The sequence below is a fragment of the Gymnodraco acuticeps genome, unplaced genomic scaffold, assembly GCF_902827175.1.
Source record: "Gymnodraco acuticeps unplaced genomic scaffold, fGymAcu1.1, whole genome shotgun sequence".
Classification (NCBI taxonomy): Eukaryota; Metazoa; Chordata; class Actinopteri; order Perciformes; family Bathydraconidae; genus Gymnodraco; species Gymnodraco acuticeps.
In genome coordinates, this window is record NW_022990441.1 from 5,522 (window position 1) to 77,610 (window position 72,089).

General features: G+C 41.2%; 3 protein-coding genes across 4 annotated transcripts; all 3 read left to right on the forward strand.

The window, feature by feature from the left end:
• Positions 1-1,595: 1,595 nt before the first annotated feature.
• LOC117552214 (metabotropic glutamate receptor 5-like) lies at positions 1,596-17,015 on the forward strand (the record flags this gene model as incomplete). Its single annotated transcript, XM_034225546.1, is given in 8 exon segments — positions 1,596-1,713; positions 2,441-2,627; positions 3,474-3,632; positions 4,157-4,282; positions 4,867-5,049; positions 5,822-5,988; positions 8,094-8,730; positions 8,732-17,015. Coding segments are annotated over 8 exon segments (2,036 nt in total), but the record flags the coding sequence as incomplete, so codon positions are not given.
• A 5,863-nt stretch (positions 17,016-22,878) lies between these two features.
• ctsc (cathepsin C) lies at positions 22,879-43,219 on the forward strand. 2 transcript variants are annotated; one of them, XM_034225618.1, is made up of 8 exons: positions 22,879-23,505; positions 24,124-24,269; positions 26,265-26,419; positions 30,044-30,199; positions 30,894-31,012; positions 39,034-39,165; positions 41,164-41,396; positions 42,294-43,219. In XM_034225618.1, exons 1-8 carry the CDS (start codon positions 23,346-23,348, stop codon positions 42,558-42,560), a joined length of 1,368 nt encoding a protein of 455 aa, XP_034081509.1. In that variant the 5' UTR covers positions 22,879-23,345; the 3' UTR covers positions 42,561-43,219. The 2 variants fall into 2 exon arrangements, with proteins under 2 accessions (XP_034081509.1, XP_034081508.1); XM_034225617.1 differs by having other exon boundaries at positions 22,880-23,511.
• A 693-nt stretch (positions 43,220-43,912) lies between these two features.
• LOC117552125 (ras-related protein Rab-38-like) lies at positions 43,913-52,154 on the forward strand. Its single transcript, XM_034225374.1, has 3 exons — positions 43,913-44,269; positions 47,759-48,039; positions 50,967-52,154. The coding sequence occupies exons 1-3, from the start codon at positions 44,068-44,070 to the stop codon at positions 51,120-51,122; spliced, it is 639 nt and encodes a 212-aa protein (XP_034081265.1). The 5' UTR covers positions 43,913-44,067; the 3' UTR covers positions 51,123-52,154.
• The last annotated feature ends 19,935 nt before the right edge of the window (positions 52,155-72,089 follow it).

The window sequence follows — 72,089 nt, forward strand, 5'->3', positions numbered from 1 at the left end:
TTACGTATGGTTTATGTTCTGTATGTCTTTATTTGATACTATATTGCAATGGGATCACTTCAGCCACAATGCCCCTTTTACACCCCTACTTCCTTCATTACTTTGTCTTGATTTTTCAATTTTAGACTGTCAAGATTTACGACTGCATTTTTCACGTTTGTGACCCAAATCTGACCACAGACAAAAAAATAATAAATAACAACAAATAAAATATCTGGTATCAAACTAGTTACTCGCAATGATGACCCACACAGACTCAAAAAAGTAAATACAATACCAACTGCGCTGTCACAGATGGAAATCGTAGTATGGATTATTCTGTTTTGCACACACTATTTTAGATTTCATCCGGTCTTAAATGGCTTTTCAGTATTAAAAGCCTGCAAGTGAGCCACATCCTCTGCAGGGTGGTTGAATTAATTTCTGTCTGTTTGTTTCCATCCCCTTGGCTCCCTAGCCATTAGGGCTGTTGTTTATGTCCCAAGACCTAAACACTTCACTGATTTGATAAACGTTATTGACCGTGTTAAAAACAATCTCATTAAATTACTTAAGTCTTGTTTAGTGCCTCTTTAACTCTCTCTGAGATGTGCAGTATTGTACAAACAGGTGTGTGTACATGCCTGCATGTGTATTTGTCTGTGAGAGGGACAAAGAGAGACAGTAAGGCGGAGAGGAAACAAGTGAAGATGTACATGGACAGAAGACTTAGAGAAAGTCTACGTGCGTCTCTGCTGCTACATAATGTCTAGACCAACCAGCCAGATAATTTGGGCAAGAATTAAGATGGTTCATAATTAGAACTGTCCCTATAATTAATGACGCTTTTATCTCCTTGCCTAGGAGGGAGGGAGAGACTTAGGGAGGAAGAAGAGAGGGATGAGGATCAAGGGAGATAATGGGTGGAGGAAAGAGAGGGACAGAATGATGGATAAGCCATTACAAAAAAAAAAGAACGACAGGAAATGTAGACAATGACAAGGGAATGAGAAGAAGGGAGAAATAGACACAGAGTGAGGGATAGGAAAGAAAGTGTGGACAACTGAGGTGTGTTGTAAGGTCAAATGATGATGTGAAATAGGGTAAGGGTTAAAAGTGAAACCTTCAATTAGAGAGCAAAGGTTTATTATGATCAACATATGCTGAATAATATATTTGTGTTCCAATAGCAGATTCCTTCCAAAATAATAACAACTAAATATATATAAAAGGAAAATGAAAGTTAAACGAATTAAGAGTTATGAAATAATGGCAATCATACCTAAAGATCAAGATCTGCTAGCTGGGCTTTACCAACATGAGCTGCTACATTGTACTGCCGTGTGGTTAATGCTTGTATATGCTGCTCATGCTCTTTCTGCATATCATGTATTTATATTTGCTATGTATATAAATGTCATCTTCTTAAATGTTGTATGTGAAGGACTACGGATGGAAATTAGCTCCAAGCTAAAATCCGGCATGTTTACGTTTTAAAGCATTATTTGTTTTAAATGTTCATCAGTGCATTGTCCCTCTTCAAATAAACGATTCAATTAAATCAAAAAAAGTCTTTAATGAATTTTGTGTTAACTGCATACTTCTTCTATCCCCAGGCTGTGACCCCATCCCAGTGGAGTACCTGCGGTGGGGTGACCCTGAACCGATAGCTGCTGTGGTCTTCGCCTGCCTCGGGCTCATGTTCACATTCTTTGTCACTGCAGTCTTCATCAGGTAATACATCTGTCATCTCTCATAGAAAATATGAAGTGAGTGGAACAATGCAAACAGCGCTATACTCAACACAAATACTTTACTTTACATTCACTCTTTGCACTTTGTCTTGTCTTTTTTAGGATAGCTATTAGCACTAGCTGAATCTTTCTTCATGGGGTCCACACACATACAGTAAAACACACTGTGACACGCAATCCATTTAAACACCTGAACAAACAAAACAACTCATCTCATGTAAATAACAGTCAAGTACAGTCAAGTGAAAACAAAAATGATCATCCTTTTGATCGTCATCAAGCCACAAACACAAAACAATATAATAATTTCAACATAAACACACACAGTTCAATTATAATTTCTGAAATCAAGATGTTGTTTTTACAAAAGTTTGAACCGATCTGTAGTATTCCCTTGAGTAATATGCACCGGCATTGAATTCCCACTGACCATGGCTCTGTACGTGGCCGTTTTCTGTATCATATTTGTTTTTGCTTGAGCTAACATGAATCCTGTCTGCTGCATATAATGTATGATAATTGTGTTGAGCATACTGTGAAAAAAATATATCTCTAGTGATTTTTTCACTGTTACAGTTTTGCAAGTTCTTGTCTTACAATTTTCTTGCTGTGTTGTTTTGCTGTGTTTAAATGATTGTATAAATAGTGTTTTTCCACATCTCCTGACTGACGTTTCTGCGCGTATTTGTTTTTCTGAATGTGTTCAGGTTCCGGGACACCCCAGTAGTGAAATCTTCCAGTCGGGAGCTGTGCTACATCATACTGGCAGGGATCTGCATGGGGTACCTGTGTACCTTCAGCCTCATTACCAAACCCCATGTAGTCCACTGCTACCTCCAACGGCTGGGAATAGGCCTGTCACCTGCCATGAGCTACTCTGCACTCGTCACCAAGGTACTGCATAGATTGACTTAAGGATTTGTGAAATGAGTACAAGATGTAGGGTGAAGCAGTTGAAGGGCTAAAGGAGTTACCTCTAAGGTCTTGGAGTACCCCTGTCATTAGATTCACTGGTGAGGTGGCAATTCTGAACAAGATGATAGCTTGGCCGTCTGAAGTGCTGTTTGCAGCATTGTTGAGAACCGCTCGTTGCTTTTTGAGTCCAGGGAGGTGTTTGGTTGTAATGTTAGTATATCCAGAATGAAACCGCAAAAGCGAACAGCAGTCAATGAGTGGCCTTGTGAAAGGGCTGCTGTTGATGATGATGACAAATTGCTCCAAATTCAACACAGCACATCCTTGGGTCCCCAGCCATACACCTGGTTAGTATAAAGTAGATTGGATGAAGATAACATGCTTCTGTCATCAATCTTCAATGGGTAACAGCTTGATATGTTAGAGACGGTGGACCTAATCAGAGAGAAATAGGGGCCATAGTCCCCTGATACGACAGATTGTCATTCCTTTGATGGTGGGGTTGATGTGCCGCATTAAATCAGATGCAGGGCACAGGTTCATTCTGCCCCTGTCCTTTAGGGAGAAAGGGTTTTGGGAACAGGGAGTTAGGATTAAAAAATAGCAGGTGACTGCAATGGCGTTCCAATAAGAGCTTACCTTGAGTGTATGCTTTATATTTTGACTCCTGTGTGCAATATTTATAATGTTTCTCACCTGTGTGTCTACACAAGGCCAATGGCAGCAGTGTAAGAATACAGAGAGCAGTTTTCCCTAACATGGATACAGTGTGTTCATTGCATATTTCATCAAAGGGTTCTAATGGTGTTTGCATTCTGACCCTAGACAAATCGCATCGCTCGGATTCTGGCAGGCAGCAAGAAGAAGATCTGTACAAAGAAACCTCGCTTCATGTCCGCCTGCGCTCAGCTCATCATTGCCTTCCTCCTCATACTGTTGCAGCTGGGCATCATCGTGTCTCTCTTCCTCATGGAGCCACCAGAGGTGAGCTGTCTGTGTGCCACTGTCTGTTTCTTTATTATAAGTACAAGAGTGCCTTGTTGAAAGCCATCAAAACAGGTTTACAGACAAATGAGAGTGATGGAAACATAAAGTAGATCCACTATTACTTTAAGAAGTTTCCTCATAATGAGGCCTTAATTCTCCACGAGTGTCTTTCCATTTCATCACTATTTTGTTAGAGGCTATTACATGAGTTGTTAAGTTAGCAAATCAACAGGTATGTGAGAATCCCAGATAATAGTGTTGTTCTTATCTAAAGCAATCAAACAATCCTGCAATTTTGTAATTATTTTCCTGCTCATAGACTTAAAATGCAGAACATCTCAAGTTGGCAGTGTAATAAATGGAAATGTTAGTTTGCTAATTTCTTCCACCATTTATTTTAATGAAGATGTTTACACACATTTGCAAACTGTTTTGTGGTAAAAAAAATAAATGGTGATTGTAGTAAAAGCTCGGTTAAGCTTTTAATCACCGCCTTGTTTCCCCCCTCTAATATCTAATAGGTGATCCATGACCACCCCAGCATCCGCCAGGTTAACCTCATTTGCAACACCAATAACCTGGGCGTGGTTGCCCCGCTGGGATACAATGGCCTGCTCATCCTCAGCTGCACCTTCTATGCCTTCAAGGTACCTGCTGAAATGTTTTTAACTATCTAAATTGAAGTTGCAAAAGTGTCAGAAAGCATGTTTTAAAATGTTGTTTGAAGCAAATGTTATTATTTGTAGAAACCTGCATACTACCTCAAGCTGCTTCACATGAGAGAAGTCGCGCAGACAGATTGTGAAAGCAATAATTGAACTGTTGTTTGTGTTTGGCGCTCTACCGCTTTCCACAGCAGTAAATTGAACACTTTATGACGTCAATGTTTGATTATATGTTGCCTACAGAAATCCATTTTCTGCAGAGTGTGAGGGCAGAATGGCAAAAAGAGACAAAAGCTGAAACACATAGCATGCCAAGCAGACAATTTAATCACGTTTGTGAACACAGCCACAGAGAGAGAAAAAAAGTGGTATAGTTGGTGCAGATTTATTTTTGTTAGCAAAGGTACCTGGTTAGCAGTGTGTTTTCTTATAATGTAAAGGCCTTTAATCAACCCTAACAGTGTCTTTTTTGGTTTCATTTTTCCCTTTTTGAAGGCATAATCCCCAAATGATTCAACAATGTTTAAAAATGTAACTTTCTTTCTGACTCTGTCCCTCTCTCCCAGACACGCAACGTCCCAGCTAATTTCAACGAGGCTAAGTACATAGCCTTTACCATGTACACCACCTGTATTATATGGCTGGCCTTCGTACCCATCTACTTTGGCTCTAACTACAAAATTATCACCATGTGCTTCAGTGTCAGCCTCAGTGCCACTGTGGCGCTGTGCTGCATGTTCGTACCCAAGGTAAGGCTATAGCTAAGAAACACCGTTTCTACATATACACTCATTTACTGATATGTCTCTATACATCTATGTATTTCATCAGTCTTCCTAAACTAAGCCTCAGAATATACAGTTTGTCTCACGGTTAGCTGTCCAAACTTTAAACACACTGGTTATTATTCTACATCAGTACACAATGTATATTTAATGACGGTATTTATAGCAACTATAGCCAAGAAATAATTAGTTTTTTAACTGTATACATTGAATTTGAGATTCATCCTGCCGAAGGTTTTCATAATGTGCACACAGTACACTCTGTCCTTAGAGTGGGAATGTACGGGCAACACTCACAGTACACACCAAGTTATTGAAAATGACTGTTCAATATCAGTTTTTAAATAATTGAGTAAGAAACTTTAAATTATATTTTCACCAACCGCACTGAAGTGAAAGGGGTTCATTTAGAATATTATCATGTTTATCCCAATAGCGGGTAATCCTCTTGATGCTTCAAGGGCAACGTTGGTGCTAAAACAACAGCAGAATAACAGTCATTATGAACAATTAGCTGCAGCTTCTTTTGAGGATTGTCTTTTTATAAGAGCTGTACATAAACAAGGTAAGCCATCACAGAGTTTATGACTTGACTCTCAAAAAAACAAATTACTACCAAAAACAGATGGCTTGATGTAGGTATTTGCTCTTTCTTTACATTATTGAATTCAGTGGTCTCTTTTTAGAAACATTTTGCTTTATAAGGATAATGAAATAATGTTTTATTTCACAACAGGTGTACATCATTCTAGCCAAACCAGAGCGTAACGTGCGCAGTGCCTTTACCACGAGCACAGTGGTGCGCATGCACGTGGGCGACGGCAAATCTTCCTCAGCCGCCAGCCGTTCTTCGAGTATGGTTAATCTGTGGAAACGTAAGGGCTCTACTGCAGAGAATCTCAGGTACGTCTGTGTGTGTGTGTCTTTGTTTTTGTGTGGTAGTGATTTTGTGTACACAAGGGCCTCATTCGGCAGGTTAATGCCAGGTTACTGCGTAGTTACAGTCCAAGGTACCATTTCTGTAATAGCCCCACTCTTCAGACTACTTATAGTGTGTGTGTTAGTGTGTTGTGCTCTAGCTCTCTGGGAGATTGATTCTCTGAACTCCCCAGAGTCTGCTTGACTGTTCCTGTGACCCTTACATGAACTGTAGACAATTGCCTAATAGAGACATGGCAAAGCAAGAGAGAGGTGTGCTAAGGAAGGGAGGGTGAGGAGAAAACTTGTGAGGATGGGGAGAGAAAATAAAAATCAGAATTGATGGTATAATCAGAGAAGAAGAAGAAATGGCTCAAGGAATACGGCTACGGGACATAATAACATACACCCAGCTGAAGGCCATCCGCAAGCCATCTACAGTGACAGGGAACCGATCAATGGACACAAAAGGAGTGACGCACAGCCACTTGCCCAGGATGAAAAGGGAGGAAAAAGACAAGAACACATTTTGGTTTGTCAGCGTGTTACTCGAGTTCACCCCGCTTGGCAAGCAAGATTTCAATCACGCTGTTATGAGAAATGTCAGGAGTTCTTCCATCCTGGCTCCTTTTTATTCCTCTCTTCCCCTCTCCCATCTCTTTTGGTCCTATCTTCCCCTGTGGGTGGTGGTAATTGGCAGGGCTGTCTCTCTCCTCGGTGCAGGGCTGGAAGCTGTTGCCTTTGAGATGCTGTCATTGTGTAGTCTGAACAGATGCAGACAGACATGAAACCAGCGAAACGGGGGGGAAATGGAAGAAGTACTTCAAAAATATATAAGAAGATGAAATATTCGACTGATGACTCATCCAAATGTTTGAACTGTTGAAGAGTGCATAGTTTACATTCAACAGGCATTCAAATGGCTGCAACATATGTAAGATAGGATCACTCAGGCGCTCCTTTAGTATGTGCAACATGTGTTTCTGTTGGTAGCATGTCAGGCTTGGCTCAAAGCGTTCTGTCCGAGACTGTCGCGAGTATATCACAGCACGATGTATGTGTAGGCGCAGGTCGGCATGTGCAGCATATGGATGTGCGTGCGTGTGCGTGATACAGAGTCTATCTATGTGTGTGTCTCCCCAGGGTGACTTAGGCTCTTTTCAACACCAGCCACGGTGGTGTGAGGTTTAATCAGAAGTTCCACTAAAGATTAATCACACTAATTAACCTGACAAAGGGATGAGAGAAAGGAAAGTGGGGGGAGGCAGGGGAGAGTGCTGTGACTGATGTGAAGTGGAGAAAATGGTAAGATGTAGGTAGAACAGAGACAGGAAGAGGGAAGCTGACAAAGACAAATGAAGAACATACTGTCGGGAAAAAATAGAATGGGAATATTAATTGCAATTAAACTGATTTTCTGTGATGAGTCAGGGCTTCATTTAAATATGTTTGTATCTATTAAATGAGGGATAATAAATAAGAACTAATGTAAAGCAGGCACAATTAATGCAATGTTTCTGCTATGTTTATTTTTGCTGTAGTAGTTTTTGAATAAGTGACGCAAACTAACAGGTTACTACTAAAAGGTGTTCTTTTAGATTTGTTATCCATACAAACAAGCAATTATAATGAACAATGTGATTCTTAAACAAATATGAGCAGAATATTTAAAAAAGCTATCTATTCTGAAGAAAGTGTACAGTAAATGATGTTGTCTCAGTATGTTAATGCCAACACTCATTTGCAAGACAAAAGGTAGAGCAGTGGGAAGAAGTGTTTTTTTTCTAAAAGTGTTTTAGAATATAATGTTCAGTGATCACCTGTTATCAATTGTAACGTAAAACACAGACATGCAAATCTAAAATGTACTTTTGTTTGTATCTAAACTGAATAAGATAGAAGTGAGTGCACCTTCTTATTTATATCATCAATAATCAGAAATGAAGTTCGTTTAATCAAAAACCAATGACATGTATTACATTAACATCAAAACAATCAATAAGCTGCTAATTAACTGACTACTGTAAATCTACCTTGAAGCTCTAGAAACAGACCCTCTTTCTTTCTCTCTTTCCCCTGCTGACCTCCAGCTCCAACGGTAAATCAGTGTCTTGGGCGCAGACGGAGCGCAGCAGTAACCGTGGAAACCACCTGTGGCAACGTCTGTCCTTCCACATCAAGAAGAAGGAGAACAACCAAACGGCCGTCATCAAGCCCTTCTCCAAAACCTCCGAGGAGCGTTACTTTGGGGGGGGTGACCTGCCCCCACACATGCCTCTGCCCTCCCTCCCCTCCATGTCTTCCCTGTCCATTCATCAGGACTCTGTCACCGACAAGACCCTGTACGAGCTCTCTGAGGCGGAGGAGCGCTACTCGAACACGTACCTGCCGCAGACGCCCTCGCCCATCAGCACCATCAGCCAGAGACTAGGGGCCGGAGTCGGGGACGATCACTCGATGACTGGCGTTCCTAACTACCCGAGCAGCATCTGCAGCGGGGGGAGCGTGAGCAGCGGGGGGGGCAGCAGTTGCGGTCCTGCCAGCAGCGGCTCTCTGGTGGTGGGGAGTGACGGGCGTCTGATTGTTCTGGACAATTACCCAGCACCGCATCCCAGCTCCCTGATGGATCAGATCAGCTGCGTGGTGAACCGCTTCACCGCCAACATCACGGAGCTCAACAGCATGATGTTATGCTCTTCTCCGACGCACTCGCACTCCAACAAGCAGCCCCCCCCCCTCTCCTCCACCAGCCGACCCCTATCTGTTGCCCCGGGAGATCCCGATGGCCCCGACCCTCACCACCCATGCTGACATCCAGCCCCTCCCCCCCGTCGAGACCAGCATGGCGGGCCGGAGCGGATGTCCTGTTCACTCCATTCCTCACTCACCTTACCCCCTGCCGCCTCACATTGGCCAGGCCTCCCCCTCTCTCTCCCCCATGCGAGGAGGCCTCATCCCCTGCCTCACCCACTCCCCTCTGAGGAGGGCCGAGTTGGAAGAGGAGCTTTTTGCTTTGACTCCGCCGTCCCCTTTCCGCGATTCCCTGGGATCTAGCAGTGGCTCGCTCATCTCAGAGACAGGCCTGTGTCTCCCCCCAGCCCCCTCCCATCCTCCCCCCTCCCCCCCTTCGCCCAGGTACAGTAGACTGACACTCAGAAACTACAGCCAGAGTTCATCCTCACTGTGAGGCAGAGTTTTCATGTGAAGAAAACGCAGATTTGAAGAGGAGTGCTCAAAAAACGACACGGTTGATATGAGTGAAGTATTGGAGGATGGAAACACTGAAATCCATCCGTCCTTACGTGAAACTAGAAGTAAAGGGGTCGTGGTAAAGGATTCGTGAACAGCTGGTTGATGAGGACACCAAGCTGCGGCAGTGTTTGTGTTTACATGTTTGCATTGAGATGCAAGTATGAGAAGCTTGCCCACGTCGTATTTTCTTAGTGCAGTTTATCAAAAGTGGGGCGTGAAGAGTTGCAAAAAAAAAAGGGCCACAATGACTTTGAGATGTTTTAGTGTCTGTAAAGTCAAAAATCATTCTTGAAGTTCTAGAGCATAGATTGTATATAAGAAGTGGTAAACTTGGTTTGTGGACTAACGTGTGGAAGCCTTGAGTACTGCATCTTGGCCGTCATCATCTTGTGTTTTTTGGAGTAAAAGGTGAGAATTTTGGACAAAAGGGTAACACATTGTTATATCTCTACCCTGATCGACAGGTCGCCCTAAAGCATGCCTTACTTTATCGTCTATTTTACTCAAAATGGGACCATCATTTAGAAACTGAATATCGTACCTTAATGAGCAAGACCTCAAATTAGCGACTAAAGATCATTAGGATTAGGGTCATATTCTAAAAGACTTCTATAGAATTGCAATGATTTATTATTTAGAAGACTTTGACCCCCGAAATTGAGAAGGTTCTAGGCTCCTTTGCATTGGCTTCACCTTTCAGACCCAAAAAGCTACATCCACTTGTTGTGTACAGTCTATGGTTTAGAGCTACATATATGTTAGGTTTGGGTAGTGGCCTTAAGGTTCTATGGCTATCAACTAATTAGTGTGTGTGTGTGTGTGTGTGTGTGTGTGTGTGTGTGTGTGTGTGTGTGTGTGTGTGTGTGTGTGTGTGTGTGTGTGTGTGTGTGTGTGTGTGTGTGTGTGTGTGTGTGTGTGTGTGTGTGTGTGTGTGTGTGTGTGTGTGTGTGTGTGGTGTGTGTGTGTGTGTGTGTGTGTGTGTGTGTGTGTGTGTGTGTGTGTGTGTGTGTGTGTGTGTGTGTGTGCATGAGTATGTTTAATGGTGAGATTAAACTCCTAAAGCATGTACGGACAAAACAAAGGCTATTTGCTGACACACACACACACACACACATAGGCGTGAGCAAACATATACACATACAATTTAAGGGAAAAAAACTGTAAATATACGAGAAGATATGGATTTTTCTTGGTAAAGAAAATCTTACATGTTTCTGACAGAAGTGCAATGTGTTAACATACCAGACTGTATGTTACTCTGAAGAACAGAGCGTTTTTTGTATTCATCCAGCTCTCTAATCTGTTCCCCTTACATTGCTTTTTTCTCCTCTCCTCTTTCTCCTGCTGCTTTCTTTTGTCCCGCCAGTCATTTAGTATTTTCTACTCTTCGAGTTTGTTTTCCTCAGAAGTTTTGAATGTATATTTTCTAAATGATTCCTGGAGCAGTTGGGACCAAACCTTTTGTACCTCCCTGTCTGTGACTCGAGAAAGAGCGAGAGGAGGGATTGACAGGACCAGGCCTTGTTTGAACATAAACATCTTAGTCATAAACTCTTGGATTATTACCAAATATGACTTTGTAGTTTATAGTTAGTGTATGACATTTGACAAGGGAACATTTATCATTTGGATCCCAGTCGTGACATTTTCTCTAAACGATCTGTCAGCAGGATATAATGGTCCTTGTTAAATGAAGATAGTGCTTTGAATGAGGCTAACTGGAGTTGCTAACATCTTGTGTGTTAGCGGCCACAGTTTGATAGACTCAAGCTGGCAGACCTTTTATCAGGGTCATCTCTTGCACATCTGAAAATACTTTTTTAGTTTTCTCCGTCAGACAAATAAGTGCAGAACAACAAAAGAGGCTCATATTGAATGGTCGTGCTTGAGAGCTGTATCGATTTTTCTCCTCGCTCAGAAAAGAGAGAAATTAAAAATGTCAATCTGTTGCTTTAAAGTAAGGCCTCACGAGAATTTCTCCAAAGTCAAATTAACTAATTTGGTAAAATGTTGCCAGTGACAAAATCCAAGTGGTACTTACACTTTCAATCAATTTGAGATGTTTTTCTAAAAATGTCTGTCGATGGATAAACGGAACCAAACTTGGAAAGATTGCAAAACCTTAAATGTCTAGTTTGGCTATTTAAGATTTGTGTTTAAACATATGCCTTTCAACGGAATATATTGTTCTTACATGTGCCAACAGAATTTCTGAGTACCCAGAGTAGTCCTGGGATATAAAATGTGCCGATGGATGCATTCACTAAGATGCTTTTGAGAAATGGGGCCTTGGCTTCGTGACAGCTCCTCCGGAAAAAAAAACGAAGGGTCAGAAGGTTGTGATACACGACACAACACAAACATTTTTCAACATTTTATACAATCTGCCCGAAAGTATATCTGACTCATTTAAAATGATTGAACTGTTTGTATCACAACAAAATGAGTTGTCCAACATGTTGCCTGTGTTTTCTCGTCCGTCTGCTGTACGATGCAGATGCAGTTCATGGTCTCATTGTGAGTGTAGTATTTCTGCTTTACAGTAGCCAGCAAGAACAAACTCAGAAAAAGGGATTCTGTAAATAATAAGGGCATGCAAAGACAGTTCTGTTTTGTTTCAGATGAAAGTAAATCTATTTACATATCAACAAAGGTAAAAAAAAAATGAAAAAAGATGTTTTTGAACTATGTGATGACATCATACAGTACCAATGTGTTACGACTACAGAAACTGTGTTACTACTCTTAATATGTGAGTGACCATTCCTATTCAAATGTCTTGTAATTCAACAATATAATAATGATTAATATTACGATGATTATTGTGCCAAAGGGGTTAGGGAGGGTCTAGATTACTAGCTCGTGGGTAGATAAATGGTTTCATACAAAAAATTCTAAAAATATAAATGTAAAACTGTTTCTATTGTTTTTGGATATTTTCTATATAAATATTCCATATTTTCCAGTGTTGAAGCAATATTTACCACACGTATACGAGGTGCGCATCTGAAGGGTTTCATAAACAATGTTTTCAATTGTTGTTCTTCATCCTGCTGTAATCTCTGCGAGGGATACATTTAGTAACTCGCAACTTCCCTATTTGTGCATTGTGATCCTCTCACTTTAGACTTGTTGTTCCTCTTCTACTGCTGTGTGTTTCTGGTCCAGTCTAAATCAGATTACAATCCACTGAAGACATAGCTGCAGTTTAAGAGAGTTAAGGAGTTGTGTGTGCGCCATAATTGTTGCTACCCTTTTTAGCTGTCTTTATATTTTATATATTCTCCTGTCCTCAAAGTAACCCCAGTATGTCTCTACAACTCAGAGCAACACAACAAACTTCTGCTTGGATCTTAAATGAGGAAAAAAAACAAATTGGGTCCCATAATCAGCATCTGAGATAATTGCACATGAGAGGGTTAAAAATGTACAAAGATAAAAGCACCAGAGGAGAACCGCTGGTCCTAATTGTTGACTAAATTGATTCTTGTCTCAAAGTGCTGTCTGTGCATCATTACCTCTACTCATCTAATTTTAATCGTCGAGGTCTGACCTGTTGTCAGAAAGTGAACCAGCGCTCTAGCTCAGATGCTATCGCTGAGGAGTTTCTTTGTGTGCTTCTGTCACTGGCAGTGTGGAAACATGCAGGGAGCTTGCTTCAGCACTTCAGCTGCATCTTATCAGCCCCTCTGGGTTAGGCTTGACAGCTCTGTGCTACCTCGGCAGAAAAAGACAGGATCACTGCTTGAATCTACTGCTGTCTTGTTCTCTTTGAGGGCTCAGTTCTGCAACATCTTTTAATAAAAATCAAGCGATCATTAAAAAGGAGTGCAGCAGGCTTTTTACAAAATTACAGTTTGAAAAAGCACCGAGTCATGGCCTTTCATATTTGGTGTGAAGAAATAATGCAGGCATTGAATTGTTAGGTCAGCATAAAGTCAGAGAAATATAAATGCTATCTAGCGTTTTGACCAAATTACATTTCAGACCCTCTTTCATCTGAATCCAATCTTTTTAGTGCTTTCAACACCTGGTGAGCTTTCAAACATTTTCCTTGACAAATGCCTCTAATGGTCCCATTTCAAAATAAAAGCAAGTCAAGCCATTTTGCTTTCTGCCCTAAAACTAACCATCACTTAACATTTGACCTCAAGGTTTAAAAAAAGATTCCACTCATATTAATCGGGTTTAATGTCAGTTATATTTATTTCCCCTAATGTACTCGCCAAAACATGAGTAAAATCTTACGCTCGTCACTAAGATGATCTCCTGATTTTTGTCTCTCAAAACTATGTTATTTTACATAAATGCACTCTAAAGAATTGGATTATTAATCCCTGCGCTCAAAAACACTTGTAATCCAGACATGCGCATCTACTGATGGGAGGGAAAAAATAAACACAAGGTCATTTAGTTTACACCGTTTACTTATCATGGGGCTGCAAATGTAATTTAGTTTTGGATTGCAGAAAACAGAATCGGTTGGCAGATTGCTGATTTACTGACGAGGGAGGCAGTTTTTCAGTCAATCAATCCCCCCCGCCCTGCCGAGCATTTGTCTGATTTGCTACAGAAAACAGGACTATGTTTACTGTGTAAACACCATGCAGACATATGGTTGAATGTTCTGTCAGGGCTGGAATGGAGACTCTTCTCTTCTTCTCAGTACTGTCACAGGCTCTTACATAATGATTATGATGTGTCATGATGAAGACCTTTGTGAGTGTCATTTGATAAATCTCACAAATAGTTTCTTACATTTTTAACAGCATTAATGGAATAAGTAAATCACAAAATCAAAATAATTTGATAAGCAGTATGACTGACATACTAACGGTACGCATCCCCAAGAGTGAATTTTGGTTAAAAATATGGGTAATTTAAGAGTTAGGATTATTATTTGATAGCAAATCTGAAATAAAAACCAAAAACAGAGGAACTTTACCCATTTTTTAATCAAAGGAATCTACTTTGGCTGCAGCCGGTTTAATCTACCTTGTTGCCCGAGAGTTGACAGCTCATCAAAAATCATTAACAATGTTTTTGTAAGTTGTGCGAAGCCGATGATTTGAATGTTGCTTTTTATAACGGAGTAATAATGTTTGATAAGCGGTCTTTCCCTCAGTCAATAGCGTAAAATCATTTTAGGCCATCAGTGTATGTTATATATTGCAGAGGAGAAGGAGTTGCGTTATAAGAGATTAGGTTTGTATTATATTGATAAGAGAGAAAAGTTTGTGTACGTGTTTATCTGGTTTTAGGATTTATGAGGATGTTGAATTATTAAGCAGGTCTGTGAGTGTCTTTATGGCATTATTGTTTTGCATACATAGCTGGCAAAATGCAGAATTTACAGTATTGTGTATTGATGGTTAGTAAAATGTATTTATTAGAGGGTTAAACCAAAACGAGCTGTGATATTGCACCATATAACGCAGAGTTGTCCTTGCAGGGCATGATGGGGGATGGGAGAAACTCTTTCTTTCAGAGAACATGGTTTTTATATTCTTCATAGATTATCATGTTTGGATTTCTGCTCTGGACAAAAACTCTATTAATGCCCCCCCGCTCAAAATGTTAAATAGATCCTATTTTCATTAAAAGTGTTAGAGGTATCAATAAGGAGATGAATGCTGCCTAGAAGTGATGTTTGCATTCGTACTGCTGATCGTGTTTAATGAGTGACTTCAGTCGTTGTGACGTTTTACAAGCATCTAAGTTAACGTTCATGTGTAGTTTTTTTTAGGAGCCTAAACTAGTTTATTCTTGACAAAGGCAGTCCATCTGCATATAAATGACGGCGCTGTGTTGTTTTCCAGTCTGTTTACAACCCAAGCATTGGAAGCGGTTAGTTTAGGCTCAGTTTTGATCAAAAGAAAATGATGACGGGCTTCCATAAACGTCATTGAAGGGAAGCGGGGCGAGCTGAATTCCCTGTAATGAATGAAGAATGTAATATATGTTTTTCTATATTCATTTAGCATTCACTCCATAAAATGAAATTCTATGATAAAAGTCTTTATTTATTTGAAAGAAATAGGGCTTGAATTGCAGCGTATCCCCAGATGTGTTTCATCACTGTTAACGCTCCTCCACTCAGTGCCAACTTTCTATCATCTTCTTATTTCAGGGGGGGGGGGTGGATAAACACTGCTGATATATGATTCAACTAAAGTGATATCTACATAAATATATTAAAATGTATATTTTTTCACAAGCTGTTTAACAAAGTCAACATCTTGTAAATGTGATAAGGCTTAAATGTATTACTAAATGAAGCTTTGTAGCGTTTATCCACCCTCGGGGACATTTGATCGTTGCTTTTAATGAACATTACCTTTGTTTTTTAAAGCTTGTTTTTTTGTGTTTTTTTCTCTGATGTTCAGAACTGTAGAATGTCATTTGATGCTTTGTATTGGTGTGATAATGGAAGATGGTTTTATATTTGGATATTTGACTCCATTTAATATTTTCACTATGGATCCAGCTGTTTGGGGAATACAGATTGAAGTGGCTTTTTAGTGGGGGTTGTAAACTTCAGGCAGATTTTATGTTCAATCTCTGTTTTTGCCAAATTAGCTTTAGACGTACAAAACTAGATTAGATGTTTTTCTACCAGAAAGCTTTGTTAACTAAATGGGATCCAAACTGGATTTCACATTGTTTTGTCACTGACTCCTGGGCCTCGTTCACAGCCTTTTTGGAGGTTCCCCACAGACCTGGCAGCGGGGAACAAGAGCAGTTCTAGCCAAACACGGTTCTTCTCATCTCCCAATTAATGAATCTTTATCTAAATTGGCCCCCGGCGATGCCTGTGAAGGCAACTCTTTGGGCTTATCTGCTGCCATTGGGAACAGTAAAGAGAAAGGAGAGTTGGCAGTGTTAGCAGGAGGCTCCCTGTGCTTTTGATACATCAATACAGTGTTCTTGTTTATCAGTAAACACCATAAGGATAGGCGTAAGGAGGTTTTTAGAACAGCAAGAGTTCACATTTGGTAATGGTTTTATCTTATGTGTTCAGTTGTTTTGGAGCAATACAAGCACATTTAACATTATATAACTATAGACAATAAATCCACTTATGTATCCAGAATGAAGGCCCCATCAACTCGTGCACAGTTGTGGGTACATCTATTTATAAATATATTTATATAAATTAAATATTTTGATATGGCCAGGCAGGGAGTGCAGATCATCAATGGGATCTGAGAAGAAGCCTGTGAAAAGGAGAACCAGTGAAACTACATTTCAGAAGAGCATCAGGTAGCTTCCTGCACATACCAGGGAGTAACTAAGACTGTGTTGGGTAAGGGAACACATGAATTATATCTTTTGTTGAGCGATACTCCTCTCTGCGAAAACACTGTGCTCCCATCACACCCTGGCATTACCAGGTGGATTTTTCAAAGTCACCATAGTTTGACTCGGTGAAGCACTGAGCAGCTTTCTTTAAGTGGAACAAAAATAAATCACAGGGCATTCATTAAGTCTAACTCACAGCTCTTCATGATGACATTTTTTCTTTCTTACTGGGATGTAACGCAACATTTCTGGGACCCTTCAGTCACTGTGACCGTGCAGCAGTGATGTGGAGTCAGACAGGAAGTGGGATATGGTGTGTGTGGGGGGGAGGGGAAAAGGAAAGGGTTTTTGCTATTTGATTCATTTTTTTGCAGTTGATAAATCATTGTGTAAGTCGACTACAAAGTACCTTTGAATCCTTATTGAAATCATTATTAAAAAAACTATGATTGACCTTGTCTTTCCATCTTTTTATTCAATCTTTATATAAAAGCTGCAACACTTTGAATACAAACCTTGTGTACCAACATGCCGAACATCCAACACCCATCTTTGACTATACTCATCAAGCTTTTGATCCTGCGTCAATATCACCAGTTAATCTTCACATCATAACTAAACCAAACTTTACATAATACTGTAAATATATCTACTACACAGGAATGTTGAATGATTATAGATTACAAGTGGTCCCTGCAACATTATTACAAAGATACCTATGAGTTTTGTTGTAGAAGAAATGTGTTAACTGACATTGAAAATAATACAGTAATATAAACTATTGTACACGGCAAATGTATAATAAATGAATACAGAATATCTTGTTATTTAGGATTTGCACCGATTTTGACCCTAATAAACAGCAACTCACATTAAATAAAAAAACATTTGAGTAAAATAAGATCCTCAAAGTGAGCTTAGATTTAAATAAAATAGAAAAATTTAAAAAAAGATACATACATGGATCCAAACCAATCCGTATATGTATCTGATCGTCATAGCAATAATCATGCAAAAGTTAGAAGTTGTTGATCTAAAACAGAGCCCTTAGGGTTCAGGTCTGGAGAATAAAACATTTTTCTAGCCTATAGTTTTCAGTCTCCATTCGTTTTATTTCATCCAGTTGTTGGACAAACTCCCAGTTTCCTCGCCCACAATATATGAGTCCAGCAGTCTGAGTGTCTGAGTGTCTGGCCTGTTGAAACCAGTCAGTGGAAACTGTGAGACAGCACCTCGAAAGCTCCTGTGATATTCACTCTCTCCTGCATCTCCTCACCAGCCACTGTGAGCGAGAGACACGCTTTGAATCAGCCCAAAAACATTCCATTTAGGTGAATGCATACAGATCAGAGCCGTGAAGTCTTTCATTCTCTATCCCCATCACCTTGTCGTCTCCCCACTTCACCCTCGTTTATTTCCCTTTTCTTTCTTTTTCTACACCTCTCAGTGCAGACATTGCTCTCTCCAAAATGAAATCGCCAAATTGTCGCAAATTACTCGCCATTCAAGTAAATGGAAAGGATAAAGAGGCAATGAGCAAACGGCAGAAATACAACAAAAAGAGAAACAAATAAAAGGCAGCAGGTAGAAATTGGTTTGTCACTACAATGGATACAATTTGAGTGGTAAAATGTTCACAAACACATTGATCAGCTCTGCTCATCACAGGTGGGTTTATTCAAGTATCATGAGTGCATCATTTATTTTTCTCTTGTGGTGCTCACACCATTTGTGTTTTTATCTCTTGAGAAGCATTTATTGACGATGAAAAATGTATGGACCTGAAATTGATTAATCAATACAATTATTGAATAGGCATGTAAACAGGTTGACAAGCTCTGTATTGCGCTTGTTAGAGATCCTGACCTTTTGTGTATGTTTTGTGCACAAGAAACCAAACAATACAAGTTGGAAGTATGAAGAGTAAAAGCAACATACTGAGAGGAAAGGAGAGAATACAAAAATGCATGACAGATCAAGTTTAGTCACTTTTTGTTTCAGTTTTCTCGTGTTATTCACAGCTTTTGTGTTTTTTTATCTCTTGAGGAGCATTTATTGACTGAAAGGTCCCCTATTATACTGTTTTTCATCAATATGTTATAGGTCTCAGATATATACAAAACATGTCTCTGAAGTGTTTGGCTTGAACGACCAAACGGATCATTGCAGCATTACCCATAATCCCCTCTGTTTCAAAAGTGCTGATTCTCTGTCTGTTACTTCAGATGAAAGTAAGGAGCCCCTCCCCACGCCCCTCTGAGAGATATTTGGTTACAAAGAACACAATGGTGCTCTAGGAGGAGATTCAGGTGATAAGGTGGGGGGTTACCTTGGTTTCTGATTGGCTAATGGTTACCAAGCCAACAAATCGTTATGACATCATAAAGTGGGCAAAATCCGATCAGCTCCTTTTCAGGTTTTTATATAAATGGATCAGGACAAAAAGTGAGCAAATATTTTTTCCTGAAACTTTCAGAATGTCTTTACACAGAGGGGACACATGTTGATGTATAAAATACATGAAAACGTGGATTTTGCATAATAGGTGACCTTTAATGCTCGAATATAAATAGTTGTTTCTGCATCTCCATTTAAGTGCAGTTGGAAAATTGAATGTCACAGATGGCATCATTCATAAATGAAGTAAAGATGCTGAATCTCTAACTGACTAATCAGTCATTGCCAAATGAAAACTGGAGATGAAATTAGGGAAAAGCAATACATTAACCTATAGTATAAATAAATAATCTACCTAAAGCAATATTTCCTAACTGTGGAGGAAATTCTTAAGAGAAAATGATAAATGATACATGGACAAAGTTTGTCTTTTTTCATATTTAATGTAATAAAGAAAGTCAATATACAAGTGAGATCGATCTCAAATGCAGGAACAACTTCATCCTCAGAGGATAAAGAAGTTCTGCACCCCGAACACAGTTTACAGTCTCAATATATATTCATTGATGCTTTAAAATGTACCTGTGGATATTATATATGATGCTGTAGCACCCTGGAGAGCAAACACACCGCCTTTAGTTTTCAATTCAACCTAATTTACTCAGTTTTTAAAGTGATAGGAAAATCAATGAGTGGACCTTTGGCTTCTTAAAATGGTGAGTAACCCTTTTACAGCGTCACACAGCATATAGTTACTGTAATCATTCTTAATTCCCATGTAAATGACATGTGGTGGGTTTAACCGTAGTCAGGTGGGCCCTATATATAAAGTGTGTGTGGGCATGGGGTGTCATGGCAGCATGTGGTTGACAGTGAGAGTCAGACTGTGTGTGTGGGCATTGGCATATATATTTGCTGCGTGTATACACAGCATGCATGTGTGGGCATGCACATATGTGCAAAGAAGGTGAAAACAACTGGTGTGTGTAGGTGTTTGCATATGGCTGAGGCAACTGACCGGATAGCAGCTCCAGAGGACCTCATTTAAATGTGAAGGGTGTAGCATTAACTCCACAGGGCCTGTGTGGTCAACCCCACTTTGTGATGAAGTGGCTCCACCCACACCTCCAACTTAATGATATACTGCTCTTGCATCCTTTTTCCAGCTAATCAATGTGTGTTTCAAGGCACATGATTGAACAGCTACATTCTTAACATAAGTGACATGAGGAGTCTAATAGCTTAAACAGCACGTTAAGATATTAATTAAAGACAGTTTAGTCATGGATGTTAATCAGGTATTTAACAGCTTCAGATATGATCCAACCGAGCTGAACTGAGTGAACAGTTTTATTAGAAATGTCATTATTACAATTATATACATTTCAGCAAATTTCAGTAATTTATTCAGAGTTTAAATTTGCATACATGTAATCTTAACCTCTACAAAATACAGGTTTGATCAGGCTCAGAGATGCTGCAGTTTCAAGGAAGGATATTTTTAAATGTGGTAGGTAGTGAGGAACTGTGCCGAGAATACCAAGAAGGGAAACACAGAGGCAGTCTTCTGCTCTCACACACACACACACAGACATCTCTCTCTCTCTCTCTCTCTCTCTCTCTCTCCTCCTCTATCCCTCCTTCTCTCTCTTCTCTCTCCTCTCTCTTCTCTCATCTCTCTCTCTCCTCTCTCTCTCTCTCTCTCTCTCTCTCTCTACACCTGTAAACACACTGACACACAGGTAGAGCTAAAAGGATTTGTCGGTTGAGTACATCTTCAAGCAAATATACTGAATATGTTGTAGTCAAAGCATCTCAAAATGTTTTTGCAGTCTTTTTAGATGGCATTGTTGTTGTTTTGGACTGTTTTAGGGCATTGGGCTTTTAGAAGCTGCGCAATTCTTCTTCTATATTTAACATGTATGGACCTGAAATTGATTAATCAAGAAAACTATTGAATAGGCATGTAAACAGGTTGAGAAGCTCTGTATTGCCTAACGCTTGTTAGAGATCCTGACCTTTTGTGTATGTATTGTGCACAAGAAACCAAACCATACAAGTTGGAAGTATGAAGCGTAAAAGCAAAATACTGAGAGGAAAGGAGAGATTACAAAAAATGCATGACAGAAGAGAACGTGATGAAAGAGAGAGGGAGCCAGATGAAGCCATGCAAGATGGGGGCAAATCTGTGGGTGCCAATATAACAGAACTGAAATTCACTTGAGTTTTCATTTCCTGCCGGTGGAAGCGAGAACAATATCAAGATTGAAACACGAGTTTCAATGAGTCACTCTCTGCGGGAACTCAGTGGGTTCAGACTGTTAACATTCATCCTCCTTCCGTCTCCCTGGTCCTCTATTTTGCGTCATTGCATAGGGACACAGTCACATACAACGAATAGCATACACATGTGCCCACACTCATAGATACACACAGATACACTGCCACACACACATACAGAGTAATGGCACTAATGAGCCTGCATGACTAATACCACTTCAGTCCCTTCTTCTGATGAGTGCTTATTATGGTCTGTCAAGAAGATGAGTCAGTCTATGTCATGGTTACTATGGTGATCAAAGCCCCCAGCACTTGCTTTAAGTGGCCACTGGCAAAAATAAAGCCTTTTAACACCTTTAACTACAGACTAATCGGGCTGCAATGACACATGCAAACACGCCTAAACACACACATTCAAACAGGCAAGTTGACAAGTGAAAAGAGAATTCCTCGACATGGATTATTAGAATACCTCAACATTATCAGCAAGATCTAAACAGCAGAGGTGAAAAAGAAACAAATGAACAAGAGCGTATTGTCCTATTTACAGAAAATAAGGGAAAGGTCATTTTGTACAATACAGGTTTTTTGCAACAAACTGCAGTTATGATCTAATTGTACTACTTGTAACTACTTAAACATTTCAAATGAAGCCTAAAAAGTATTTTTTGTTGGTGGAGTTTGGAGGTTGAGTTCAGAAATCTCACAGCCTGAGGAAGAAGCTGTTTTGTAGTCAGTACGTACAACATCGGATGCTTCTGTATCTCCTTCCAGATGGCAGCAAGGTGAGCAGGCTATTGCTGGGTTTTGTATCTTTTAATTTCCTTTGGAACAAAGTGCGCAATACAAAATAAAGGTACGTTAATACATACAAACACACCCACGTATAGCCTATATATCGATATATATATATATATATATATCGATATATATATATCTATCGATATATATATCGATATATATATATATATTATATATATATCGATATATATATATATATAATATATATATAATATCGATATATATATATATATATTATATATATATATATATATTATATATCGATATATAGACACATTCATGCACACATATGCACCTACATTTTCATTTTTTTTTCATTTTCAGTCTTTATTTCGAACAGATTAACAAATAACAAATATGAAAAACAGAATACCGTATTGTTATAATACAGTATTTATCCACATTCATGGTAATATTTGTATATTCAACAAAAAAATATCATATATATATATCATATTAACTCGCTTTTCATAATATACGTATACTTTCAGACCTTTACTGTCTGGAACATAACGTGTATATCTTACAGCATGTTTTTTTTTATATATACATCTATCTATATATCTATATATAGATATATATATATATATCTATATATATATATCTATATATCTATATATATATATATATATATATATCTATATATATATATATATATATATATCTACAGGTACTATTATTTTTCATCACCCTTTTTAACTATCATCAACCATGAATGTATAATAGTCATCAACAAGAAGCAACACCTACCTCGGTTTGTATTTTTTCTTGATTTTTCTGTAACGCTACTGCGCATGCCCCCAGCTCACAGGTCATGTGACAAGGAAAATGAAACCAAAAAGCGGCAGACAAAGAACGGTTTAGGGCGAGAGAAGTACTGTACGTGTGTTGGTTTTCTTGTTAGCTTAAGTCTCTTTAACACATACTTAAAGTGTTAAAATAACGATACGCTAGGTATAGTGCGCTGAGAGGTAGTATATGCGTTACATATGTAGATTAAATAACTAAACTAAATAGATGCACTCGAGCTTATGTTTTGGAAATACGGTTAGAATAGCAGCAGGTTTTAAAGAAGGGCGCTTGCTTGTTGTTGAGCTACAGTGAATAATCTTGACCCTAGAAGCTGAAGAGTGTATCTTTGTCTGAAAGTTTCAGGTTGCATAAATAGCAGAGCACACAGAGGACGGGTGTAACAGAGAAGTTAGCGCAGGTAAACAAACAAGGGTCAAACTTTAAGGCTTTTATCTGAGACCCAGAACTAGCTGCGTAGCTATTAGGTGTGTGTGCAGGTAAGCTAGCTGTGTGTGAAGATGAGGTCGAGCGGTTTGCTAGTGTGTGTGCTCCTGCTTTGGGTTGAAGGCAGCTGGGGGGACACACCGGCCAACTGCACCTATGAGGACCTGCTGGGGACCTGGGTGTTTCAGGTGTCCAAAGGAGGACACGACAAGAACATCAACTGCTCTGCTGCAGGTAAAGGTAAACACGCCAACACAGTATTTAAATTATCTCATTATGTGACTGAGGAGTGAGACTGAGAATAGTTTAGCTATTTGGAAATCAGCTGACATGTTGGGGCCTGTTGAGTTTTGGGCAGACACTAAAGCGGAATGTTGACTGTAGTCTCGTTTGAATATGTCAATTTTTTTTATGGCTTGCACTTTTTAAACGATTTTGTAAATCTTTATTTTAAAACTTTTATTCATGTGCCCTTCTTTATAGGCTGCTAACGGTTAACTTGTAGCTGACATTGTGTGTGTTTCTTGACCTGCCAGTAGACTACAGATGAACTTTAGTATTAAGCTAACTCTTTGTCTTGCTCAATATGTTTTCATACAAACAAATATAGATATACACATATTCTCTACTCTTCCTATTGTGTCTGCATCTGTGATTTAAGTGTTTGAGCATACAACACATGGGACTTTCAGCTGCTTTCACTTCCACATAGTGCCAGACAAAAACTCGTACTTGCTCAATGTATTGGCATCCATGGGATCACGTTTTTATTTTTTTTATTTTTTTTAACTTATGGTTTAATCATTTCCTGACGTTAAACTCTACATTGTATGTTTTGGTGTTCCTCCTCAGCCACGGTTGAGAGCACGGTGACTGTGACCCTGGAGAAACCGTCAGTATCCACAGATGAGCTGGGGAACAGCGGCTTCTTCACCCTCGTCTACAACCAGGGCTTTGAAGTGGTCATCAATGGCTACAAATGGTTCGCCTTCTTCAAGGTAAAACATGCATTGACACAATTCACCTATTTGAGACAAAATGTGAGTATTATGTCATGGTTATTCTCATGCCCGGCGCCGTGGGAGGGCCAGGCCCTCCCATTTGACATTCCTGCCCTCCCCAAATAAACACGTTTTTTATTATTTATAAAAATGGAAAAATATATTTATTTTATTTTTTTAATTATAAATAAACTGTGAACTTTTATGCTACAATGTATGTGATGTCAGAACAAAAACAAAAAATCGCAGGCTAGTCAAATAAATGCATGTGTGTGTTGTGATTCGTCCCCATTTAGACCAATCACAGCGTCACACTCTGCCGCCTATTCTGGATTTGTTTATTGTGCATTCTGTAGACTCCCATTTATGTTTGAATTACAAAATGGACATCAGAAATTGGCTTAAAAGGTCTAAGGATTTATTAAAACGAAAGAAAGAAGCGCACTTTTGCCGCTGCATGGTACAACAACAGACCATGGCTTGAATATTCGTTAGAAGCAGACGCAGCCTTTTGTTTCCCCTGTAGACAGTTTAAAGTCAATACGTCTTCATCTGATGCAGCTTTTACTGTCAAAGGTTTTTGCGACTGGAAACATGCATTACAGACTGATAAAGGACTGCTAAGGCATGCCGCATCAAAAGAACACATTTCATGTGAGAGTGTGTGGAGAGAGACGGTTTTGTGTGCCCTCCCATGAAAATCATATGCCCTCCCTTTAGATTTGTTCTGGCGCCGGGTCTGGTTATTCTGCAAAAACGACTCATTTCCTGGTTGGTTTGAAGCTCGTGTTTCAATCTTGATATGTTCTCACTGGCAGGAAATTAAAACTCAAGTGACTTTCAGTTGTGTTAAATTGACACCCACCAATTTATTCCCTGCATGGAAGGCTTTCTGTGTCTCCCTCTCACCATCACACTTTCTGTAAATCTGTTATAGTTTTTAGTTTCTCTCCTCTCAGTTGTGTCATCCCTATACTTCTGACTTGTGATGTTTTTTAATACAGTCTAGTAAAAATGCTTGCAGCAAACAATTTCATATCCTCTTTTTGCACTTTAGCTTAGCTTGTTTTATACACATCATCTTTCTGTGAAAGCCCAGCTGACCACAAACTTTATGTGGTCAACGTCCAACTCATCATGCATCACTGCCTGACATTAATGGTTTAGTTTCACTGTCACTCATTTTCCTCTCTCCTTATCTGAAATGTGGTTAGGGGTTATCTTTAACATCTTTGATGTGCACTAGGCCAGGCTGAAAGGAATTAGAAATAGGCACAGTTTAAAAGCAGCTATATTTGAGGTTGATCTTTTCTCATGTGACATTTCCCATCACTCATGTGACACTGAGTTTCATTTCATTTTTATTTGTTCTGCTCATGGTACGCAAAACCCAATGTACAATAATTGCCAACAAAACATGTCTCTACAAACACACCATTGAGCGAAAGGGAGCAGGGAGAAGAAAAATCGTATATGGCCTGCCCCTTTCTAAAAAGAAAATATAGAAATAGATGGTCTGCCCTTCATAATAATAAAAAAAAAATAAAAAAAAATTCACAGCCAATCATAACAGTATCTTGGGATACTAAGAGAAACACAAACAATACTTATTTCCCACTTGACGGTTAACGGAAAGAAACAAAAGAACAACACCAAAACATCACAAAAGGAAAAGTGCAACACCCTCATCTGAGTCCTATTGAAGTTGAAGGAAGTGCCATAGCCTGTCTGTTTCTAACCCGTGATTGGATTAAAGCTGTTCATATTTAGTTCAACTTTCCTATTTTTCTAGACTTGACTAGGCTAAAAGTAGCAAGTTGTGAGGATTAGGGAGGTTTTTGTTGATTAAGACTTTGGATGGAACATAATAACGAAATATATTTTGAAAATATATTACTTTAGGAAATAATCTAATCATTCAGGTTTTGTATTTACATAAAATTGCATATTGGACACCAAACGACTAATCTGATTGTCTCACTTCACTTGCAGTACACTGAAGATGGGTCTAAGGTGACCAGCTACTGTGACCAGACCATGCCGGGGTGGGTCCATGATGTCCTGGGACACAACTGGGCCTGTTTCGTGGGGAAGAAAGTGAAATCAGTACCACCCCAAATAGATTACAAACCACTCTTCAGCAGCAGGTACGTACGTTATAATAGCTAGGTACACAAGCTAACGTAACTTACACAAGCTAGAGAGTAAAACATCGGAATATTATTGTGTAGAATCTCTAAACACATGCAATGCTGAGGATCTCTGCTTTCAGTGAACTCTGCAGTTTTGACCTTTCCGCTTTATTTATACATTTCTAGTCCCTTCTGTGATGTGAGCCCTCACCCTCAGTAGGCCATTCATAAGGGCCTGGAATCTAAATTCATATCTGATATTAAAGCATGACCGTTCCTTACATTTCCTCACATGGAGGAAGCTTACAATAGCTACTGAAACATTTATACTTTGCAATTATAATCTGTAAATAACACACTCTGCAGGTATCCAGCATGCAAATTGTGACAACTTTTGTCACAATTTACAAGTTGTCTCTAGGCTGGCGTGGATATTTTCTGCACATGATTCTGTAGTTGAGGGTGTGAACTCTGTAGGTCTGCCTTGTCAGATAGTAATCTGGATGAAACATACACTTATGGTGTTGGGAGTTTTCCTACCATCAACTTTGAATTATGTCCTTAGCACTCCAGGGAACATTACATTACATTGCATTTAGCTGACGCTTTTATCCAAAGCGACTTACAATAAGTGCGTTCGTCCAACAAAATACAACTTGAAGAAAACAGAATCATAAAAGTACATCAGGTTTCATAGAGCAAAAACATTTCAAGTGCTACTCAACTGGCTTTAGAAAAGCCAGTCCTTTATTAGTATAAAAGTGCTTCGTTAATAGTTCTAACGCTCGAAGTGGAGTCGAAAGAGATGAGTTTTCAGTTTGCGCCGGAAGATGTGCAAGCTATCTGCCGTCCTGATGTCAATGGGGAGCTCATTCCACCATCCTGGAGCCAGGACAGCAAACCCACGTGTTTTCGCCGTTGGGAACTTGGGTCCCCCTCGCAGCGAGGGCGCAGCAAGTCGTTTGGCTGATGCAGAGCGTAGTGCACGCGCTGGGGTGTACGGTTTAACCATGTCCTGGATGTACGAAGGGCCAGATCCATTCGCAGCATGGTAAGCAAGTACCAGTGTCTTGAAGTGGATTCTAGCAGTTACCGGAAGCCAGTGAAGCGAGCGTAGGAGCGGAGTAGTGTGGGAAAATTTAGGAAGGTTGACGACCAGACGAGCCGCTGCATTCTGGATGAGCTGCAGAGGTCGGATGGCACATGCAGGTAGACCAGCCAGGAGGGAGTTGCAGTAGTCTAGGCGTGAGATGACGAGAGCCTGGACCAGAACCTGAGTCGCTTTCTGTGTCAGCTGGGGACGTATCTTCCTGATGTTGTAAAGCGTGTATCTGCAGCAACGGGTTGTAGCAGCGATGTTTGCAGTGAAGGACAGGTTGTTATCTAGGGTCACACCCAGATTCCTTGCAGTCTGAGTCAGGGAAACAACTGAGGTGCCGATGTTGATTGTTAGGTCAAGAGTGGGACAATCTTTTCCCGGAAGGAAGAGCAGCTCAGTCTTGTCAAGGTTGAGCTTGAGGTGATGATCAGACATCCACTGAGAGATGTCATCTAGACAAGCAGAGATGCGTGCGACGACCTGGGTCTCTGAGCGGGGAAAGGACAGAATTAATTGGGTGTCATCAGCGTAGCAGTGGTAAGAAAAACCATGCGGGCTAATGACTGATCCGAGCGAGTTTGTGTACAGGGAGAAGAGGAGGGGACCAAGAACAGAGCCCTGAGGGACCCCTGTAGTTAATTGACAAGGGTCGGACTCAGACCCTCTCCAAGTCACCCTGTAGGTACGGTCTTTCAGGTATGAGGTGAGGAGGGAAAGTGCAGAGCCTGAAACTCCAAATTTTTGGAGAGTGCGAAGGAGGATCTGATGATTCACCGTGTCGAATGCAGCAGACAGGTCCAACAGGATGATGACAGAGGAGAGGGATGCAGTTTTGGCAGTGTGCAGTTCCTCCGTGACAGCAATGAGAGCAGTTTCTGTGGAGTGACCTGCCTTGAAACCAGACTGGTGCGGATCCAGAAGGTTGTTCTGATTGAGATAACAGGAGAGTTGTTTAAAGACAGCGCGTTCAAGTGATTTAGACAGGAACGGGAGGAGAGAGACAGGCCTGTAGTTTATAACATCAGACGGGTTGAGAGTGGGTTTCTTTAGGAGAGGGTTTACTCTTGCCTCCTTGAGACTGTTTGGAAAGTGACCAGAAGTGAGAGAAGTGTTGATGAAATGGGTGAGAAACGGTAGAATATCAGGAGCGATAGTCTGAAGGAGGTTTGAAGGGATAGGGTCCAGAGGACAGGTGGTAGGGCGGGCAGAGGTAATGAGGGTAAGAACCTCACTTGGAGAGAGAGGGGAAAAGGAGGTAAGTGTGTTGGTGGAAGGAGGGTCTGGTGACCCAGCGGTGAGTAAAGGTGAGTCAGAAAAAGAAGAGCGAATATCATCAACCCTTTTTTCAAAGTGGGTAACAAAGTCGCTTGACAGAAGTGAGGAGGGGGGAGGAGCTTTTGGAGGGTCCAAGAGGGTGGAGAAGATGGAAAATAGTTTTTTAGGATTGGAATAGGAAGATTGGATCTTATCTTGAAAGAAAGTGCTTTTTGCCTGAGAGATCGAAGCAGAGAAAGAGGAGAGGAGAGCTTGATAGGTTAGGAGGTCGTCACGGTGTTTGGATTTCCACCATTTCCGCTCTGCTGCCCTAAGGACGGTTCTATTAGCACGCAGTGCATCATTTAGCCAGGGAGCAGGAGGGGACTGACGAGCCTGCCGAGATGTGAGAGGACAGAGCGAGTCCAGAGTGGATGAGAGAGTAGAGAGGAGAGTTTCTGCAGCAGAGTTTGGAGGCAGGAGTTGGAACGAGTCAGAGGAAGGGAGGGCTGAGAGCACCGACGAGGCAAAGGTAGAGGGGGAGAGGGAGCGAAGGTTACGGCGGACAAGTGCAGGATGAGAAGAGATTAGTTTGTTATGTTTGGAAAGGGATATAGAGAATGAAATGAAGAAGTGATCGGATGTGTGGAGCGGGTTTACAGAGAGGTTAGAAGTAGCACAGTTCCTTGAGAATATGAGATCAAGGACATTGCCAGCTTTATGAGTCGGTGGGGACGGAGACAGTGAGAAAGCAAAGGCGGTTAACAGAGATGTTAGTTCGTCTATCTTCCCCGTCTGGAGGTTGAAGTCTCCGAGAAGTACAGCGGGAGGACCAGTTTCAGGGATGTGTGAGAGGAGATTATCTAATTCCTCCAAGAAGTCTCCCAAGGTGCCTGGTGGACGGTAGAGAACAACAATGGTTAGCTGTATAGGATGGGTTACTGTGACGGCATGGAATTCAAAGGTGGAAGGAGTGAAGTTAGGTAGCTTGAAGAGGGAAAAGTTCCATTTGGGAGAGAGCAGGAGACCAGTGCCACCTCCTCTGCCAGTTGGTCTGGGTGTATGGGAGAAGGAATATGCTGTGGAGAGAGCTGCTGGGGTGGATGTGTTGGATGGAGTAATCCAGGTCTCAGTGAGAGCAAGGAAATCCAGAGACTGCAGGGAGGCGTAGCCAGAGATGAACAATTTAGCTGTAAACCTCTTTATGAAGTTGTATCAAAAACTGGACAATGCTTTTGTTTGTGTGACACACAATACCTTTATATGTGACTGTGTTCAACCTCCAGGCTGCTCGAGAAGCCGTACAAACACAACCTGGACTTTGTTGATTTAATCAACTCTGTCCAGAAGTCCTGGAAGGCTGCGGCCTACCCCGAGCACGAGCTGTTCACTCTGAGGGAGCTGCAGTACCGCGCAGGAGGGCCCGCCTCCCGCATCCCTCAGTGAGTGTTCACCTGCATCTCCCATAGTATATCACAATGGGAAAAACACATGAATGCACATTATTAACAAGTAATATTTGTCTCCTATGTCATAACTATTGTGCTAAATTACTATTTAAACTACTCAATTATTACATTTAAAATGAGCCCTGCTTAGCTCGTTGCATTTTTTTTTAGTAAGGAGGTGTGTAGAAGTGCTTTTATACACACTACCAGTACACCATCAACTGAACAGATGACGGTTATTGGCAGATGGTTGCAAATGTGGAAGGGCTTTTATTGCATTGTCAATTTATAATGTGATTCAGCTGCACTATTTCTTAAAGCACTTCCTTGTGTTGAAAGGTGCTATATAAATAAACTTGTTTTGCCTTGCCTATTCTAATATCCAAAACGTTTATTTTGGACTTTTCTTTTCATTCTAGAGAGAAAAGTCCATTGGCTATCTTTTAGAGACCTAATCATTCAGAACAAACACATTCTTACAATGGTAGAAAGAACAGTACAATGGACATCTGCTTGAATTGAACCCATCTGGTAAAACATTCCAATATTACTTGGTTTAACAGATCCACCTTTAAGTTGTCATGCCTTAATTTCTATATTATGAGGCGTTCTGTTTAAAACAGTTTGTCCATGCAAAATTTCTTAACGTAATTTTTATTTAATTCTGATTCTTACTTTTTCTCTTTAGGCGTGTTCGGCCTATGCCAGTCAAAGCTGGTTTGGCCAAGATGGCGGCTGCTCTACCTGAGCGCTGGGATTGGAGGAACGTTAATGGCGCTAACTTCATCAGTCCTGTGCGAAATCAAGGTGAAACTCAATTGCTGTCCCTCATATCCTCCTGGAAAAAGGGAAAAAAGTGTCTTCCAATTATTTATTTTTTTCTCCTACCTATTTATGGTTAAAAAAAACATCTTGCAATTTAGACTTTTTAAATGTAATTGCATTTGAAATGTTACAGTATGTCCACTGTAGAGGACGTCAGGACCATTTTAGTGTGAAAAGACAGCCTTAATTAACAGATAAACGATATAACGTAGTATGCTTATATAGCAGTGCCGAGCCGTCAGGGCCCTCTAGGCCCTCTGTGAGGGCCTAAGATATTCTAAAAAATAATATTTGAAAACGTTAAAAAAAAAAACATTTAAAAAAAAAATATTATTTTTTATATTTTGTTGTTGTTACATTTTTCATTAGTTTTACCAAAATAACTCGATTTAATTGTATTTAAAATAATATTTCCAAAGAAATAAATCCTTCGAATCTGCCTGTTCAGTTTCTGTTGGAATGTGAAGGGTTAAATGCCGTCTCTACGGGTTACGGCCCGTCCACACTACAGCGTCAATCTGCCCATTCACTTTGAATGGGGTGACGTCACGTTGCCGCTTTTTTTCGCCGAACTGAATTGTGGGTAGCATAGCGGTCCGTCTCCGGCGTCAGAAGTTGAACAATGTTCAACTTCTGACGCCGGAGTAGCCAGCGCCAGCCAATCAAATCCCGTTTCTGAAAATCTGACAGCTCAAGCCGTAGCCAATCAAACCGCGTCTAAGCTAGAGATATCCCGCCGTTCATTTCTATATTTCAAAAAAAGATGGAGGAGAAACTAATTATCGCCGTAGCAAATCACCCGGTTTTGTATGACCAGACCCTCTTCACCTACCGGGATACAAACCGGAGGAACCAGGCATGGAGGGAGGTGGCAGAGACAGTGGGTGAAACTGGTAGGTTTTCGCCTGTTTGGGGAGTTTATATATATATTGCTCCCATAAAATCCCCGGGGGTTTTTGCTTTGTATGTAGGGGGCGGAAGATTCATGTGATTGGTTGTTGGTCACGTTGCTTGAATAACATCCCCAAGCTTCAGACACGCCCAGCTCCAAGCTTTTTTTGAAGCTGTAGTGTGGACGCTCCGTAACGGAGCTACTGTGAAGACGGGAGAGCTTGTTGGTCCCTCTCTACATTCACAGAGGGCCAGCTATAGTAACTCAACGAGAGAGTAATGTCAAATGACAGTACAATTGACCAATCATATCTTCCCTCTAAATGGGCGGGCTTTATTTTCGCGGGCTTTATGACAGGTTCCGCCCGCTGTGAGGTCTATGCAGGGGCGGATCTACCGGGGTGGCATGGGGTGGCAACTGCCACCCTAAACAATAGCCTTGCCACCCCAGCTGCCACCCCAGTTGGCATCTTTGTTTTGAAAGAAAAGTTGTGGCTCATCGGACATTTATGAGAGAAAGTCTCTAATGTCCGAGTGCAAGTGAATGCAGCACAAGATGCACGTCATGTAACCCCTCCCCCGGTCCTGGCGCGAGAGTGGAAATATGATTGGTGGCGAATTCACTTGAACGGGGCGGCGCAAAACGAGAAGCGTTTCGGACCCAAGCACTGAAGGAATGAGGTAGTTGCGGTCTACAATGACAGAGAAGAGAATGTCAAGTTTGGCTGTACTCAGCATTGAATCAAAACGCACTACAGCTGTTGATCTTAATAAGTTTGTGAGGCATTTTGATGAACAAAATAGTAATCGCCGCATTCAGCTGTAATAGACATGCCAACTTGATGCTCTGCTCACGGATGACTCGATGAGAATAACAAACTGTTAAGATGATGACCTTGTATGCGTGTATATTTTTTTCTTTGAGGGGGTCTGCCCCCAAAAAAACAATTTTAAGTCCTGAGAAAGTAAAATAAGACGGTGTGTAAAACTACACTGCCCAGCCAACAGAAAGTAACCACTTTGATTTAACTAGGCCAGTAGGTAAGGACCTTCCACTGGATAATAACTGCAGCGATGTATATGTTTTAGCTGAATACACGTTTTTTAACCCTAACTGATGCAGTTAGTCACTTCTTTAATGTTTGTTCTTTCTGATGTAAAGTCAAGGTTGTAACTGTATATCAATAATGATATAATTACTTGTTTTTCAAATTTGAAGGAGGGTGAGCAAGCATCTTGATGAACATTCATCATTAACTCCTCCAAAAAATATAGTTTATTCAATAATAAATGAATATGTGAATCATAACAGTGATTGACAGCTGATAGGAATAATATGATTGTTAATAGTATCATATTCATTCAGACAAACATCGATGAGACAGTTAATTAATGTACTTATTGCAGCAGTCTGCATAGATTTGGTACCCCTGCTGGTCTAAGTGAGACAAACTCATTCAGTTATTGTTCAGTTAAAATTCATTAAATTACGTCTGCTACCTTATATGTAAGGCTTTACTGATGTGCCACAATAATATCACCTATGTGATTGAGTTAAAATATTAATATTGTGGCTTTCCAAGTTAACATTGATTGTAGGGGTGTAACGGTTCACAAACATTTCGGTTCGGTACGTACCCTCGTTTTTAGGTCACGGTTCGGTTCGGTACGTTTTCGGTACAGCAGAAAAAATTATCACAAAACATTAAATATTTTTTTTAAATTATTATTAAACTGACTAATGTATTCAAATAAATACAAAATATAGTAAAATAAACATTAAGGTGCAGCATTTCGATGAACTGAAATAATATGTATTTGAACTGTACTAGTACCTAAGCAGCCAGCTTGACATTAGGACTTGCTTTTCATTGTATTTTGTTGTTCTAAAGAAAGATGAACTTGTCCACATTGCTTGCTGAAATGGCAGATCTGCTGGCACTAACAATGTCTCCTGCTGTGGAGAACACCCTCTCTAGGGACAGAGGTAGCACAGCCAGGTAGCGCTTTGCTAACATGGCAACATAAGGATATTTGGCGTTTGTAATAGCTTTGGCTCGGTCTGAACTTTCTGCGAGTGGTGGAGGCTTACATGCTAGTGGGAGTTGGGTTTGCACTTCAGTCTTTTTTCTTTTGGTACCGGTGATATTCACATTCGGGTGATGCCTTTTCAAATGAGTGTGATGTATTGCCAGCCGCGTAACCAATGTTAGTTGAACAATGTCGACAAACAGCTTTGGTTCGGTCCACCTGTCTTTGTCCGTCATCCTTGTACGTAACTGCGAAACCAAAATGTTCCCAAAACGGAGACTTCAATGATGCTGGAGGATTTTCAGCTCAACTTTATCTGCGTTCGCTATTTCCTCAAATTACTGACTACATTTGAACACATCCCTGTGACCAGCTCTCATAGTATGCCTCTCGTCCAATGAAATGACTTGGTCGCTCTATGATATATACCTGAGATTACTTCCAGAAAGTTGTTCTCAATTTTTACGTTTAACGTTATATTCGTTCGGTACACACGTGTACCGAACCGAAGGCCCGTACCGAATAATTTCAGTACGGGTACGTGTACCGTTACACCCCTAATTGATTGATATGATTGCGATTTCAATCAGCATATACTTCTGTCAGGGGATGCCCCTCTAAATGGGCGGGCTTTATTTTTCGCGGCTTTATGACAGGTTCCGCCCGCTGTGAGGTCTATGCAGGGGCGGATCTACCGGGGTGGCATGGGGTGGCAACTGCCACCCTAAACAATAGCCTTGCCACCCCAGCTGCCACCCCAGTTGGCATCTTTGTTTTGAAAGAAAAGTTGTGGCTCATCGGACATTTATGAGAGAAAATCTCTAATGTCCGAGTGCAAGTGAATGCAGCACAAGAGACGTCTTGTAACCCCTCCCCCGGCCCTGGCGCGAGACTGGAAATATGATTGTGGCGAATTCATTGAACGGGGACGGCGCAAAACGAGAAGTTTCGGACCCAAGACTGAAGGAATGAGGTAGTTGCGTCTACAATACAGAGAAGAGAATGTCAAGTTTGGCTGTACTCAGCATTGAATCAAAACGCACTAAAGCTTTGGATCTTAATACGTTTGTGAGGCGTTTTGCTGAACAAAATGGTAATCGCCGCATTCAGCTGTAATAGGCATGCCAACTTGATGCTCTGCTCACGGATGACTCGATGAGCATAACAAACTGTTAAGATGATGACCTTGTATGCGTGTATATATTTTTTTCTTTGAGGGGGTCTGCCCCCAAAAAACAGTTTTAAGTCCTGAGAAAGTAAAATAAGACGGTGTGTAAAACTACACTGCCCAGCCAACAGCAAGTAACCACTTTTGATTTAAACTAGGCCAGTAGGTAAGGACCTTCCACTGGATAATAACTGCAGCGATGTATATGTTTTTAGCTGAATACACGTTTTTAACCCATAACTGATGCAGTTAGTCACTTCTTTAATGTTTGTTCTTTCTGATGTAAAGTCAAGGTGTTAACTGTATATCAATAATGATATAATTACTTGTTTTCAAATTTGAAGGAGGGTGAGCAAGCATCTTGAGTGAACATTCATTCATTAACTCCTCCAAAAAATATAGTTTATTCAATAATAAATGAATATGTGAATCATAACAAGTGATCTGACAGCTGATAGGAATAATCTGATTGTAATAGTATCATATTCATTCAGACAAACATCGATGAGACAGTTAATTAATGTACTTATTGCAGCAGTCTGCATAGATTTGGTACCCCTGCTGGTCTAAGTGAGACAAACTCATTCAGTTATTGTTCAGTTAAAATTCATTAAATTACGTCTGCTACCTTATATGTAAGGCTTTACTGATGTGCCACAATAATATCACCTATGTGATTGAGTTAAATATTAATATTGTGGCTTTTCCAAGTTAACATTGATTGTAGGGGTGTATGTAACGGTTCACAAACATTTCGGTTCGGTACGTACCTCGTTTTTAGGTCACGGTTCGGTTCGGTACGTTTTCGGGTACAGCAGAAAAAATTATCCACAAACATTTTAAATATTTTTTTTAAATTATTATTAAACTGACTAATTATTCAAATAAATACAAAATATAGTAAAATAAACATTAAGGTGCAGCATTTCGATGAACTGAAATTAATATGTATTTGAACTGTACTAGTACCTAAGCAGCCAGCTTGACATAGGACTTGCTTTTCATTGTATTTTGTTGTTCTAAGAAAGATGAACTTGTCCACATTGCTTGCTGAAATGGCAGATCTGCTGGCACTAACAACTGTCTCCTGCTGTGGAGAACACCCTCTCTAGGGACAGAGGTAGCACAGCCAGGTAGCGCTTTGCTAACATGGCAACATAAGGATATTTGGCGTTTTGTAATAGCTTTGGGCTCGGTCTGAACTTTCTGCGAGTGGTGGAGGCTTACATGCTAGTGGAGTTGGGTTTGCACTTCAGTCTTTTTTTCTTTTGGTACCGGTTGATATTCACATTCGGGTGATGCCTTTTCAAATGAGTGTGATGTATTGCCAGCCGCGTAACCAATGTTAGTTGAACAATGTCGACAAACAGCTGTTGGTTCGGTCCCACCTGTCTTTGTCCGTCATCCTTGTACGTAACTGCGAAACCAAAATGTTCCCAAAACGGAGACTTCAATGATGCTGGAGGATTTTCAGCTCAACTTTATCTGCGTTCGCTATTTCCTCAAATTACTGACTACATTTGAACACATCCCTGTGACCAGCTCTCATAGTATGCCTCTCGTCCAATGAAATGACTTGGTCGCTCTATGATATATACCTGAGATTACTTCCAGAAAGTTGTTCTCAATTGTTTACGTTTAACGCTATATTCGTTCGGTACACACGTGTACCGAACCGAAAGGCCCGTACCGAATAATTTCAGTACGGGTACGTGTACCGTTACACCCCTAATTGATTGATATGATTGCGATTTCAATCAGCATATACTTCTGTCAGGGGATGCCACCCCTCAAAATCTCCTGCCACCCTCTTGCCACCCCATGAATATTTGTCTAGATCCGCCCCTGGGTCTATGCAAATGGTGCAGTGACGCGTCCTAAAACCCGGAAGTAAGCTTCGCTCGGATTCCCTCGACAGAAAGCATTGGGATTTCTCCATAGGGTTTTGGAAAATAGCTCGAAATAAGGTCTGTGGAAAACGAACCTGTTAGATAAATGCACGTTGTGTTCAGCCGGATAATATCCACATGTCTATCCTACTTTTATGATTTTTGAATCTGATGAATGATGAATGATTAGCATAAGTTCGTTCATGATGGCTTACTTCAGTGATAGTGATGACATCGTTGCGAAATTATTAACGGAGTCATTTTCAAGATTGAGTTACAATGATAAACTGGAGTGGCAAAGGATCAGCTGAATGACCCGCAAGTGCTTCATCCAAAAGGACAGGAGGATGGACTTTGTGTTTCAGTGATTTGATCATCAAAGGTAGGCCTAAGTCATTTTCAATGCGGGCCGCCGTGCCGACTTAACTCATTTGTAATTGTTATTTGGCTGTGGGTGCCCTGTCATGATAGGTGTTTATATAAATGGTGTGGTAGAGGGTCGCTGTCATTGATGCGTTTTGCACCCCGGACCACTGTTTTGATATTCCGCTGAAGTCTACGTCGAGACGTAATATATCTTCTTTTTTTCGAGGGAAGGGGGGGTCAGAGGGCCTAGGTATAAAAGTCACGGCTCGCCACTGTTATATAGTGATATTAATACAAGAATACGTTCACCTTTACTTTGAAGCTTTTTTACTGTTAACTGCTAACATGCAAAATCGGTTAATTCCAGATATATGGAGGGAAACCTGTGCACACCTGGTAGACATTTAAACAATATGAATGAGAACAATTGCAGGATGCAGACAAAGCTTTACTTTTACGCTTGAGAAGATATCCAAAGGGCACACTGAACAGCAGCTCTCCAGATCCTCTGCTCTCCTCCTGGCAGGCCTGGGCATGCTTCCTGCTCTCCTCCTGTGTTTCTGCACAGTGTGTGTGAGGGAGAGATTATGTGAGCTGAGAGTCTGGAGGGCCTCTGCAGGGCTGGGTTTAAGGATCTAGAGAGCACTGGAGAGTTCCAATAGAAGCCCTCTAAGTCACTGTGCAGAGATTATTTTCCTCCCTTCAATGTTTCAAGGCAGCTGGATTTTATAGGTTTCACTTCACACAAAATAGTTTTTTCACATCACATGCAGCCCCACGGTGACTTTAAAGCAAGATGGAGGTGTAACTAGCCTTTTAGGGAATTAAAGCTTCATCTTGCATCCTGTGGGTCATGACAAACCTTTTATCTCTAATTGAGAAACTAATGAAATCATATATTAGGACACCAAAGTGTTCCCACAAGCACCGATCTTTAATTTAAATCAAAAGTTGAAACATCTATTAGTCTTAGGAGATGTAAGTATTGTCCCAAATGAAAAACTGTTCTCACTTTCACTCTGACTTGAATCATTACTACAATTAAACCACTTTGCAAATCCCCACAGCCTCTGTTCTCTGACCTAATTTGTTCCAGATGAGGATTTTAATAAGAATATGGTGTCTCTCACTATCGATGGTGCTTCTGTCTGTGCATCCATTCATTAGTATGCATTGCAACCAATGCAAATGAGTATGCTGGCCGGGGCAGAAACATCACAGAAAGTTTAATGCTGACTGATGAAATGTGTTCTTGGACAAATGTTCTACTGCAGTGCATGGTTAACAATTTATTAGGGTTTATATTTCAGTGGTGTTGTAGAAGGTTGCATGTACTGTATGCCCTTTACCATATATGTTATGTTGACATTAAGGTCATGTTTTTATTGGTATTGTGTTCGTTTAAAAGGTGCTTCCAATTTTGTCCACTTTATTTACATGTATAAGAAAGTAACAAAGTAATAACAGACAAACTCTTTGTTTACATACATAAATATATACTATTCAACGCACCTCTTCTCTTTCTAGTACAACATCAGTTGTCTACAGTCAAGAAAAATCTCTTCATCTTAAGCTTCTCAAAGTTATGATTTATTGCAGTGCTGTTGGCACAGCGGTGAGATTTGCCTCCTTTGTAAATATTTGATGTTCTGTTTCAGCATCGTGTGGAAGCTGCTACTCCTTTGCCACCATGGGAATGCTGGAAGCTCGAATTCGAATCCTCAGCAACAACACCGACACCCCCATCCTCAGCCCCCAGCAAGTGGTCTCCTGTTCCGAATATTCTCAAGGTAAACTCAATCTTAAATCTTCTTTCCTTAACAATTTGGTTAACACTAAAATTGCATATATGAATTTGGCAGTAATTAGAAAATGTACCTAAACTAAGTATTCGTATTGTGGGCTGATGATGAAAGAGTGTACAAATGCTGCATGTAGAAACTCTGGGACACCTTCCTCCCTAATCAGAACAAGTAGCGTTTAAGTGGGTTTTTTTATGGCAATGTATAAAGCATGTTATAATCAGGGCTGCACATAACTGGTGCGCAGGTGCGCATGCGCACCTCCGCCAAAAAAAGAGCACCGGGTCATTTGAAACAAAGCGCATTTGCGTACCAACATTGAGAGAGGGAGAGAAGGGAAAAGAGAAAATATAGGATAGATGAGAGAGAGAGAATTAAGCGAGAGATAGAAAGATATTTGCGAGTTGCATATGAACCATGATATGAACTCAAGGCCGACCCGTAGCACTGGCTAGATGTTCGCCTAGGGCGCCAGATCTGTGGAGGCGCTGCGCTGGCAGTTCTGGGAGGGAAAAAAACATTTTGACCGTTGGGGCTCATCCTAATTTTCGGCCTTGATGTAACAATATTCATAATTAAGTAAATGTAACACCCTTTTCACCCCGGTTACACGTTTCATTTGCCCTGTACGATGGGCGCTGTAAGTGATGAAAATGGGGGATGTTGGCTTATCTGGCGCCCGCAGCTCACAGACAAAATGCGAGTGAGCGAGGGAGAGAGTGAGGGTGGTACCAGCGCTGTTGTTATTATAATCTGGTGCTAGCTGCTCTAACGGATATAAGAAGAAGATGTTTCTACAATAATGTGGAGGGAGAGTCCTCTCCAGTCAGACTGAGAGGCTGATAAGTTAACTACAGCTCAGTGAGGTAAAGGACTCGAGTGTTTAGATAGTTAACTTTAGTCTAAGTTCAAACGGTTTGGTCACAATTTATGTAAACACATATTTCCAAGGCACTCCTTTATAATTATTGGGATAAACAGGTTTTAAATCATTCCAATGTATACTATAGGACAGTAACCAAAAATATCCTTTAAAACTGGAGAGATAAAAAAAAAAGCATAAATAAATAAATGTTAAGGTAAAATAAGATATGAATGAACAACACAAATAAAATAAGTTACATTCATTTGTTATTGGCTATGGTAGGTTATTGGTTATGTTCACATACTTATTTGATTACATCCACTTTTCTAAGATGATCACAACAGAGACTTTCGACCCAAAACCAGCTGTTGACTTGTGGATGCAAGCAGCTAATCACAGACTCAACCAGAGAGAAATAAGTAGGGCCTCCATCATCAGCTACCATGTCTGACAGAGAGGAAGACAGTGAGGAGAACAGTCAGGAGGGTAGTGATGACAGCTTGTAGGATTACTGGTCGTGCTAATGTTGTCTTGTGTTCACCTCTGTATGTGTGTTCTGTGTTCACCTCTGCATGTGTGTTCAGTGCCGTGTGTCTGGCAAATAAAGTCAAGACCCCCTCAAAAGTTACAGTTTATTTCATTTTAAGGATGAGCACCAAGCAACATCTCCAGGTGCTCCTTTGAGAACCAGGGCAAAAAAGTTATGTGCACCCCTGGTTATAATTGTCCTGATTAATACATTATCAGTAATTATTTTTGTAGAGTTGTGGAAATGCTCTCATTTATTATTTCCATCTTGGACCACAGAAGTGTTTCCAGCCAATTACAAAGTCAAGAAACCTCAAACAATTCTTGAGAAAATTCAAAATGTCAGATCTAGTCAACTTTATTGTCAAATGTGTTCAGACCTATATACAGTCTATGGTTCAGACAGAGAGATCGAAATACCGTTTCCCACAATCCCGAATACAAAAATAAATAAAATATAAGAATATATATACACATTTATACATATGCACACATTAAGACATAAATAAAAGCACAACAATCAATATATACAAAATAACAGTCACTTCAATATCTTTGGTACAAACTTTGTTATTTATCTCTCCTTTTATAAGGTTGCGATGGCGGATTTCCATACCTGATTGGGAAGTACGTGCAGGACTTCGGTCTGGTGGATGAGTCGTGCTATCCATATATTGGAAAGGACTCTCCCTGCAGTCTCCCTCAGAACTGTGGTCGCATCTACACCGCCGAATACAGCTATGTTGGCGGGTTCTATGGCGGCTGCAGTGAGATGGCTATGATGTTGGAACTGGTCAAGAATGGACCAATGGGAGTGGCCTTTGAGGTAAACAGCTGGTTACGGTTTCTTTAATGCTATTTCTAAACAAACAGTTTGTGTTCACTAAACAATTGGGGTTTTATTTTGTCAATACATGTTAGTTTAAGTAATTTTAATTCAGGTTTTCAGCTATTTCTGTTTAAGCCTGTTATAATTTAGCTGTTGCTGTGGTACTTTAAATACTCTGCACAAATTGAGATATTTTTTTCCGAAAGCCTTTAAAGATATAATGAATACAATAAATCTAAGAATAAGAAAATATTCAGGCTTTTCAAAGGCTCTCTCACATTCAGTCTTTTTGTATTATCGTCAAAAGGCCTATTATTTTTCTTGCCTTCAACTGTGTGCATAATAAAACAGTTGGCTTCTAATTCACACAGTTGGTACATTTTACCCACTGTGGGCCTTATGATTAATGTTTTTGATTCTACAGTGTTCATGGAGGTGGTCTTTTCATCTGGGAAGTTGGCCTGTCTTGGCTATAAAACACTAATGGAAACCCTGCAATATATAATTTGACTACTTCTGTTTTGTATTGCAAAACTTTTGAACGTTACACTGTGCTTTTTTTTGTTTGAGTAGTATGTCACTCTGATTTAACTCTCCATACATAGTGTAATATCAACAACTCTCAGTGTAAGCTATCTGCAAATTCTCTGGAAGTAAAGGTTTAATTTGTCCCATTAACCCCAATGCACAGCTAAGCTAGGAAAATGCTAGCAAGTGTTAACCGTTAGTTTATTCATTTTTATTTATAAAATGAAGGTAAATGTAATTTTTTTTTTATTAAATGCCTTTTGTAATTTTGTCTTGACAACTCATTAGCCCTCCCTTTATAAGCTATAGCTTGAGTGTGATATGCCCTTAAAAAAGTAAATGAAAATCGTCCGTATCCTTCCACAGGTCTACCCCGACTTCATGCACTATAAGGAGGGCATCTACCACCACACAGGCCTCGGAGACCCCTTCAATCCCTTCGAGCTGACCAATCATGCCGTGCTGTTGGTGGGCTACGGCCGCTGCCACATGACCGGTCAGAAGTACTGGATTGTCAAAAACAGCTGGAGTACCAACTGGGGCGAGGACGGCTACTTCAGGATCCGCAGAGGCAGCGACGAGTGTGCCGTCGAGAGCATCGCAGTGGCAGCAAACCCCATCCCCAAACTGTAGACGCTCAGAGAGGTTTAACAATCAGTCATTCATACAAATTTTAAACTAGGAATTAGTTAAAAGCATAAAAAGGGACACAAAACGTATCTTTTATGGTTGATTTAGTATTTATAACATATCATTCATTTGAATTGGAGTGAAACTGCTGTTGTGCTCTTTTGAAGCCATGAATTTAGCACGCCTGCCTACAAAGGCAAGGCGTCAAAAAAACAAATTGTTTTATTTTTTCCAATTTCAGCAATCACTGATTAACTGCCTATGGATGATTTTAATTCAAGCTTTAACTGCCAACACAAACTTGAAAACAAAATGCTTCGGGTCTTACTTGAATGCTGAATGGTACTAAAATCTAAAAGTTTTGATGCACAACGTTACTGCAGATGTGAAGGGATTTAAATTGAAAGGGAACTGAGGAGTGTTTGTGTTTTATTGTCAGGTGCAGGACTTTGATTATTTTTCTCAGGGAAGCAACGGTTGCAGAATTGCAACCTCTTTTGTCCTTGCACCAAATTGAAAATGTTACTGCCATGTTTCTCTGTGTACATTTTAACTGGAATTATTGATCAATCAGAATAAGGGATTAAGTGATTTGATTGCCTTTTATTGTGATTTGCACTGATGTTTTTAATTTTGATGGAATAAAAGCATTTATAAATGTATGTTGTCAATGTGTATGGAAAAAAAGACATAAACAGAATAACTAACGGTTAACAGAATTTACACACGGCATCTATTGCACGTCTGTCCGTCCTGGGAGAGGGATCCCTCCTCTGTTGCTCTCCCTGAGGTTTCTCCCATTTTTCCCTTTAAACTGTGGGTTTTCTCCGGAAGTTTTTCCTTGTACGATGTGAGGGTCTAAGGACGGAGGGTGTCGTATTGTCATACTGATATTCTGTACAAACTGAAGTCCACTGAGACAAATGTGATATTGGGCTATAGGCCTATAAATAAACATTGATTGATTGCATTTTTAAAAGAGAACTAAAAAGTTGAAATGGCCCAATAAACAGCAACATGTTGCTCATTAATTAATCAGTAACACAATCCAAAAGTTAAATACATAATACTGCCTATGTAATGTTGGGAACCTTGCATGCAAACGGCTGACCAAAGGCCTATTTTTACTCCACTATATCGTTAAATGAAGTTGTTTTGTTTTTTTACAAATGAAGCATTCTGAAGATGTAAATAACTTTCGATGTGAGTTTTAAAGTTATTACCTCAGCATTTAATATTTTGAGTGATTATCCTCTCCGGTTTGGACGTTTTAAATACTCCCTGGCACTCGGAGGCAGCGTTTACAGTCCCAAGGTCCTGACGACTCCGCTCCACTTCCGTCTGTGGGCCAGGGCGTACCTCCCTCATTCCTCCCTCTTCCTCCTTATTCGCCTCTCAACTCATTCCCAACTCTCCTCAGTTCCCTGCTGTCCTGTGCTTCTCCCCTTTCATCCCCCGGCTCTCTCCATTCCGGTGGATTCATGCTCAGCTCTCGCCCTCCTCGGTCGCCATGCAGAACAACCACACCAAGGAGCATCTCTTTAAGATTCTCGTTATAGGGGACCTCGGGGTTGGAAAGACCAGCATCATCAAGCGGTATGTGCATCAAAACTTCAGCCCCAACTACCGAGCCACCATCGGGGTGGACTTCGCCCTAAAAGTCCTCAACTGGGACCAGGAGACGGTGCGCCTGCAGCTGTGGGACATCGCAGGTACAGAACCACTTTTACGCACGGCTCATACCAAAAAGCAGTTCAGAAAGGGCAAACACATATGAGATGTTATGAAACATATTAGTTTTGAATTACTTTTTGAACAATAGTTTTTTTGTTACTGCTGTGTCTCAAAGTGTACAGTTTTGTTAAAGTACGCCACAGGGAAATTAGTTGATTAAATGATGTATGTATTTCGAAAAGATATATGGAAATGTTTGGAGATTTATAAATATGTAGCACATATGACATATTCACTTTTTCTTCAGTTTAAGCTGTGATAGACTTTGTTTGACACTTAAATAACATGTAATTTATCATTATATATCATCATATATATTTAAAGGCTTTAGGCTCTTATATCTCTTGAGGAGATTATGTTTACAGTGATGCCTTTTTTATTTTTTGATCGTCACATGATAAAATGAATCTGCTTCAAAATTCCACTGTGTTGTAGTTATGAGAATCAAATGTTCCATTCATGTAATTTTAATTCAAGAAAAATAACTATCCAAATAACAGATTACATATTTATGATAGTTCGGCTGCTCAAATAAAAAAAAAATAACGTTTTATTTTAGGAAAGGCAACAAGTGGTGTAAGTCTCATAAAAGAGTCCTGAGAGGAAATGTCATGTGGTGTACTGACATTCAAATAATTGTGTATTTTAGATAAACATCTAGTTTGAGCCCTTTGATGAAAAGACATTAACTGATCATGAGACAATGTCGTCAGAGTTGTTATTTAACCATTTTGGCAGGGGGATGATATTAAGGTTTATCTAGGGTAAACATTTTTCATGTCTACCAGCTGACCTCTGACATTACTCACTTCAAATCACTTAGCAACGCATTTCTGTAATTACACAATTGTCTTTATTTAGAATCACAATAAACACACACACACAAATGCTGAACATCTCTCTTAGACCAAAGTGCAAAGCCCGCACATGTACCATGATTATTATAACATATTTGTCAATATTAAATCAAACCCATTCGTGTGACCTTTAAACAAGTAAATATGTTTCAATCTGTGGGATAGTTTGGCGGGAGCTTCCAAGTTTTCATTTTATTTAAAAAGACTAAGATAGAATTCATGTAATTGATGAATTCAAATGCATTTCAGATAACATTTACTAATTGTCTTTCCCCAAGTGGCCACTCACCTCTTCTCTGCAATCTGCTAAACTGCATGCCATTCCCCCCGATAGGATTCTATGTATTCTGTCCTTCTTTACTATGTTGTATGCATCCAGATATGACTGCACACAACTGGAATGTGGATCATTCATTTTCATAAAGAATAGAGAATGTCTTTTGTGAAAATGACAAATTCTATTTAAGCATTCATTGCCTGGGGTGAACATACATTTAGGGCTTTTGAGTGGGATGCTGTGGGTTAGACACCCGAGGCTACAGCAGTCTCATCTCACATGAGTGTCGGCTGAGGTTCAGAAGAATGGTCTGACCTGCTGCTCACTCCCCTCCTGTGCGCCCTCTCCAGTAAGCGCAAGCAGTCATGTGTCTCAAACTCATGTGAGGCAGATTTGAGGCCCAAGCTCTTGTATACAGAAAGCTTTTATTGTGAACTAAGGATTAGTGTCTCCCTCAGAGAAAACGACAATAGGTCTGTAGTGTACGTGTTCCCTTCACTCACCCTAAAGGTATGGAAGCCTTGAGGTGGAGTAGCCAGTATGTCTACAAAGTCTGTTCATTAAGATTATCAAATTAGTTTTCTAGTTAGTTTGGATCTTAGAAGGTATATATTTTAAGATTTTGTCACAAATAAACACACTGATTACAAGCAAATGAAGGAAATGTCCTAAAATAAATATGTTTGCATTCAGCATTTTACTTTGTCCATCACTGCTTTGTTTATTATGATAGTGTTAAGGTTTCTCATGCCACAGAAGTAATAAATCACCTGCTGCTTCTGTGCATTTCCCAAGACAAATAATAACTTCAGCCGGTCTATTTTTGACTCCCATTTTTCTCTGTTCAGGTCTGTCAGGGTGACGTGGATATCTGCAGGGGCATAGAGCATGATGGTGGGACTCTGGATGGTTTACTTTAGGGCACGTTAGAGGGGCTTTATACTGTTCAGCCTTTTGAAATCACAAAGATACAGTAAACATGTTGAGCTGTGGATGTTTCCAGAACTGACCAAAGATCTTTCACATGTTATGCTCTACTTAATCTCCACATGTAATATCTAATAACGAAGCCTGTGCCTCTCCGTAACTTTAAAGGACCAGAAACATCACTTCTAAATCAGCTTTTTATATGGTTAAATGGTTTTGGTAATTCCACATGAGAGATACCTACTGTATTTATGTTTCGGTCAGTATTCTTTTAACCAGTTTGAGGGTGAAAATAAGCAACGTCTTGTACCAGTTAGAATCTAATCACATAAGAAAAACTTATTATCTAATCGAATTACACCCACATAATTCTGATGAAGTAAATTAGCACAGCCTTTAACTGTTAAACTATTATTTGATGATACATAAGGTTTTCTTTAGCTACAATGTTCACTTAACTAGTTTCATATTCAGTCATTCTTATTAACATTTAAATATAAACAGTTTGAAACAATTGTCTTTTTTCAGGTTTGGTTTTATTAGGTCAAGAAACAATAGTGAGTTTGATTCAGTTAACAACAAAATATACAATTATAATTCTTCACTTTATACAGCCATACTATACTATGCTACTTATTGTTATACTAGATTCTACCTTTCTGATATGTACTTAATGGCTACACACAACCTCCTGGCAGCTGACCCTGTTAACTGGTCCATCGGTGTCAGGTGAATAGCAAATGTTTCTATGGGCCTCTACAAAGTAGCTTGTAAATAAATATCAACTTCTCTTCTCTTTGCCATGATGCAAACTGTTTTTAGAAGGATCAGTTAGGGTTTGTGGTTTAGTCCTCAGTATACATATGTCTTGCCCACAAGCTGAACTGTGAGGCTGGTACTGATGGTGCTCTAGCAGACGTTATGGATGGGAAAAATCACTGCGGATACAGCATTCCTACAGAGCTTATCGAATTAATTGTACCCTCAGGAATTTGTACAGTTCACAGTCAGGAGAACACGGACACGCTCACACCAAAGACTCCTCTCTCCTCCTACCAGCCCTGCCTCTATCCGTGTCTGCATCTTATCTATCTCTTTATGCAGCCCTTCTAACAGTATAAGCATGCTATTTTGTGTGCATATCCATGTTTGAGAGAGTGGGTGAGGTATGTCAGGAATTCTTGCATGGTAGCACATGAGACAGGAGTGTGATAAAACGAGTAAATCGGATGATTCATGGCTCTGTGTCTGTTTGCTGCTGAGGTGTCACAGCAGCTTTTTGGGCGCCAAAATGTAGCTTCCAAGAAAGTGTAAGAAATATTTTCTCACTGTGCAAGACAGTATCACGTTTTATCACTTTTTTCTCTGTGTATACATCTTTGCCCTTGTCTGTGTGTGTCTTCTAGGTCAGGAGAGGTTTGGCAATATGACCCGTGTGTACTACCGCGAGGCCATGGGCGCCTTTATTGTGTTTGACGTCACAAGGCCCGCCTCCTTTGAGGCCATCACCAAATGGAAGGAGGACTTGGATTCCAAACTGTCCCTTGCCAATGGGAAACGTGTAGCCACTGTGCTTTTGGCCAACAAATGTGACCAGGGTGGGGACGTACTGACCAATAATGGAATAAAGATGGAGCAGTTCTGCCAGGAGAACGGCTTTGTGGGATGGTACGAGACGTCCGCTAAGGTGAGAACACATTTATGAACACAAAGCAAGGAGCTGTGGATAGCCTTCAACAGTGTGCCCTTTTTTCAAATATCCTTGAGAAGCATCTGACTCCCTGATGGTTTGATGGTGAATAAATCCTTTAAAAGCGAGTTTAACAGTGTCTCAGTCTACTCAATACTTGTTTCAGTCAATGAGCAGAGCCGTGTCTCACAGCAGATATTCCCTCTATGTTAGTTCAGCTCAGCTGCACTTGCATCAGTTTCTCTATCATCCAGACACAATGTTCAATAATGTTTAGGGAATATTTCAGCCCACTGATTTCCACCGACCGACACAGATTGAATGAATAGTTTGAAAACTTTGGGAAAAATGCTTATTCACCTTCTTTACATCCCTGCCCAGAGTTACAGAAGATTGATAACACCGTTGTTTTTTTAAAAGGCATGAGCCAGGAGGTGTTCAGGTTAGCTTAGTTTAGCATACAGATTGGAAATAGCTATCCTTGCATTGTTCAAAGGTAAACAAACACCACTTGATTACTTATGACAATACCTTGACTTGTTTTAAGAGATAATAAAGAAATATATTTTACTAAAATGGTTGCCATCTATTTTCATTTTGCCAGTCTAAAACCCATGTGACCTGTACAGTTTGACTTGGAAACAAAGTATTTCTATGATAAAACGATAAACAGAACAAATGATTAAATAGGAAAAACAAATATGAAACTTCATAAAGGACAGTCAAATGTAAGACTCACTGAGGCAGACAGTAATCAGGATCCACCCACCTACACACTTACTCACGGAGACTAACACCAGACATGATAGCTGCTAATGTGGAGCTAGAATCTCACATCTGGACGTTAAGGGACGAAAATAGACAGAGACGTGCATGCACACACACAAACACACACTCATCGTTATTTCATTTAATTTCAAACCTTTATTTATCCAGGTGTATCCCATTGAGATCATTGATCTCTTTTTCAAGGGAGACCTGCTCAAGTAGGTTCCACATGAAACATAAAAACATAAACAGAACAACAAAAAGGACATCATACAGCATCATTACAGGGATTACAATTTACAATAACTATCCACATAAACAGGTACCAACAGCTTCCGATTGAGTAGCATCCAACCGAGCTTTAAAAACATTTAGTGGCACCAGATTGCTCAGTTTCCATTTCAATTGCAGACTATTCCAAGACAGAGGAGCTGCGCATCTAAAAGCCATCTTCCCTAAGACAGTCCTAGCAGTTGGCACATTTAATAAAACTACAGCATGCGATCTCAGGCAGTAGCCACTTACAATTCGCCGTGAGATCAGGGAGCAGATATAAGATGGAAGTTTCCCTAACATGGCTTTATATATAAAAATGTACCAGTGACTGAGCCTCCGTACAGTTAGTGAAAGTAAACCTGCCCTTGCATACAGGGTACAGTGATGGGTTAATGCTTTACAGTTTGTCACAAATCTCAGTGCGCTGTGATACGCAGCATCTAACTTGACCAGGCAATTGGCAGGTGCATTCATATAAATCAAATCACCATAGTCCAGCACAGGTAAAAAGGTCACAGTGACTAGTCTTTTCCTGGCTTCAGGATTATACCGATAAAACTACAACATTCAGTTAAATGAAGCCGTTGAAATTCAGGCAGTCAACCAGTGAAGGAATTGAGTGGCTTGGTTTTGAAGCACCACCACCACCACTCATAAGTGACATTTGATTTAAATGGTTGCACAGTGTGAGTTAGAACTTCTACTAGTTGCACCCACTACTCTGTGAACACTGTGGAGTCTGAAGCTCATAAAGCTCTTCAAAAGTGATGTGCATCTGGAGGCTTTAAGTGTCATTTGCACAAAACACTTTGCTCTTCAGCCTGTAATGTATCAGGGGGCTATCTGACACACTCTGAGCCCACTGCAGAATAACATAAACAAATAATTATTTCAAACTTTAATCCTAAACAACACTGCACATGTTCTGCATGCACAGGGAAAGAAGTGAAGTTGTGAGAGAGGGTATAAAGGTGTTTTATGGTGTTTTATCTCACTTTGAGAGACTCTTTTGTTCCAATTCTAACACTAAGTATGATAGATCACGACACAGAGGAGTTGTGTGTGAGAGAAGTACAGGAGGCTGCAGACAGCAGAATGTCACATCCTACTGAGAACACTGTTAGATCTGATATATATTCAGCTGTTGTGCTGCTACAGCATCACATATTAAGAAAGTGTGTGCATACGTGTGTCTCTCACTTCTAGTCCTCTCCTCTTGTGAACCTTACTTTGACATTTCTCTAGTTTACTTCAGCTTCAGTCCAAGTCCTACAGGGCTGCAAAAACACTGTGTAGAGTGATCATTTACAACATAAAAATGTAGAATAATATGAGCAGCACTTTTTGGATTTTTTTTGTAAACACTTCTGTTGTTGTTTATATTGTTTGTTTAAAACATTTTATCAATGATACATGTTGACTCCACTTTCATTCGCTCCTGTTAACAATAAACCAAAGCTATTAACTAAAAACACTTTTCAAGATTGTTCAATTTAGTTTTTCATATTATTAATTTGACATATCATTCACACATCACTTGTTCAATCAAACTCATCTCACAGTTTGAAGTATTATTGTCATTTTCACTGCTTTAACTGCAGAGACCACTGCCAGCAGCTGCGAGGACATTTATTAATACTCTCTTTTCAGTTTTGGTTCACGTCATGGCTGCTGGCCGGTGCCTCATCCATCAAATCAGTTTAGTCACAGCCCATTTGATTTACTCACCTGCTCTTGCCGATTCTTGTTTAATGCTCAAAATGTTTTATATTTATAGTTTAGGCTCATAAAATGTTAGCATTAATCACAACCTTTCACCACTTGTTCATGCTCCCATTTCTCTTTCTATTTGTTCCTTCTACTTTGCCCTCTCTTTTCAGGAAAACATCAACATCGATGAAGCGGCTAACTGCCTGGTGAAACACATCATTGCCAGTGAGAACGACATGCTCCAAGCTGAAGTGCCCGACACCATCACCCCGCAGCTGGAGAATGACAAAGGCAGGACATGCTCCTCTTGCTTCAGATCCCAGTGACAGCCCCCGACGTCCTTTTGTATCTCATTACACAAAAAAAGTTTAGTTTTTCTGTAAGCAGGAAAACTTCTTTGGCAGATTTTTTTTTTAAGCATGTGTGCCAACCTCATTCCTGTATGGTAGTGTGAGTGTGGAGGGGGAGAGACAGGCAGCTGGCTCAAGACAGAGAGCTGGATGCAGCTGTATGCGCTTGTCAAAGACAAGGTTACCCTCTGGGCGACTTCAAGCCTTGACACTGGCACTTTGGTTACCATGGAGACACCATTAATGAACCCATGCACAGAGAGATCGCAGCAAATCACAGAGTATCAGTATGTGTATCTGTACTGAGGTCTGCAGAGCTAATCTCTATTTACTCTTTTTTTCTGTGTCTGAGTTTCCCTGCTTCTTTCTCCCTTCACATCCCTCCCTCACAGCATTTATTTTTATTTTTTCAGATGTCATTCTGTACTAATAAGCAGGCAAAAAGCAACATAAATATAGTTTTCCTCCTGATATACAAAGCAACTCAATTTGAATCCTGATAACACTACAATTTCATCACTAGCGATGGTTTTATTACATCTGGTTCTGTTTTGTTTTTGTCATTTTATAGCACTGTCTTTTCCTGTCTTCCCTCATGCACATTTTCCGGCTTTAATGTATAACAAATTATATTAATGTACTAAAAGTGCCTTTTTCCAATACAAACCATCTTATTTAATTTCCTAAAAAGATATATCCACTACATATTTTATTTATAAGTGCACTTCAAGTACCTTGCTTTTCATCACTGAGGTAGAACTGCACTCTTGTATATTGAAAAATATCAAAAATTACATTGTGTGTGTGAAAGCAAAGATTCATTATGTTGTTTCCCTATTAATTCAATGGTTTCATATTCAATTTATAATATTTGTAATATTTTTAATTATGGGATTCATGCGTATGCAAACATGTACATATTATATACAGTATAATGAAACTGATTATAGAACGAAGATGTATCCAGTTTTCAACATGTTCATATGAATAAACCATAGCTTTACTGACCAATGTCTGGATGTGACTGTGTGTTACAATGTGAGCACACACAGGTGTTTTCAATCACTGAGGCTGATTAGAGCAACAAAGGTTAAGGTGTAAATAGTCCCGCCCCTAACAGGTGCAACAAATCAAGAGGCGCATTAGAGAGCTGTCTGTCAAGATCAGTTTGTGAATGCCCAGAAACACCTGGGTAAGTGGACAAAAGTTAAGCATCATTACAATTGTAAAAACATACTCTTTTAAAATACTCTTTGTTTGTGTTTAAAAGTTGATTTTCTGTTCATCTTTTAACATTGATAATTAAATGTTTTATCTACAAATCAGGTTTTCCCATACATAGTAGATTCAAATATTTGTTAAAAGTTATTCAACATAAATTAAGATGTCGCTCCAGTGGAGAAAATCTGATTTAAAGCGGTCTCTGGTGCAAATAATATCAATTTAAGGCTTCTATAGGTCTGTGTTATTTTGGGTTGTGACTAGATCACGCTTGATTGAAATTCCCCTGTTGTTTTCATGGCAAATTTACTAGACAGGTTCCAGCTATTTCAAAGAAGAGAGATGCTACAAGGGCAGAATAGATTGTTTTAGTCTTGTAATAAACCACATTTTTGTCAAATGAAAACGTTTTGCCACCAGCGGCTTTACAATGAATGAGGTCATAGTTCTATTTACATATGTTAACGAATGCACCATTCTCCAAATCATTCACCAATACAATCAGCTAGCGTACAATCTGATTCGTGATTAAAGCTACATCATTTATCTGGCTTACATTATAAATAAACAGTGTTATATTTTTTGAATCTGCGTACTAAAAATCAGGCTGCAACATATAAATCCACAGATGTAATCAGAGCATAACAAATTCAAATTGATGCAATTTTAACTTCTGGCACTGAACCACAGAATGTATTTCCAATGATGTGTCTCTCTTTTAAGAAATGTCAGGCTTGTGGACAAACATTTATTCATTCCTTATAGAAGGGGATTATGTTTTTCTCATAGTATTAGTAACCGGTCCCTCCCGTCAATATGCCGAAAATCCGATTTCACTGAGGAATAGTTCAGATTCCAGTACAAGAGTTCTTGTTTGTGTATTTATTTTCCTGATGACCTGACTTTCACCTGCCATGTGACTGAAGGTGTCTGAAAACACATCTTGCATTTCTTGAGATTGGCAATCATTTCTTTGGGATCAAAAACAGCTTCTAGGGATTTCTCAGCATGGCAAAGAACATGTAAACCTAGGGTTGACTATTACTGCCACACTATTTTTTATAATTATCTAGTTTCAGTGACTACCACTGGCAATAACCAAAAGAAAACCCAAGAAAAGGGCCATTTACTTAGATTTCCTTCTTATGTATGCTTTTAAAATCCACCAGTTCCAATTTTAGGTAAGGTGTTCCTTGATTTTAACATACTGTACCAAAGCGTTAATGTCCTGTAACCCACCCTATTGAAGCCTTTTCCTCCGTTAGACCCTTCCTTTCTGTCTGCCTCAGCCTGACACTCATTATGGCTTCCTGAAGATAACATGTTGTGCCTCGTTTAACAATGTAGTTTCTTTTCATCCAGGCGAGACGCAGACACAATCTATTGTTTATCAGAGGCTCCATCGGATAATGGTTCAGAGGTGAGGGCATGGGCTGGAGAAAGACAGTGGCGCTCTCTAATTTGTAATAATTAGATTAGATTTTCAGCATTGATGTAGCAATTTGTGAGAGAAAACTATAGGTTACTTACGTAACCCCAGTTCTCAGAGTAACATGAAGTGAGATGTCTCACTATGGGATGCATCGCGGAGCAAACAGAAGCATCAATCTCATTACGCCAATCCTGATTGGCTGGTGATCTTGACGTCAGCGTCAGGGAATCACCCCCTATAAGTAGCTTGCGCCACGACGCATGCGTCATTCAAAATAAGCACCTCTTCTCGCTTCACCATAGCAAGGAGGGCCGTCTGGTGAGACATCTCACTTCATGTTACTCTGAGAACTGGGGTTACGTAAGTAACCTATAGTTCTCATTCATAACACTCCGTTCGATGTCTCACTATGGGAAATTGTAGCTCCCGTATTGCCAGACGAGCTTATCTCGAAAATCACCAACCAACCAGAACTTAACAGGTAGAGTCCCGACTCAACAAGGTGCCCAGCACTGCTCGGGCCACGCTTGGAGCGGAGACGTCTAGCCTGTAAAAGCGGACAAAAGTGAGCGGCGAGGACCAGCTCGCCGCTGCACAGATGTCTTGGATGGAAACACCCTCGAACAAAGCCCAGGATGTAGCCAGGCCCCGAGTCGAGTGAGCCCGCAGACCCGAAGGTGCTTGCAAACTCTGACTCGCATAGGCCAAAGCAATTGCCTCCACAATCCAGTGGGAGAGCCGTTGCTTAGTAACAGGCTTGTCCTTGTGAGGGTTAGCCCAGGACACAAATAGTTGGTCATTAAGATGAAGCTCCTTTGATCTGTCCATATATGTGCGTAAAGCACGGACTGGACACAACAGATCCTGCTGCTGTTCCCCGGAGGAAACCAGCGGCGGAGGAAATGCCTCAATGTCAATTGGGGTACACGAACCAACCACCTTTGGTGTAAAGGCAGGATTGGGCTTCAACAACACTCTCGTTTGCCCTGGGGCGAACTGAGTGCATGAAGGATGTACAGACAGCACATGAATATCACTGACCCGCTTGGCGGATGCCAGGGCCAGTAACAGCACTGTCTTGAGTGACAGATGTTTCATGTCAGCTCCTTCCAGGGGTTCAAATGGGGTCATTCTGAGCCCATTTAAAACCACTGCCAAGTCCCATAAGGCCACCAGTGACCTGGAGACAGGGAGGAGCCTGCGAGCTCCCTTCATTAAACGGCAGACCAAAGGATGTTGGCTAGCCGTCTTACCCTCAAAGCCCACATGGCATGCAGCAATAGCAGCCAGGTACACCTTGATCATGGAGAAAGCTCTGTGTTTATCGATCAAGTCCTGTAGAAATGATAGAATCACCCCGACAGGACATTGAAAGGAGATGTGTCCTTCTTGAAGGCACCACTCCTCAAACACCCTCCACTTACAGTCATAAAGAGACCTGGTGGAGGAAGCTCTCGCACTCTGAATAGTGTTTATCACCTTCTGAGGGAGTCCCACTGTATTCAGATTGTACCACTCACGGGTCAGGCCCATAGTGCCCCGCGCTCTGGGCGTGGGTGAAGGATCGCCCCCCCCCCCCCGCCTGAGACAATCTGTCCCTGCGTAGAGGGGGCAGCCATGGCTGCCCGCACAACAGCTGATATATCTCCGCCAGCCCGTACGTTGCGGGCTAGGGCGGAGCCATCAGGATAAGTGTGTGGCGTTGCTCCTTCACTCTGGCCAGAGTTGGGGGTATCAGAGCCAGGGGTGGGAACGTGTACGTACAGAAGACCCAGAGGTCAATTGTGTACGAGTGCGTCCACGCCTAACGGTGCGTTTAAATCGTGCATTAAAGAGAACAGCTGTCATTGAGCATTTTCTCTTTATGCGAACCGATTTAACGCGGCTCTGCCGTAACGCACCCACAGCGGACTCACGATCCTTGGATGTGGAGTCCAGTCTGCATAGAGTGGTGCACCTCTGGACAGTAGTTCTGTCCCAAGGTACATCACTCCTGGTACATGCGTCACTCTCAGAGAGAGGAGACGTCTGCCGCTCCAAGGGATCAGTTTGTGTGCCAGTGTGTGTGACTGGAGACAACGCAACCTCCCTTGGCGGTTCATACACGATACTGTGGTCGTGTTGTCTGTCCTCACGAGGACATGGTGTCCTCTGAGAGAAGGCAGAAAGCGTTTTAGGGTGGGGAACACCGCTAAAAGCTCCGGGTGATTTACGTGCGCCCGCTGGAGGTCTCTGCTCCAGAGACCCCTCACCAGGCGACCTTCGTAAATACCCTATCAGCCTGTCAGACATGCGTCCGTGGTGGCCACCTTCCGTGAAAGGACAGCACCTGTAGGCGCGCCCCGTACTAGAAAAGTCGGGTGCGGCCAGTGGCGTAGTGCCATTACGCATTTCATAATAACCAATACTCTCCGCACGCCGTGGCGCGCGGGGTTTAGTTTTATTATGAGACCCATGTTGAGCAGGTGCTTTACGAGGACATTTGTCTGCGTAATCTGACTCTGCTCGGCGGGCATTATAGATAAAACCCTCCTTTCTAGGAGAGAGAGAATCTCTCTCTCTCCAGAATATGGGTTGACTCTCCCCGGGCTTGTGAATACAGATAGCCCGAGAAGCGAGGGGGGGTGACGGTGACTTGGAGTCTGTAGCTCCGTGTAACTGTCTTGAGAAACCCAAGCAGATGTCGTGACCGCTGTATGCTCCTTAGAGCCAGCTGAGATGTCACGTCTCTTCCCCTCTGAGTCTCTATTTGTTGTGTTATGGGGCCCTCCAGTGTCTGAGCACTGTGGTGTCCCATTTCGACAATCCCCACCGACACAGCGCATGCGTGTGGCAGTGGTGCCCTTACGGCTCCAGCCGGCACTGCGCATGCGCGTGGCGGTGGTGCCTTCACAACCCCAGCCGGTACTGCGCATGCGCGTGACGGTGGTGCCTTCACAGACCCGTCAATTGTCCGCCCTTTGAGAGAGGCCGTAGCTGCTCTCAGAAGGGGAACAGTTGACGGACTGTTTATTGTTTTTATTGTTTTTCTTTTCATTTTTTCGAGCTGCGCCCTTGGCTCGAAGCCTGGATGCGTCAGCGGAAAATGATTTATGACAGAAAATCAATAAGTGTGTGACATGTGTTTATGCGGACTTGAGGATGGTGTTGAGGCATCTCTCGAGGCGGCGGGAACACATTTAGAGCTGGGGAACCGTAGACTTCCAGCTCTGTCACAGAGGGGAGAAGGAGGGGCTGTCACGCCGCTCGCTTCTTCTTCCTCGACTGCTGGCCGAAATTCTGGGTTGGCTGCGCCTGGGCTGCAGCCGGAACCGGAGATGTTCTAGGCCAGCTCGCCCTCGTCCCCTGCCTGGGCTGGGGACTCGGGGCGGACTGCGACCTCTGCGTTTTCGGTATTTTGAACCGAGCAGGGTTCGGGGCAGCTTGGACGAAGGGCTGCCGCTGCGAAGGCAGTGGCTGGGCCCTTCGAGGGAGGCAGAGGTCGAGGGCCTCGTCCTCCTTCTTTTTCGACTCGCATCTCCTCTGCATGGAGGCAAGAGCGGAGCCGAAAATCCCCTCGGGAACCATGGGCATGTCAAGCACATCCTCCTTTTCCCGGTCTGGGAGGTTGGTGAGGTTGAGCCATCTAGCTCTTTCCTGCACCACCATGATCCCCATTTTTTTGCCCGTGGCCTGGACGGCGCAGCGTTGGACACGGAGACAAATGTCTGTGACCGCGGCCAACTCGTCCAGAACGGCCGGTCCAGGATTACTCGACATATCCTCACAGAGCTCCGCTTGGTATGCGGTTAGCAGTGAGGAAACGTTCAGAGCCCTGGCGGACAACGCTGCGGCTCTGTAGGACCGTTCAGTCATGGTTGACTGGAAACGGTCCACCTTCGCAGGCAGCGTGGGGTTCCTGCTTGGTGACGGGCCCATCCTCGGTAGGAGGTGGGCTGCCACCAGCAGTTCCATCGGCGGTATGCGGAGCAGGCCGAGCCTCTCCATACCGTCGCAGTCTAGGGAGGAGGCACCCTGGATTGGGGCCTTGTTGGTAAAGGGTCGGTCCCTCCACGAGACCGACACCTCATCCAACATCTCCGGGAAGACCGGGAGGAGTTGCCTCCTTGTCCTCGTTGCTTGGGGAGAATGTTTCCCCTCGTAACGGGACATGGCGGTCTCCTTGGCCATTTCGGGCCACGGGATGTCTAGCCTGGACACAGCGCGCTGACACGGGGCCTGCAGGTCCCATGCTCAGACAGGGCGAAGCTGGTGTGCTATCGCCCGTGAGAGCAGCCATCGCTCCCGGCTTTGCCGTTTGAGCCGATGACATGAAGATATCTTCTTCTTGCTCATCCGAATCAGACAGGAGGGACTCAGAGGTGTCCTTTTCGTCCTCCATGTAGTCTAATTCCAGGACATCCTCCGCGGGCGAGACCATGGTGAGGTCTCGCCGGGAGCTCCCGCCTGGTGAGGCGTGGGGCTCCGTTCCCGCGTCTCTTGCCGCCACCGGGTCCCGGCCTGACACGGCGTGGGATCCCGGTTCCGCAGCTGCCGCTGTTAGTGAGCCCCAGACCGACACAGTGAGGGGCTCAGTCTCTGCGGCGGACGCCCCTGTGTCTTGATTGCCAAACGGCGAATCAGTGGACATGAGGGAGTCCTGTTCCAACAAGCTAGCTTGGTGTGCTAGCCGTCGGCGGAGGCTCTTTCGGGTGAACCGGGCGCAATGCCCGCACGAGCCGGGGTTGTCGATAGCCTCCTGGGCGTGTTCCAGCCCGAGGCAGGACGAGCAGACCTGGTGTGAGTCTGTGCCTGCTATCTTCAACCCGCAGCCGCATGACCGAGCCTCCGAGTCCCTGACTCCTCTGGTGTGAGGGGGAGAGGCGTCCATCTTGTTCGCCTCGTGGCGTGGAGAGGACCCGCTCGTAACAGGTACGTCATTGAGAGAAAAAGTGTTACCAACCCGTCCTTAATCCGGAGAAAAAGGGACGGTGTGGGTCCTTTGTTCTCAAAGAATATTGACTGGTGTGTCAATATACTTCTAATCCTTTTCTCCTCCGTGAGAGAGAAAAAGAAAAGCGTCCTCGCTACCGTGGTGTCGGTAGTAAGGGGAAGTTAGCTAGCAACGGGTGCGTAGCTAGCTTGAGAAAAATCAAAACCTTACCTTACTTTCCGGGGAAAGAAACGGCGAGGTCGATTTTAATACTAACTGGCGTTAGTATTACCGTCTTCTTGCGAAGCAGAAGGAGTAGCCGGCGAGCGCCCGTCGACCGAAATGGTTATATTTGGGTTCAGTCTGTGGACCATTAAGCTTGTCCGGCTACTATAGAGATGTGCTCTGAAGCGAGAAGAGGTGTTTGAATGACGCATGCGTCGTGGCGCAAGCTACTTATAGGGGGTGATTCCCTGACGTTGACGTCAAGATCACCAGCCAATCAGGATTGGCGTAATGAGATTGATGCTTCTGTTTGCTCCGCGATGAGGCGCATCCCATAGTGAGACATCGAACGGAGTGTTATGAATGAGAACACAGGGCAGAGGGAGCAGGGAGAGAAGTTATGAGGGAATTGTCCTCTGCTGTTGTGTGCCAGAAACCAACCCCCTTCTCTGTACACCCACACAGGCAACCTCCACACACACATACACACACGCAATCACACAGAAACACATGATCAGAAGATTTCACAGATTTATCTCTCGCTCTCTGCTGGTCTCTAAGGCAACAAGCTGCCGAGGGAGTGATAGTTGTGTTCCTCTTTACTTACTGTAATCTTAGATTCCTTAACATGGAGAGAAGAAAACGAGAGAAAGAATGAAGGAGAGAGGAACCAAAACAAGGGACTGTAATCACAAGACTTCGCGGTCACACAGGTTAAGAAGGAAATCAGCACGTGATTTCAGGATGACATGAAAGGCTTTCCCTCTCCCTTTCTCTTTTGCAGACACACACTGACTCATGCACTCACATGAAAATATAGACCTGTCAGTTATTGCGTTGTAAATTGTGTTAAATGTTTGCAATAGCCTTCAGCCCGCCCCGCCCCGCGTTAAGGGGGTTTCAAATGTTCCAATGAAGAAATCCTTCAGAGTCCAAAAAGTAATCCAGCAACTTGTTCTCATATGAAAAATTACCTTCTGAAGTTAAAGGGTAATCATTTTTGCAGCATTGACACATAAGTATAAATGAGTGCAGCAATAAAACAGCTATAGCGTAAGTTGCAGTGCTACTTTATGGTCGATAAACATTGAGTGGTGTCGGCAGTGGAGGCTGTGGCAGGCGTACTCTGGCTGTGAATTAAACGGCCGGTAAAAAGGAATCAATAGCAGCCAGGGCAGACTCCAGATAGAAGAAAAATAGCGGCTGCACCTCCATTTTTGATCGATAAGCGTGAGGGTTTGCCTGTGTGTGTGGCTGTGTGTGTGTGTGACCTCACACAGCAGAATTCTCAGTGAGTTGAGTGCTATGTGGAATATCAAAGACCTACTCGTGATGACTCATCATTCACAACCAGCTCGGCAGGAGACCGAACCCGCTTCAATAACAGACCTTGGGTCACACACGCATCCTACTATTGATTACACGTGAGGATTTGTTTACACTAGCAGCATTGACAGAGTGATATCATTTATAAAAAAATTCCACCAATAGCCACTTAGGACTTTTAGTTTTGATGGCAGGTACAAGACTCTTTTGATAGGTCATTCAAATGTCAATGCAAAGAAGAAGTTATTCCCCTTGGAAAATTATAATTTGTAAAGCGTTTCGGCCCAGTAAGTGTTAGTGACTCATTTACATTGGTAATGCCAGAATTTGAATTTTCTTTGAATTAAGTCACACATGGGTAGATTTGAGGTGTTACTGCACAAAGGTATTATGGAGAAGCAAAGGTTGTTTTTCCTATCAAAAAGTATAGACAGGTCTTCCTTATACATGTAATGAAATTGTACTTTTTTGTTATATCTACAGTACACCAGGATTTCACTGTGTTCATCAGTGTAGTCTTAGTTTCACCTGATTTGCATAATTGTCAGACAGAGCAAACATTTTAAAGTCACTGGATGAACACATTTTTTTAACCCTTTGAAAGAAAACACAGCTATTAAATCTAACTGACATCCTACCCTACACACACTGACTCCAGCTTTAACAGTACACTTTACAAAAGGAAACATAGATGAATGCCAACATCTAATGGTACAATAAAAGACTGAGAAATCCCTGAAGAGTTCAGTGGATTGTTTGTGTATATTTTCCTTTAAAGCCATTCAGGAGTTTCACTTTTATTCATCTACCTACTTTAAAATGGGCATCTTTTTGAGTTCACTGTTTTCAGCAACAGCGTGCTATTAATCAACTTACATGCATTAATAAACAGGTAGTCACAAACATTCAGGTTCACGGAGTTAAAGAGGCACACTGAAATGGTAAAAAAAAAACACAAATTGTAGTTTAACCGACTCATCAAAGACAGCTTCGTATGCATTTGGATCACTGCCCGGTTTTAAACGTTGGCATCGTCCCATAAGTCGTAAATGTGGTTCCACACTGCCACACAGACGATCAGAGACTGACAGAGCCTGCTCTCTATTTGAACAGACTGTGTATATGAAGTGACACAGTGGCTCAGTGATTAGCTCTGTCAACTCGCAGCCAGAGAAAACTCACACACTTAATGTGCAGAGTTTGCCTTGTCTAAGGTCCTCCAAAGAACCTTTAACGTTGGATAAAAGTGGGACTCTTTAAACTGCCTACAGGTATGGCAGTCTAAAGTTTATATTACCCCTGTAAATTGGTGACCTTTTAAAGGGAGGTCTCTAGTCTGTGATTGGAGGGGCCCAGCCTTCAAGAAAACAATACATTGGTGAGAGAGGAAAATTATTGAAATTCAAGGCCATTTGTTTCTCATTCAAAAGTGACTCCAGTGGAGCGATGACATGTGTGTGTGATCTTGTGCCGTGGGGTATTCTATTTTGCATTCATTTTTTGGGGGAAATGCTAAAATAACAATACATTCAGAGTACAATCTGACGCAATATTGATGTGTAAAAAATATATTTAACTTTTTCTTACACATTTTAAGTTTGGTTCAATGTAATTTACTGCCCAGACTGCTGTCCAAATATCAGCAGCACTGTCTGTCGTGGGAGCATCACCTTTTACATTGAGTATGACACACTGGTGCAGAATATAAAAAACGGTCCTGCTGATTTGTACTACATCTCGTATTACACCAGATTGTTCCGTTAATTGCTGTTTTTCATTCACTGATTCTCTGTTCGAGGTGCACGATGCCACAATGTCCTCTGCGGAAACAATGGGGTTATATCTGTATCACATTACCATACAATTACACCCAATGTGTCCAGCTATTATGGCCAAAGGAGGGAAATGTCTGTATAATTTATGTCAGTATGGATTTAATGGTTTCCACTTTATAACAAGTGTCTTTCTACACAGGAAGTTGATTGCTGCAACATCGTTGTTTGTCCCTGGGATAATTTTGGCCAAGGCTAGTGTTTGTGTGTGTGTGTGTGTGTGTGTGTGTGTGTTTGTGTGTGTGTGAGTAGTTATACACATACCACTTCAATCTCATTAGTATGCATAGAAAGTGACAGGTCACACCTCTCCCTACTTATTAAGCCCCGCCCACTTCCGGTTAAACCCCGCCCACTTCCGGCTAAACCCCGCCCACTTCCACCGGAAGTCCCGCCCCTCCATAAGCCCCGCCCCTTCCGCCGGAAGTCCCGCCCCCACTTCCGGTTTTTCAGAATAAAATTAAAAAATATTTTAAAAATAAAAATGTTGCCCCTACCGGTCACCCCCACTTCCGGTTTTTCAAAATAAAATTAAAAAATATTTTAAAAATGGCAGTATTGACTGCAACTTACAAATACTTGCAAATAACATGAAATATACAACCATATATTTTAAAAGTAATGTCTCAGCTCTAAAGAGCAAGGTCCCGCCACCTAACCACGTCCTGTGCCCCTGTATACAGCAGTATTGACTGTAACTTACAAATACTTGCAAATAACAAGAAATATACAACCATATATTTGTAAAAGTACTGTCAATCTCACTAACTCTCTCTCTCTCGCTCTCTGCTATTCTCTGCCGTGAAAAGTTTGGTGAACAGTCAAGACAGGTGTGGGGACCATAAAACCCCCAGACATCCTCTGCGGGACAAATGGTGGGGCGATGGGGAGGGGACACACACACACACACACACACACACACACACACCCCACCACTCACCCCTCATCCGTTAGGGTTAGATAAATAAGAGCCATTCGTCTTTCTCACTCTTCAATATTTTCTCAAGTCGAGAGAAATGGCCAAGAGACGTCTTGATATGGGTGTAATCTGCGAGACACCGCCACCTAGTCACTTCCTGTGCGCCTGTATACAGCAGTATTGACTGCAACTTACAAATACTTGCAAATAACATGAAATATACAACCATATATTTTAAAAGTAATGTCTCAGCTCTAAAGAGCAAGGTCCCGCCACCTAACCACTTCCTGTGCCCCTGTATACAGCAGTATTGACTGTAACTTACAAATACTTGCAAATAACAAGAAATATACAACCATATATTTTTTAAAGTACTGTCAATCTCACTAACTCTCTCTCTCTCTGCTATTCTCTGCCGTGAAAAGTTTGGTGAAACAGTCTGAAGACAAGCTAGGACACGTCATAAAACCCCCCCCCCCCGACATCCTCTGCAGGCAAATGGTAGGGCGATGGGGAGGGGGGAACACACACACACACACACACACACACACACACATTTAAATTCAGAGGATGAAAAAGCAGAAAACATAACTTGTTTTGTAAAACGGTCAGCACGTCAGTTTCAAGAAAGACGTTTGCATACATAAAAAAGTGTATCTTACAGTTCCTTTTGTGAGAGAATTACACACAAATCTGCAGAGTGTCACTAAAAAGTTGTAACACAGGGACTGACATTCTGTATGGGGTTTCACACGGACACAAAGTCTACTTCATTATCTACTTTGTCAGCTTTTATACACAAAAGTGTATCTTTCAGTAACTTTCTCAGAGAATTTAAGCATAAATCTGTCAAAGATTCTTAACGAATCTACTTCATTATCTACTTTGTCAGCTTTTATACACAAAAGTGTATCTTTCAGTAACTTTCTCAGAGAATTTAAGCATAAATCTGTCAAAGATTCTTAACGAAATCTACTTCATTATCTACTTTTCAGCTTTTATACACAAAAGTGTATCCTTCAGTAACTTTCTCAGAGAATTTAAGCACGTCAGTTTCAAGAAAGACGACAATAATTAGTAGTTAGACATTTTGGAGAAATGTTCTCTGTCGTTCTTAATGCAAAAACAAATCATCTCTACTCCCTTTGGGTGAAGTCCAGGAATGTTCTCGGGGGGAGTGGACACTTGCTGTTACATGGCATAAAGCTTCTGCAGTGTGCCAATAAATGTATAGTTTCCCTAAAGCTCCATACATTTACACATATTGACTAATGACTCAGCACATGAGGGGTAAATACAAAACAAATCTAAATATCACCAATTATTCCAGAATGTGACTAGAATAGAGTCTAGAGAATGGACCCAGGCTTTGTCTTCAGCCATCAACTAAATAGGGGCGTGCTTTTTTTTTTTGAATCACCAGTATGTTACTCACCATTGAAGACAGTGTTGAGGGGGCAAGCAAAGTGTACTCAGCGGCAGATTGCATGGAAGCAGAAAGGCCTGGCTCAGACACCATGTCTCCAAAGGTTGACGGGGAACTTCCAACCAGTTCCATCACCTGTTTAGCTTGAGGGAATTTAAACACCATTAAAAATATGGATTACAGAAAAACAATATATGTAGTAAATCGGGTAATCATTAATAGGGGAAAATGTGCACGTCTAACCTGAGTCTGGCATGAGCACTTGATCAATAAGGTGGATGACAATGTCCTTCTTGAGCACCATCTTGATGCCATTGACTGTTAAACTCTCGCCATCACAGCCTTGAAATCAAAGTAACGCTTCTAAAAACATATATTTTAGAAAAGTAATGTTAGTCATGTCAAGTTATCAAGACTGCTGTGTTTCATCGAAACAGTGTACAGAGCAGAAAGGGGAACATTTGTCGCCACATTAACATACCGACTCCTCTATCAGTTTTTGCATACATAAAAAGTGTATCTTACAGTTCCTTTGTGAGAGAATTACACACAAATCTGCAGAGTGTCACTAAAAAGTTTTACACAGGGACTGACATTCTGTATGAGGGTTTCACACCTGAGCTGCTGGGGGGAGGGCGTTGAAAAGGGGGTGAGTATGTTTGGCTCTCTGGTGTGTTAAGAGTCACAGTCTTAAAGAAAAATCTGGTCAGAAAAAGTACTTAACTTTCTACCAGTTGTAAATTGTCTTACATGTAAAAAAAGTAAGAGACTTACTGTTTCCTTTGTGAGAGAATTACACATAAATCTGCAGAGTGTCTGTAAAAAGTCTCAAAATCACAAACTGCAGACGCCTCAAGGAGAGACTTGAAAAGATCCATGCCGAGTGGGGGGAGAAGAAGAAGACTAATAACCAGCAGTTGACTGAAGCCAGGGACTTTTTTCTTTAAAGTAAAATAAAAATGGGAAACTACTATGCAAAACGCTCTGTATATATTGATCAGAATGTAGTCAATACCCTTTTAATAAGTGTGGTGATGAGGACGATTGAAAACAGAATGAGTAGTGACCCCTGTGTAAACAGAATGGCTGAAGTTTGTAAACTAGAAGACATTTTGGCTATCGTGCGTTCTGGCAGTACTATCCCCGGTCATTGGGAAACGATTGTAAACGAAACATTTAAAGTGGTCCTGGAATCTTCCTTTTCCGAAACATTCTGTAACATTATCTCAGAAATGAAACAAACATCAAAAGTGTATCATGTGCTATCAGTGTATGCTCTGTTTGTAGATGTAATGCATCTCTGTGCAGAAAGCAGCATACACATGAATATTCTGACTGAAGTGAAAAAACTCCATCACGATATCTCCAGTCATATGGGGAATTCTAAGCTGGAGACGGTCCTGCGGATGTTGCAATCAGTATAACTATTTGATTTTGGGTGTGAAAAATAAAAAAGTGTTTTTTACATTTAAAAACTGTTGTCTTCATTATAGCAAGGGGGAGCGTGTCTGATACATGTGTATTACAGTCCTTCTTTTTGTGTTTTTCAGTGTTTTTCTGTGTGTCTGTGTGACAAAGCACAAATCATTTCAAACAAACCCTGAATCAAATTTAGAGAGGACCATTAAGAGTCAGATTCTTAACAAAATCTACAGACACAAAGTACTTCATTATCTACTTTTCAGCTTTTATACACAAAAGTGTATCTTTCAGTATATTTTTGAGAGAATTTAAGCATAAATCTGCCAAATGTTTCAAAAAACAGCCTTGTTTCACTGAAATAGCCTCAAAATCACAAACTGCCATTAAGAGTCAGATGCTTTTACGGAATCTAATAAAACAGAGTATTTTCTACAGATGACTCCTCCCACTCAACGCAATAAGTACCATCCCATTCAGCAAATCATATAAAACTAAGGACCCCCACTAAGACGACCGTTGAAAGTAGCCATGAATCTGAGAAAAACCAAGTCTGATATAGCCTCCCCTTATTATCACCAGGATAACGGATATGGGCTTAATGACTGGATGTTACAAAGTAAGGGGGAGGATGTTCCCGAAGAAGAGCCCTCCTCTATATCATATCCATGTAAGGTCTTTAGGACAAAAGAGGACCACGATAACATGACATATGAAGAATATCTTTCTTTAAAAGAGGGTATTATAGATAACCTTGATAGAAACAGTATATCTCATACCACTCGCCAAGATCGCAAACGACAATTAGCAGAAAAGAAAAGAAAAAGTAAAGAAAAACGAAGAAAAATGAAAAGGAGAAGAAAAATGAAAAGCAAACGCAGAATGCGAATGAAAAGAAAAGGACGGAAAACCAAAAAGACAAAACGAAGGAAGGTGAAAAGAAAAAGGAACAAAGTGAAGAAATGTAATGGTGTTGTTGAGTCATTACCGGATCATAATAATCTTATAGATCATCTACCGCTAACCGACTGCTGCGAATGTGTTGAACAAATACCAAAAGCAATGGCAGAGCTTTGCTTCAATATAATGAGAGAAAAAGCACGATACTGTGGAATTGCCCAAATTGGTGACAGTGCCAGAACATGCATTAAAAGAATGTTGGAGGATTTCTATTCTAGTATCGGTTGTCATTACATCGAGGGATATGCCAAAACGTGTGACGACATAGACAAAGCTTTTGAAGACAATTATATGGTACCTGTCCTTACAGCTAAACAAATCCTACGCCAGGTATTCAACAGACCACAAGAAGCACAAGAAGCTCCAGAAAGGATTACATTCAGAGCTAATAACGGTGAAACCGAAGAAGAAGCAAAGCAGATTATAATCGTTGCGGGTGAAAGGATAGAGAATTTGCATGTGATGTTAATGCATTTATCTGATATAAAAAATGCATTTGTTTACTTCCAAGAGACCCCTAAACATCTACTTGGGCAATGTGAATTGAACGATAAACCGATCACTGTCAATGAAACGCGGAGAGAAGCAGCAGTGCAAATCGTTAAGTCTATTACCTTGTATGCACTACGGCATTAACTTGGTCAAATGTAATGTGTTTTTATGAAAGTGTGTTGAATGTTGTGTTTTCAATTAAACAACCATTACAAAATGAAAATGTGTTTTATTTTTTTGCTCTCATATATAGTAATAGTATTGTAAACGAAACATTTATAATAAATCTTCGACAGGCTGCCACACAGCCTGCAGTCCGTCACCCCGACCCTCAGTATGTGCACTAAAGAATGGGCAAAGATTACGGCTTTTTTCGGTTTTCTAACCACCATTAGGCGTCTAAAAAAGAGTTGGTTTTACTGAGGCACCATTTTTTGCACGTAATGGATGTCCTGTGGTGCTGGTCAGTCAGAGTTGAATAGGCCTGCGTCAGGGGTTCACACCAAAAGCCATAAAGGAGTCTTTTGTCATTGATGAGCGAGGTCATCTCTCTCCTCCACTGGCCAATAAACTTTCACATTCTCCACTTTTTTATGATTTTGTTTAGCTCACGGACCCCAAACAAAAGTGCAAAGAATTGAATTAATCACAGGGAAATGAATAAAGGATTAATTTGCATTGATTTTTGCTCCACCACAAATGGAGTCATTTTCTTGACCATAAGGACCTGAGATGTGCACCAACCTGGTGACCAAATACAAGAAGCATCTGACCTATGTGCTGTCCAACAAGGGTTTCTCCACCAAGTACTAAGACATGTTTTGCAAGGGGATCAAATACTTATTTCCTCCACTATATTTGACTCTTCACTTGCTGTAACAAATATGCATTTCCTCTCTGTGGGACGAATAAGGGTATTCTGATAATTCCTCATACATACTCCTTTAAACCATTTTTTAAAAGTTAAGACATTCAATGGTAACCTTGTTAACAGAAGTGGCAATAACAGAGTGATATTGACTTTTAGTGATTTATTTATTATGCACTTTTTTCCTGCAGGTGTGGCCTCATCTCGCATAGCATTTTGGGCAGATGGATTTAGAGGCATTCAGGTTGTCCATCATCTCCAATGCCCTGACGCTCCGTGGCAGGGGGAGACGTGATGGCAGCTTATAGCAGCACTGGTTGATTATACTGTTGGACAACATATACACAAGTTTCAATTCAACATACCAAGTTGTATTGACATACTGTATGCACAACAGCGTTGTTTAGGCAATGAAAATCCTAGCCCTAAACCTGGGTCCTAAGCTTCTCCAATAATGCAACATACAATATACTCAAGACATAAAAAGATAAGTGAAAACACTTCACAGAGCTCAGGAGTTTTACAGCCTTATTGCCTGTGCATCCTTCGTGCACTCAGTTTGCCCCGGGGCAAACGAGAGGGTTGCTGAAGCCCAACCCTGCCTTTATACCTAAGGTGGTTGGATCATGTACCCCAATTGACATTGTGGCATTTCCTCCGCCGCTGTGTTCCTCTGAGGAACAGCGGCCTAATTTGCTGTGTCCAGTTTGTGCTTTACGCATCTATATGGACAGGTCGGGCGGGGTTTAGCCGGAAGTGGGCGGGGTTTAACCGGAAGTGGGCGGGGCTTAATAAGTAGGGAGAGGTGTGACCTGTCACTTTCTATGCATACTAATGAGATTGAAGTGGTATGTGTATAACTACTTGTGTGTGTGTGTGTGTGTGTGTGTGTGTGTGTGTGTGTGCGTGTGTGTGTGTGTGTGTGTGTGTGTGTGTGAGCAGCATGTTTGCTCACGCTCTTTGCCATGGAAGGGAAAAGGCTAGTTAGAATATTGGTCAGCAATGCCTTTCCCATCTGTGCCAACTGTCCCTGTGTACTGTGTACAGAATAACCAAGGTCACATGTAGATGTGACCTTGTGCTGAAATTGATCTTTGCTGTGTGTCACTGTGTGTTTTGTGCGTTCTATTTTACACACATTCAAAAAAGGCACATGTATGTACACTCACACTGGGGCCACTGTGAGTGTCTATGGATAACGTTGAACAGCTGTGGTTCTTTCTGTGGTGCCTTACAGCGCTATCTAGCAGTGCATGTGCTGCATTACACAAACAACCTCCCACATAATCTGGCCAGTGGCTACACAAACACATAGACTTCCAATTTAACGGGTGAACTAGAAATTTAAAAAGAAGGGTATTGCTCTGCAAAATACACATTCTGTGATCTCGGACTGTAAGACTTTCCACATCTGCAAAACTTGAAACACTTGACTTTCGTCCCTTCTAACTCTAAATACCAAGATGAAGTAAAGGCTTCCTGTAGGTACATGCATAAGGTTTGCAACAGGGAGTCATGGATGTTGACGTGTTTGGAGGTGGACTGCATCGATGGATGGATGGAGAGTGGGAAAATGGTGAGGAAGGAGGTGGGCGGATGAGAGGTAACTTGCCAGGCATCGTGGGAGTTTGAGGGCATGTTAAAGAGTTGTGTCTATGAACATGTGTGTGTATGTGTGCCTGCTCTCTGTGTGGGCGAGCGAGCATGGGACCAAGTGATCGCTCACATGGATGTAGTTGTCATGGCAACAGAGGATGTCGTCTTGTTCCGCAAGATCTCAACTGTCCCAGAATCCTACAGACCTCCTCTCTCTTTTCTGTTTCTGTCTCCCTTTATTCTTCTATTTCTCCTGTTCCCATGTTCTGTTTTCTTTGTACCAAAACATCTGCTCTCTCTTTGTTATGCCTCCCCCCTCTTCTCTTTTATGGTCTCTCTCCCTTGTTTTTTTGTAGATCCCTTTTTCTCTCTACCTCTTGCCCCATTTCCTTTCCTCCTACTCTATCTCACTCCTCTCTGGCTGTAAAATATATAAATAGAGGTAATAAATTGCAGTGAGGCTTCCAGGGTTTAAATGTGTGTGTGGGTGTGTTGTGTGGGTGTGTGTGTGTTTGTTTGTTTGTATTTTGGCTCTAATGACCTGCATATACTCACTGGTGGGATATCCCTACATAGAGAGCTGTAATTTATAATACGGCCCTCCCTCCCCCTCTCTCTGCATTACATGGTGGAAAAACTGCCCATTAATTTGCAGCTTTAACGCTTTAGCATCAAACACAGATGCTGCTTAACTCTGACAGGCTTGTGACCCTCAGGCTTTTCTAGTATCCCACCGGTGCTTGAGTTTGTACCAAAGCTAGATAAATTGTCAACACAGACAAACTTGTCATTTGTAACCTTCTGAATAGCAAATAGTGAAGCATAGCCAAAGCGACTGAATATAGTAAATCCCTCATCTCAACAAATAGTACACAGGAAATAAATTCTACAGTATACATTGAATTCTTCGGTAAAACAGAACTTGTTACATTTGATGTAAGATTATAGTATGCCTCAGCCCATAGTTTCGTTTTGGTTTTGTTAGGTTCAGTCTAGCTTAACAGCTAAAGAGCAATAATTTCCCTCAGGAATTGACGAAGAGCAAAAGAGAGCTAAAAGGAGTTACTATTGGACTTTATGTTGCTCTGTCTCTGCTGCATGTGTGCTGAATATAGACAAATGGTTGCTCACAATTTGGCTATCAGTACTTTATAAAATATTTTTAAAAAAAAGTTTTTTACAGGGTGTTTCACTTTCCCGAGCTTTAAGAAAGATATTTGTAATGCTGTTTTTAATTCCCGTACATACAGAGTAAAAATATCAGCTTGCAAATCAAGAATGCAGTGTGCGTGTCAGTGTAGAAGCATTTTACATGTTTTTCTTCCCAAGACCAATTACCCTGTGCCTGACCCAGTGCTACTGGTTATAGTAACACCAGCAGCACTGAGAGTAAAATGAATGCAACACATCACATGCAAGGTCAAGGAATGTGACCTGCATCAGATAAATCATCTAATCCTTTTCCTATGTTCAGTCTGTAATAACACTCGGGCACCATATTTACACTCACATCCAGTCAGCTGACATTCTTTTACAGATCACACTCCAGTAGTTATTGGACACTTATGACAGTGAAACTATAACATATCAATAATTTAACTCAGGGTTTGTTTATTGTATTTCGTTAAGTGTACATTTCATGCATGCCAGTGACTGTGCATAGAGATGACCTCAGGTTCATTATCTATTAGCCTTATAACAGGGACACTAATTACACTGTATGGTTATTAATCAGTAGATGAATGATGGCTGATTAATGTCAATCAGAGTGGTGTCATTTAAAAATGTCTCTTGAAAGCAGCACTGTATTATTAACAATGGATATCATTATCATGTATTATCACAACCTGATAATATTATACACTTTAAAAAAGTAAATCCGGCACCACACGGAAATCTTTTTTTTGACAAAGGGACACTCAGTTAAATTAAATTCTTCTCTCTGAATTTCTAAACTGTAAATTGTGTTACCAGGCAGTCACCAATTACATCCAAATATCCGCTGAAAGCAATGTGTCTGTTTGTCTCACCTTTACCATACCTCTGTGCCGCGCCCTTTGCTTTATTATTTGTCCTCCTTAATCAAGTATTTTGCGCTCTAACACACACACACACACACACACACACACACACACACACACACACACACACACACACACACACACACACACACACACACACACACACACACACACACACACACACACACACACACACACACACACACACACACACAGCAGGCAATATGATTTATAGCAGTATTAGCAACAACGTCTATCCCTGGACCAACCTGAGACCTGACAGCATAGTCATTT

What these genes read in the sequence shown, in the direction of transcription:
- LOC117552125 (XM_034225374.1), top strand. Translation starts at nt 44,068, where the DNA reads ATGCAGAACAACCACACCAAGGAGCATCTCTTTAAGATTCTCGTTATA. An exon ending in GCAGCTGTGGGACATCGCAG is followed by an intron (nt 44,270 to 47,758) that starts GTACAGAACCAC and finishes TGTGTCTTCTAG; the next exon opens with GTCAGGAGAGGTTTGGCAAT. An exon ending in GGTACGAGACGTCCGCTAAG is followed by an intron (nt 48,040 to 50,966) that starts GTGAGAACACAT and finishes CTCTCTTTTCAG; the next exon opens with GAAAACATCAACATCGATGA.
- ctsc (XM_034225617.1), top strand. Translation starts at nt 23,346, where the DNA reads ATGAGGTCGAGCGGTTTGCTAGTGTGTGTGCTCCTGCTTTGGGTTGAA. An exon ending in AATGGTTCGCCTTCTTCAAG is followed by an intron (nt 24,270 to 26,264) that starts GTAAAACATGCA and finishes CTTCACTTGCAG; the next exon opens with TACACTGAAGATGGGTCTAA. An exon ending in CTGTTCCGAATATTCTCAAG is followed by an intron (nt 39,166 to 41,163) that starts GTAAACTCAATC and finishes TCCTTTTATAAG; the next exon opens with GTTGCGATGGCGGATTTCCA.